Raw genomic sequence first — 72089 nt, forward strand, 5'->3', positions numbered from 1 at the left:
ACTAGTGTCATCGATAATAATTATACTGTCTATGTAATATACTTGAAGAATATACGAAATTTCACAATAGTAAGTCCCCACGTTAACCGAGTTTCCATATCCAGGCTTCTAAATATGAAAACATTTACGATCACTTCCCCAATCATTTCACAGATTCAACCTGTTGCATATAAGTTATTAGGACGTAAAATTGATTATAGTTTATAGGAGAAAGACATTTATGCATTGCAAGACCTGTAACGCCCAAATACTCACCACAAACTTATAGTGCTATCGACATAAACAAAAAAAAAAAGTGTGGAGCAGGAAACTACTTTACTGAAAAGTCTAAAGAAACTCAATGAACACATACGAACTGGTCGAGCGGTTTGAGTCAATAGTCTATCAATCATAAGTTTGTGTTCAAATCCTGTGGGAAGTATTCGTTTTGTTTTTTCCTTAAAAGTGTGTTCCCTATTTTCATCAGAGGACTTAAAATATTTCTTTGAATAAATCTTTGAGAACTACTTTTCTCTCAAATTCGATTAGAGGGGAACATTATATGAATTGCAAGTTTAAAATCCAAAACTGAGAACAAAATATTAAGTATGTGCAATATTTCATTTTTATCTTTTGATTTGTAATGAAAAACTTATTATAAGCATTGGTGATTTCAGAAGATTCTCATCATGTAGTGGTCAATATATGAATAAGAGGAAATTAATAGAACATTATTAGTCCACTTTGAGCATGATGGAAGATATGGCCACGAATTTAAGTCGACATGGGGCTCAAATTCTCCCAGAGGTCATGCCCTGAAATCATCACTGTTTCAAAAGTTTCCTTAACAAATACCTAGATAGAATATTACATTTATTTCTCGTTCTACGTTTTGAAATTACAAAATCATAATTTTAAATATAATTATAGTAGAATAAGCATAAAGGTTTATAGAACTAATGAAGTAAATAGTATTGTATAAGTTATCGGTTTCTAATCGGATTAAAACTAGAATATTCATTTGCATCGCATTTTAAAGTAAATCCTCTCTATATATAATTCTTACTGGAAAGCATGTTTAACTCCAATTTTTTAATCAATATATTTAATAATATATTTTTATTATAATATTTTTACTATTCAATGTCGTATACACTTCATTGCCCAAAGCAAAACCTCGCCAATGTATAGTGGCCTAGTGAATATTATCAAATAAAATATCATTTAGTTTACGTAAATACTGAACCACCTGATTTGAAACTTCGTACTTTAAATAATAATAATAATAATAATAATAATAATAATAATAATAATAATAATAATAATAATAATAATAATAATAATAATAATAATAATAAAATCATAGCCATATTTTGTAAGAATTTCAGGCTTGCTTAATAAATGAATTCAACATGGTCTCTATTCGAAGTTCTATTTATTCGGATCCGATAGAAATACAAAGAGAAACATCGAGAACAGGTAAAAGAAAAATATTACTTTGGTGGGACTGGAACTAACCTTTAAGAGTTTCTTTCAAGTTACAAATGCCTTAGACACTTTCTTTCTTGTCTTTTAGTTAACTGATTCACTGAACGTATCTGAGTAAGTTGTCTTTATTTTCTACTCAGTTATACAGATTTTACAATAATTTATTTTAAGCTTGAACGAGAGGAACACGAATGCAAAAGTATTTAGGTCAATTAAAATCCCCCACCGGGAATCGAACCGGAGACCCGTACACCAAAGGCACACGTGCTAACCACTACACCAGCGGTAACAACGAACGAAATCTGTTTAGAAGTGTTTGAAATTTATGCCTATTTCGCCCTGATGTAATATGTCTATTGATGAAATGATGAGATGTATACGGTTTGGGATTGATATAGTTGTTGTTGCAGAATCTTAAAAGAAAGTTAATAAGATGTAGAAAACTTGAGAATGGCTTCTGAAGAATAAGGGAAGAAATTAAATGTTAGAAAGACAAAATCCATGGTGATTGAAACGAAGCGATCGGTGTCAAATACAGAATTAGGAGCGGAAGGAAAGAACAAATGACTAGTTTCCGATATCTGATGATGTAGTATTATTAGTGATGATATGATATGCGAACGTGAAATAAAAGCAAGGATAGAAATGGCGAAAGAAGCCTTTAGGATGAAGAAAATACTATTTTGTGGGACTTTGAATAGAGTTGAAAGAGACTCATAAAATGATTTTTGTACTGTATTTTACTGTATTTATAAGGCAGAATCATGGACATTATCCAGAAATGATGAGAAACAATTGATGGCTTTCGAAATATGTGCATGGAGAAGAATGGAGAGAAATAGCTGGGTCGAGAGGAGAACAAACGAAAGGGTATTAGAAATGGAAGAAGAAAAATATTATTAAGAAGAGGAAGAAAATTGGTTGGGATATTGGTTAAGAAGGAACTGTATCATGAGGGATGTGCTAGAGGGTATGGTGGCAGGAAAGAGAGGGAGGGGATTAATTAGACTAATTAGACTATTGGCGATATCAAAATAGTAAAATCATATGTCAAGATGGAAAGGTTAATAGAAGACCGTGGAGCATGGCAGTTTCTCAGCCGCGGTAAGTGACCCGCTGGTAATGGCGGAATACTTCTGATAGAATGTTGCCGATGATGCACAGTAGAAACAGAAAAATCCACTATACTGTCATTGCTAATACGAATCACAATGCAAATTTCTACAGGCGGTCAAAATGCCTTGCTCTAAAGGCTGTTGAGAACTATTTGTTACTATGAGAGGGGAAATCATAGGTCGAGGGACAAACTGCCATTCACATAGCCAGGGGTATGGGCTGTGACAAGAAAACACTGAAGAAATTGATGTAGTGATATGAACAAGGTAGTGAATATTTCACATCTCGGCCAAGAAGTGGGAGACCAATAATACTAATACTAATACTAATACTACTACTACTAATAATAATAACAATAATAATAATGTCAGGTATTTATATTTATTTAAAGCAAGTCTTTAGCATACCCTCGTAGTACAGTATTATTTTTTAAAGGTCATTATAAAATTGTCAAGCTAAATTTTAAAAAGTCAGTACAAATGGTGCTTTATTTATTTATTTATTTCACAATTCGTTTCTGCCAGTAGCTTTCGCCCCCTTACTCCCTCTTCATGCTTAACCAGGAGGAAGCTGGGGGGCCTCAGGTAGGGAACCACTGCTTCCCTTTGACAGCCTGTAGAATTTTTAATTATAATACGTATTAGCAATGAGAGTATAGTGGATTTCAATCACCATGGAATTTGTCTTTCTAACATTTATTTTCATCCCATATTCTTCAGAAGCCTTTTTCACGTTTTCTGCATCTTATTAATTTTCTTTTAAGATTCTGCAACAACAACTATATCAACCCCAAACCGTATACACCTCATCATTTCACCTCCTACCGAAATTATATCTTCATTAGGTAGACTGGTTTTCGCTATCTCTTCTATATAGCTATTAAATAATGTCGGATAAATAAATAATCTCTGTTGAACTCACCTTCCAATTACACTGTCCGTCTACTGTGCATGCACGAGCGAATTTCCATGAAAGATCATAAATAATTCTAGTAATTTATATAGTATTTATGGACGAATACGTAATAGAACCTATATAAATAGCATATATCGTTCCTCAAAGTAACGAATACGGTAAACATAAAAACATCAGTACACAATACATCAAGGCGAAATAGGCATAAATTTCAGACACTTCAAAACAGATTTCATGCGTTCTTATCGCTGATATAGTGGCTGGCACGTGTGCCTTTAGTGTACGGGCACCCCGGTCCAATTCCCGGAGGGGGGGGGGAATTTTAATTGACCTAAATGTTTTTGCATTCGTGTTCCTGTCGTTCAAGCTTAAAAGAAGTTATTATAAAACGTGTATAACCGAGTAGATTCTTTGGCAACTTATTCAGATACGTTCATTGAAACTACAGGATTTTAACTTCATATAATGTTCCCTTCTAATCGAATTTGAGAGAAAAGTAGTTGCCAAAGATTTATTCAAAGAAATGTTTTAAGTCCTCTGATGAAAATAAGGATCACACTTTTAAGGAATAAACAAAACGAATACTTCCAACAGGAGTTGAACACATAAACTTATGATTGATAGACAATTGACCCAAACCGCTCGACCAGTTCGTACGTGTTCATTGAGTTTCTTTAGACTTTTGTGTAACGTAGTTTCCTGCCTCACACTTTTTTGTTTATGTCGAAACCACTATAAGTTTGTGGTGAATATTTGGGCGTTACAAGTCTTGCAATGCGTAAAGTTCTTTTTCTTATAAACTATATTTAATTTTACGTCCTAATAACTTATATGCAACAGATTGAATCTGTGAAATGATTGGGGGAGTGATCGTAAATGTTTTCATAGTTAGAAGCCTGGATATGGAAACAAGGCTTAACGTGGGGATTTACTATTGTGAAATTTGGTATATTCTGCAAGTATATTACATAGACAGTATAATTATTATCAATGACACTACTACTATTACAACTTTTATTATTATTATTATTATTATTATTATTAGTATTATTATTATTCTTCTTATTATTATTATTATTATCATTATTATTATTATTATTATTATTATTATTATTATTATTATTATTATTATTATTATTAGTAGTAGTAGTAGTAGTAGTAGTAGTAGTAGTATTTGTAACAACTCTCTATGCAAACGTGAAAGATAGGCGGTTTGTATTTGAATACTAAAAAACTAGTTGAATGAGAACCTCGGTAGTCGTGAAGTCTAAGAGTCAAGGACATTGTTCACTACCTTCTGAATATGGGTTGACGGTCTAGGTTGAGTATTCGGGCTCGAGCCAAACACTGTTAAAGGTTATAGGGCACTGGCCAAATATCTTCAAAACTGCTCTGTCCGGGTTTAGAATTGTCAATGACTCAAGCAGCTCGGCTCACAGCTCATTCACTATCGACCCGAACCGAGACATGAGCCGAGCCAACAGCTCACCCAACGACTCGGCTAGGGCCCTCATCTCAGTTGAGCCGAACCGAGGAGATGGCTCATCCCTACCAAGCCAGCTCGAGCCGATGGTTCACCACAAGTGAGCCGGCTTGAGCCATCCTCTCAGTTGAGCCGAGGTGAGCTGAGCTTGTTGTGAAAAATCTCTTGTGGTTTTGCTATTGAGATGAAGCGATATGCGAGCAGTGTCCGCTCTCGTGAGCAACACTAAAAGTAGTCCATATTACTCTTTAGCTTAAATATCTCATGGCTTTCGTTTTCCAGTTTAATCAGGCCATGATTTCAAGACGAGCTAAAACGAACGAACCATTTATCAAACTCGACTGAACTCGACGCGAAAAACTGAATCGGATCGGAACTCGACTCGAGGTCACTCCCTTTTACTTGACTCGAAACTCAAATTGAATTCGAGTAGAGTTTTAGCTTGACTCGTGCTCATCCCTATGCGTTACAAAAAATTGTTGCTTATTATTATTCTGCTAAACTAATTATATAATAATAACAATGTAGTTATGTAAAATTAAAAATACAGAATATAGAGAAATATTACACTACAACTAATAAAATAAGAACACATGAACTGGGAGTAAATCAAACCTTGCCAGTAACTCTAAAATTGATGCATGCGTTTTGAAGCTAGTTTCTAACTCTATAATCAACGGGACTCTAGGATAAGCAAACTGATCTGAAAGAACCCCAGTATTACATACCATCAGCAAACTATTTTCTAGCAATAAAGTAGGCCTGCTCATCAGAACACAGTTTATTCATATTAACCCCTTACTATAAATCGTTAATTATGGCAGGCTAGCTGTTGATAAATATTTTCCGCCGTTGCAGTTCAGACTGTTTACTTTTAAATTTTGTCCACCATCATCCTCAGCTCTTAAGAAAAAAGTATTCGTTCAAATGTTCGAACGGTAAAATGTTTTTTCTCCATCTTAATAAAAACAACACCAATCAAAGTAAAATAGAGTACTGGTGTCATTGCACTCCTAGTTCACTCACTGAATGTATTGATTTGGAGCTGCCGAAACTACTTCAAAATCTTGCAGGTGCTTCCAGTCAGTACACGTGATTTCCCTAAGGCTGTCTTCATCTTCCAAAAGCCGCAAGTTGCACTACAAACTTGGGAGCACATAGTATTTGCCTCCATCCTGCTATAACCAATGCCCTTAATTTTTTTCGTGCAGTTGAAACCGATTTTCCTCCAAGCTGTTACACAACGACTATTATTCTTGTTGTCTAAGTGTCGAGTTGCTGAGCCAAAGGACGAGGGATCGAATCTTGGAGAATTGCATAAAAATTTTTATTACCTCAGAATTATACATTTCACCCATAATAAAATGAGCATTCAAACAGTTTGTGTTTCTGTGGAAAAGTAAGAATTAATTTCAAGTTAAACTTGTGAGCAGTGAAGCAAAACGAATAGGGCTCATGTTTGTCCGAATAGCTGACGGTTTGAATAAATCATACAACACGCCTTTAGTATGGAGTTAAAGAGCTTTCTCATACATATAAAGAAATCTCACTCACCTAAAATCCGTTACGAAATAGGACCTACCAGAAGCTTCAACACCACGTCTGCGTCACTTCGGTGAACGCTGTATGAAACTTCCTATAAAAATTTCACTCACGTGACGTCTAGTCAGTCGAACGTACTTGGTTTCTTTAATTTTTCATTTACACATCCTATCCTTTTTCAAGTTCAGTTCCACATGCCATTCCATTTAGTTTCATACATTCTGTTCGATTACATACACATTCCTCAATATCTTATAATATATCCAAATGAACAAAACGGTTCTCTTGCTTTGTTTCTAATAATGATTTTTTAGATTTCAAGACAGTTAATTTTAAATAAACATGCTACTAATTTGTTACTAATTTGTTACTAATTACTAATTACTACGAGCATTAAGTTGTTCCTCATTGTGTGTCAATGTTCTTTAGTGTTTACATTCTAATAATTAAAATATTTATGCCAAACTTAGATATAATTGCAGTATACGAAGGTTAAGTGGGTAATAAAGCAGTTCAAGCAAATATCTTACTTCAATCTTAATCGTACATTACAATTATCTTTAAAAGAAATTGAATATTCGTATCCAAAATTGATTTTATGTAGGTAGGATGGATAAGGATGCTCGAGACAAGATTTGAGGTCGTGTCGTCTTGACAATATGCTGTAAAGTGATGTATCGGCTCGAAAAATGTATATTTTTCTATTGGAACAGCTGTGTCTCGACTTGAATTTTCAGGAAAATTCTGTCTCGACTGGACTCTGCACATCCGTAAGGAAGGACAGTTTGAAGAGCCCAGTATTTCAAAGCTGGCGGGGTAACCAACTTCACCATTACGCAACATCTGTTTGAGATACAACAATTATTATACACTTCATTTCACAGGCTTCTTCTTATAATAACTATATCGATTTTCTACTTAAAATAAATTATAGATAATTGTTTCTTATGTAGGAGCTTATATTCATGCTATACAGTATAAAACAAGTACACATTCAATGTAAATAAATAAAAATGTGAGATATTACAGATTACTGGCATTGGGATTTAATACGGCTTTAAGCAGTACATATTTTTTAAATAATTGTTCAAATTGCTTTATAAGAATCCAGATTATGACTTACCTTAAGGTTTTGTAATGCAAAAAAATACATGCAGATATATAAATCAATCTGGAAACCAGCGGGTATATATATATATATATAATTACATCATTTAATGATTGTGACACCAAACACAATTCGAAGCTTTCTTGTGCCCACTGGAAAACGTGAAGTATATTAATATTTATTTGCATATATTGTTATTGTAGGCTGTTCCCATACTGCCCACCGACTTCGATTTTACAAAATTTGAAAAATAAATTTAACTTTTTATTTTGTGATCAATTTGAAGGTATTTTGTTATACTACCATTAAGAAACCCATATACATCATATTACGAATCAATCATTATGGAACAATTTGATGTGTTAAACGCAGCGGTGGTACCAATCTTTGAAAATTTCATTTACAACATTTTCCTTTTTTCTTTTTTAATTGATTTTGTGAGTAATGGTGCATTCAGTATAAATGTACAATAAGATTTTCTCTCTCTCTCTCTCTCTCTCTCTGTGTGTGTGTGTGGGTTGGTGAGTGTGTGTGTGTGAGAGAGAGAGAGAGAGAAGGAGAGAGAGAGACAGAGTGTTTCTAGCTTCCGGCGTAAACGTGTGGATTCTACCAGGTATACTTCCGTGTGTACATGGCGGGTGTGTAGAGTGTGTGTGTGGCGGGTGTATATGAAGTATTAATTGGGATCGCGTAGTGAAACTTATCAATATTAGTACGTATATACATGCGGCCGTTACTTCACACAATAACTTGGGAAGAATGTGATTTTTTAATTCTGCTTTTTGCAATAAATAAGTAGAGTGATTCCTTTCGAGAGAGTTTGTTAATAGAGGTGATTCGCCAACCGGAAGTGGTAGAAATGAGTCATTTCAGATTTTAACGTTGATCACTATAGAGCGGAAATGGTAATAAATAGTAAAAAGCAGTTTTAGGCAATCGATAAAGGGTATCAAGGATAACTTTCAGCTTCATCCTTACCATTCTGGTAAAACCGGAAGAGATACAAATTAACTATGATTTCTGGCATCAAATTAATCTACATAGTGAGATAAGAAGAAGCTGTTTTAAGAATGAATTTAGCATTGTGGGAATAAATATCGTCTTTTCTTTTAAACTTCTAATCAAATCGGAAGTAGCAAAATTCAACTACTTCCCATTTTAGTGTTGATCGCAACAGATTTAAACGATAATAAATAGCCAAAAAATGTTTTCTGAAATCAATTAAGTGTCCCAACAATATGTTCTATCTCCACTCTAATCTTTCTACTAAAACTTGAAGTGGCAGAAATCAATCGCTTCCGGTTATAACATTGAGCGTTATAGAATGGATAGAGAGAAGGCTTTTTAGGTAATTCATTAAGTGTTCCAAGAGTATATTTCATCCCGGCAGTAATCCTTCTACTCAAATCGGAAGTGAAATAAATATACTAGAACTTTTTGTTAACACTTCAGAAAATATAACATGATCCTCTTTAAGATTTTTTTATTATTAGGATCACGTAGTGGAACTTGAAATATCGTAATGTGAGTAGGTACGTACACTCATGTCCAAAATTATTGTCGCATGTGTATAAGTATGTTGTGTAAGAATATAATTTGATAATGAATTTGCCCGGTATTTCTTATAATGTTAGTATGTGTATAATTGGCAAGGACATAATGTGGCAGTTTTCCTGTCAATAGAGCAGTAAATAAGAAAATTAAAAAGAAAATTAAACATTCTTGGCCATTTCCGATTTCAACGTTGATCACTATACAGAGAAAACTGTAATAGATAGTAAGAAGCAGTTTCCATGGATCAATATAGCGTTTCAAGGACAACCTTCATCTTCACTCTAACACTCTAGTAAAAAATGAACCACTTCCGGTTTTAACGTTGATCACTATAGAGCGAAAACCAAAATAGATAGTAAAAAGCAGTTTTCGGCAATCGATAAAGCGTTCCAGGAGTAACTTTCACCTTCGTGCTTAACACCCTAGTGAAAGTAAGTATAGAAATCACCTATAACTTCCGGTTTCAATTTAATTTACATAAACTATAAGACATAGGGAGAAGCAGTTTTATGGAATCAATTTAACGTTGTGGGAACAGGTAAGTTATTATCTCTCTTAAACTCCAAACCATAAGTAGCAAGACCCAACTACTTCCGGTTTTAGTGTTGATCGCAATAGATTAGAGAAGATAATAGATAAGGGGAAGCGGTTTGCTATAATAATTTAGTGTCTCAAGAATATCTTCCATCTCAATTCTAACCTTTATACTAAAAGCAGAAGTGGCCGATATCAATCACTTCCGGTTATAAATTGAGTGTTATAGATTGGAGAGCTAGAAGGGATTTTATGTAATTCATTAAGTACCCGAAGAGTATATTCCATCTCAACAGTAATCTCACTATTAATACCAGAAGTGAAAGAAATATGATACAAATTCCGGTATCCGTATTAATTGAGAACATATTACGTCATCCTCTTTACGGCTTTTACTAGAGTTTATTTTTAAATTAAATACTGGCCGAATCTTTTCTAAATTTTTTGAGCTGCTAGCCCATTTCCTAAGGAATAAGTACTGGTATATTCTGTGGTCAAACTCGGCCAAGAACAGGGTTGGCACGGGTAGCATTTCATACCTTATTTCTCGGTAACTACTTAATTAGCTAGAAGCATTTTCTTTATAACTATTGGCCGAATCGGAACAAAATTCGGTGATGAACAGCCCTCAACCTAATTAAGATAACTAAATTTGCTAGCCGAGCTTGGCCAAGTTTTGGGCTTGATTTGCGTGTAGTAATTTATTTCTCGGTAATTTCTTTTCAGATCCAATGGAAAGGATTTACTATTACAGAAAATCGCTCGTCGCTATTATCGATTTTGCTCTATAATGTTCAACGTAACACGGGAAATGGTTTATTTCTGCGAATTTTGGTTGGTAACAGAAGGAGATGAAAGGTATTCTTGGAATGCTCAATCAACTGCCCAAAAACCGTTTTTGTTTTATAATTGTCAACGATAAAACTTGGAAATGGTTGATTTCTACCATTTCCGGTTTATGGATCACTTCAATTAACTAGGTCCTGCTAAAATATTACTCTACCCATAGTTTGTAAAAAATAAATAAATAAATAAATAAATAAGAATTTGCTTTCCTTTAAGAGCTATCGTGCGCAGTAACTTAGTCGCAGCAGCTATCGTGGTCTATTATTATTATTATTATTATTATTATTATTATTATTATTATTATTATTATTATTATTATTATTATTATTATTATTATTATTATTATTTTTGTTATTATTATTATTATTATTATTATTATAATTATTGTGTCCAGGTTCTGTTATTCTTTTAAATGTTAGAGGAAAGGTTAAATTTTTCTAGAGTCTCATTTTTCTATAATGGTATTTCGGTATTATGCTTAATGTTTAGTTAACTAAAGAAGAAGCGAATCTAATTGTGTGGAGGCGCCATTTCATGTTAGCTCTCGGAGACCATTTAGTACTGTTCAGCAAAAGTACAATCTTTTTATAGATTATTCGTTGTATCGTTATAAAGTAGGAAATGATACAAGACGCTGTATTTTCTAAATTAAAGTTTTGGGATCCTCCAGGGCAATGGTTTCAATCTTTTTAACAAGCGCCTACATTTTTAAACCCTACATTCTTCACGCCCACATCATTCACGGCTGTCTTTGACCGTTTTGCAATTTTAGTTGCAACATTGTATTCTCAAATCATCAGTAATAGTAACAAAAATTGAAATATCGCACTGCAATATGAAAAAAATGTTCCGATGATTTTGGTTTGAGTGGCGTTTTCTTATAATTTTAGGCCGCTGATTCCGAATATAACATCAATTTTCCCCATCATGTCACGTTTCTCTGCAAATGGGGAGGTATGTTTATATCAACACGTACAAAATACATTATAATACAGAATACATAATATATATTTTTCATGTACATACAGTGGTTTCAGAATGACAACAGTAACTAAACACACACAGACCCAAACAAATTCCAAAATTTACTCAAATGTGTACACGTAATCATACAATTCCTTCGTTTGGTCAATTTTCGAGGAGTTACAACGCCTATGTTCTCCTTTTTCAGCAGGAAACGATACTTAACCATCATATTAATGGTCCAACCACCTTCATACATTTTTCAATATCCTGTAAGTCCTGGTAAAAGCGTTCTCCGTGCTCTTCACTATAAACATATTGTGTGGGAAATTTTTGAAATGTGTATATAAAATTGTAGTTAGACATTCATATTATACCTAAGATTTCTAAGATCTTGCAGCAACTTTTCTACAATAAGTTCGTAATCACAGAGTCTTGTATTACCCACGAAGTTCTTCACAATTGCTGAAACTTTGTCATGTTTTATTCTCCATTTGGGTCATGGGATTATGAAAACCTGGATCTTTGATATTTTTTCTTATCTGTGGACCAATAAATATACAGCTGTGAGTTTTTCGAAACTCATAGTACTAACTGCCTTGCATATGTACTGTGTGTGTGATAATGCCTAACTTTATATGTAAGGGAGAGAGTAAAATTTTTGTACGTTCAATTCTTCACTCCAGGTGACAGAGCATTTCGGGATGATCATTCGTTCCTAACCTAATATTCACCCTTTGCACGACTGTTGCTTTTGTAGAGATAACAAGGATGTTTAGTGTATCCTGATTGACGTCCCACAAGGAGGCCTATAACTTTAAAATTGCCGCACGAAATCTATTGGTGTCGTTTGTAATTCACTGAATGTAGCAAACACGTAACATTTTTATATGTCTCTTTCATATGAGTAGAATATGCAATAGGAATAAACCGAACGATATTGCCGTTGTTAAATAGGAAACCTTTCAACCTGATTTCGATTAATCGATAAAATGTCTCCGATCGGAAGAATTGTAAGTCACACCAACCCATTTTATAAGTCCTGGTATGTCACACCAATAAACTATTGATTAATGTTCAACAAAAAAGAAATAATCTCATGTTTTCTTTGCCTATACCAAGAGAAAATTGTCCGGTATGAAAGTCAAGACATCGTAGGACTTACAAATAGAAAAATTAATGTCAATCTTCTAGCAATTACTAGAATGAATTCATGTTTTCTAAGAATTTTTCCCATGGACATAAGTAGTTTTTCCACTAAACATTGATTTCTGAGTATGTTGAATTCTCAAAAAACTGACGTGATAGAAATAAAGTGATTACATATTTGAAATCAGTGTAAAAGTCCATTTCAGAAAATGTCATTCGTTTGAAAACATCAGAATGCATGCAGAGCAGTGAAATAATAACAATAATATTAATAATCTATACAGTATATAAGACAGTATAAGTTAGTTACTCATTACCGACCAAGCCATAATACTAATATTAGCAAGGATACTCTTTTTGACGAAAGCAACGGATAAGGAAGGATTTTTGGAAATTGTATCATTAGGGGCGTAAATAGCTTTTTTAAAGGATAGTGTATCTTGCTAATCCCTGAAGTAAGGAATATGAAACTAGACATATAAACTAACCATCAAAATTAACCAAACTTGTTTCTCACAGGTTCTGAAAATTCCGCACCTAAACAAGGAAGGAGTAATTCGTATAACAATATTTTATTTTTCAAATGTGTTTTATTTCATTTATTTTTAGAAAATGATAAATGTAAGACTTCTTTATATTGGACACGTGCAATTTCAAAATTAATCTCAATTAAAAACAAACCATTACATCTACAGCTTTTCCGAACATTCTGTCCTAAGAGGAAGATGGGGGATAGTGTCTACCTATTATAATTTCAGGATTTGCTTACGTTTGAGGTGTGAAATTTGGCTTTGATTTCTTAACTGAAAATAATTGAAAATAACGGAAATTCCACTCTTTCAAAAATGAAGAAGAGAGAGAATTTCTATAATACTAAAATGTACCACTATTTATTCAGAAAAAGTCATGAAATGTGAAATTCGCTTACATTTGAAATGTGAAACTTGGTATATAAACTTGGAACTAAAAAGAATGGAATGCGTATTTCAGAGTTTTCGAAATTCTCCTTTTAAGCAGAAGGAAGGAGGAGTTAATTTAATTATTTCTCAACATTTAAATCGGCGTTCGCTGTCTCATCATCATAGAATGTTCGAGGAGAATTACTGAACATATTTAGAACTATTCTAGAACATGGTATCATCATAACACTTTCACTGAAATGCGTATCCTAAGGGGAGGGGTCAACGTCTAAAATATTTGCTAAAAGTACACTATCTTTCAAATCTGTCATGTATGAATATGAAATTTAATATAAAAACCAAATAGACACGAAACCCAGAATTCTAGGAAATTTCACTTCCGTCTCATCTCATGAAAAATGATTGAGAATTTTAGAACATAGTTAGCACTTGGCTGAAGCCATTATTTAACCATGTCAGTTTCATTAAAATTCATATCCTAAGAGGGTGGAGGAGTTAATATATACGGCAAAGATTAAATATCTTCCAAGCCAAGGAGATGAAACTAGGTATATAAACTTTTTACTTCACGAAGTCACCATGTGGAAATGCCCCAGCGTTTTCGAAAATTCTGCTTCCAAAAGAGGTTACAGGGTGGCAAAGTTTTTGAAACGTCTGAAAAAATTGTTAAACATATTTAGCACGTGGGACATTTCTATTTTATCAACTAACTTTGAAAAAAAGAATCGTAAAAGCAGATGAGAATTTAGATTTCTTGCAAAGAATAAATACTGCATCGTATAAAACACATGTTTGAACATAGTAGAGCTAGGGGATTTATTTAACTTTTCTTCAAATAAGTTACGTAACGGGGAAAGGGTGACAAAATATAACTTTCAAATATTTCCCCTAAACCTATTCTACCCGTACCAAAAACGGGCTTGCATATAATAATAGTAAATGATAATAGACGTATTCTCACAAATTTATATTTATTTCCAGCAAGACTCCGGAATAGCATTGTACTGCAGTGGAATATTATATTTGACCAGTTTTGTCCCTAATGAAACCACAGTTCTTACACAATAGTTATTTCGTGTTTTAATGATATTTAATTTAATGTTTTTTTTTGTTTTTTTTTACAAAATTCGTAATATTTGTAATTTTAAATTTAGTTCTGTCAGAGACTCGCACCCCTAGATTAGGAGCCACTGCTCTGGGGACTATCTAGAAACTTTGAATTTACACCTACATAGGATTTGTGACGTGGTGTACCACTAAGAAAATTTTTTGAAAATTCACGAAAAGAGGGGAATTGGGATGAGAATTATTTTAATATGATACCATTATCTCCGAAACGTATAGAACTGGGAACTTATATTTTGGTATTTGGATTTCCAATTTAAAATAATTTAACACGTGTTTCAGCATTTATTTTATCTCTTAGTAATAAAGGGGAAGGAAAAGATGAGAATAGGAATTATTACTCATATAACTGCATATAGGTATCTCAGAGTCTCTGAAAGTTACAAATACGAAATTTAGCTTTCGGACTTCTTATTTAAAACAAAATCTCTTAAAGACAATAAACATTACCACCCAATATTTTTCAATTAAAATTGAAACCTGAAGTTGTAGTAGATATCTACCACTTACTTTTATAGAATAGTGATTAGAGTGGAGATGGAATATATTCTAGGGACGCTTAATCGAATGCAAAAACCGTGCCTATTTATTGCCATTTGTCATATACAGTCTTGTTCAAGAAAACTTTGCCACTCACCTCTCTTTGAAAAGGCCTGTAGTCTTACCTACTGCTAAAATTAAATCAAATAAATGTTAATTTTGTTTGGTCGATTAAGAAGTTTATTTAGAGCCACAGCATTATAATGTCCTTTTGCGGTTGCAAGAATATCATCTTTCATAGCAGGGTGAGTGGTCAATATTTCTCGAACAAGACTGTACAACGACGAACGTTAAAACCGGAAGTGGTTGATTTCTAATAATTACGTTTGATTACAGGGTAAAAGAAGGGACGGAACCTATTTTAAGAACGCAAACTTTTTTTTTTTAGATAGAACCTCTTCTCCCTGTCTCTTATAGGTCATGTTGTATGTATATTATATTTAAACTGGAAGTCGTACTGGGTTACCAGGGTGTCTATCGGTCACGAAAGGATTTTAAAAAGTCACGAAATCAGAAAACGGTCATGAAAGTCAAGAAGAAGTCACGAAATTTTGCTTTTATATCACGATTGATTTTATCTGTACAAATATAAGTACATACTGGAAACTGTTGTTCTATAAAACGTCAAAATTCACCACCAATAACGTCTATGGTTTTAGACGCTACCAAATCACAAGTAAAGCACGCTTCTATCTCTTGCATGAAAATTGGCCCAAGTCGCACTTAAATTTGCTTTGGAGAATGTTACTAAATTTATTTGTTTGTTAAAGAAAAGGTCATGAAATTTCATTTTGGAATTTTAGTAAACACCCTGTGATTTCTGATTTTATTAGAGTGTTATGGATAGAAAAATGTATTCTTGGGATGCTCAGTCGATTGTCGAAAACAGCTTCTCTCTGTCTCTTACAGCTTTTGCTCCACAGTAATGGAAAGTAAACCGAAAATTTTTGAGTTCTACCGATTCTAGTTTTATCAAAGTGTTAAGGATAGAAATGAAAGGTGTTCTTGGAATCTTTTAGTAGATTTCTCAAAACTGCTTCTCCATATATATTACCATTTTCCCCGTTCATTGTTAAAGCGGGAGCTAGTTTATTTCTGCCACTTTCTATTTCAATACAGTATTAAGGATGGAGTTGAAAGGTATTCTTGGGATGCTAAATCGACTGCCGGAAAATGTTTCTTGCTATCTATTACCCTTTTTGGTTTACAGGATCAACGTGAAAAGCAAAAATGGTTGATTTCTACCACTCCTGGTTTCTGATCCACAACCTTCTGGTTTATGATCTTCTACTAACGAACTCTTTCGAGATAATTACTCTAGCTATCAATTACAAAAAGATAGAAGTCAAATTCAGTTTCGTTCAAGAGTTTCGTGCAGAGTAACGGACGAGATGGAACAAAGTACTAACTGAACAATATTATTATAAATCTTACTCTGTAATCCCAATAATTAGATACATATTTCAGCGTTTTTGATTGTGATCTAGAAGGGTAGAAAAGGGTTTGGAAGAGAAAAGAGGTGGATATTACAATTATTATTATACTTAGATGTTTATATCTCGGGATCTCGTAAAGCTGAGGACATGAAACGTGGTATTTGAACTGAAATTGGCATGCTTCCAGATATATAAAGTGCAAGGCCATAGGCCGAACAAACACGGTGGCCTGGGAGCAAAGTCCCCAGGTATTTCAACTGAAATTCAGTATACTTGCAGGTATTTGAGGTGCGAGGCAGTAAGCCGAGCAAACAATAATGATTGCAGGTTTGAGATGCAAAGCGTTAGATCGAACAAATTTGCGGGTCTGAGGGCAAAGCCTTCAGCGAAACGAAGGCTTGTATTGAATAAATTGATGAAGACACTAAGAAAGCTCTCACAATATTTTCTTAATTAATAATGAAATACGAAGTGATAGTAGAAGTGGCTCTTGGGCCTAGAGCTTCGAAATTCCCTGTAGGGCATTTCCCGAGCGTGCTCAATCTGAGTTACCAGAATTTTCACAGTACTATATTCACCCATCGTTTACTAAATCCACGCGCACTGAAAATCTGAAATGAACATTGTCTCCTATCGTGCTCAATGTGGATTACACGTATTTTTGCAGTACTGCTTTTCACCTCTAGTGTAATGAAATTCTTCCACGAGAAAATCTGTAATGAAGACTCAGGCACGTAGCCAAGGTGGGGTCCGGGGGTCCGGACCCCCCTTCGAGACCAGAAATGAAAAATTAAAGAAGTATAAAACAGAATGAAATGACAAAAAGAAGGATCAGCGTTAAAAATTAAGAAGAAATCTACAGGAAGCTTTTGCTTATTCTTTCTTATGAGGAGATTTGTATTACTTGCAATATGGTGGCGAGGTAAGCGAGGTACTCTGGAAGAGTCAGGGAATTTAAAATTTCAAGAAAAGTTATGTTATTCTCAGAATTTCTGCTACTAGTCAGGGAGATTTCAAGCTTTCGAAAGCATAAGTGTCGTTGTGTAACAGCGTGGACATTTTTAATCATAACTTTTCGTCATCGCATCCTTGCAGTATCAAACATGCTATTTCAAGTACAATTTATTGTTGCTCCTTTAACCTGTCATGTAGAACCGACAGTAGTTGACGGAATAATAAAAACAAAAAAAATATATGTTGAAAGAAATTTCTATCAGCATTTGATTCAACAGAGAAAGGAACGCATATATTGTAAAACTAGTTGAATATACACATGCTTCGCACAGGGGTTGTATTTGGAAGTCAACGCCTGTGCGAGTATATCACCATTGATCTCAGCGACCGCGAAAAGTATGGATTTGATACTAATATCGGTCATTTTGGGCTATTTTTTTTACATGTCTCGGTATCCACCCCCCGGCTGACTCCTGGCCAGCATACTTGAAAGTCATCGCTAATAAGTGTCACCATTGATTTCAGCGACCGTGAAAACTATGGATTCGACACTAATACTGGTCATTTTGGATTAATTTTAAATATCTTGGTATCTCACCCCCCTCTGGTGACCCTGGCCCGGAGGCGAATAGCGTGAATTTGCAAGTTTATGCGACTGGAGTTTCACCATTGATTTGAGTGACCGCCAAAATATGAATTCGACACTAATAGCTCAAGTGGTAGAGCGTTGGCTTCGCATTCGGGAGATTGTGGCTTCGAATTCCGCTGCCTACAATTCTGACTGAGGTTTTCCAGGGTTTCCTTCAGTCCTACCAGGCAAATGCCGGGATGGAACCTACTAAACAAGCCCTGGCCGATACCTTCCCAAATCCTTTCCATTGTTAATGTTGTTGGATATTCAATGTAAAATGACCTCTGAGCTGTACCTGGTGATTGTTAAATAAATAAACAAACAAATAAATAAACAAATATCGGTCATTATCTACTACTTTTACATGTCCCGGTAAACGCTCCTTGAGACCCCTGGTTCGAATTTCGACAAAAGCTTTTAACTCTGGCCTGGAGCCTGGACCAAGGTATTCGTGACTAAAATTTGGTAACTCTCGGTCAATTTGTCTCGTTCCCAAGCCGGTTCCGGTAAACGCACCCTGAGACCCCACTGTTTCGAAATTAAAAAAAAAACGCTTCGTCTTGATCTGGGGCCTGGGCCAAGGTACCCCTGACCAAAATTTGGTAACTCCCGGTCCACTCGTCTGGTCCCCAGGCCGCACAGAGACAAACAGTCAGACAGACAAACACACAAACAAGCTCTTTATTTTATTTATATTAGAAGATTCAGACAGTATTCAGTATGTACATTTTATTATAATTGAGGTCATAACGAAAGGAAAATTGTTATATTTGAATAAACAGGAGAAGGACGTAAATCTTTTTGAATACTTTTTTTTATTACTTTGCTCGAAATTTCTTCATAGCTTGTTATTAAAATACTTGCCAACATATCCTCATTTTATTGTCCTAACAAACCAACATATGTTGATAGTAAAGTAGTTTAGATTGATCGAGCACCTGGGCCTTCAGAATTTCATGTCACTTCCCCTCCCCCGTTACGAAATCCTGGATAAACGAACCAATATATGTTCCAGTAAAATAGTTTAGAGTGATCGAGCCCCTTTTGTGATGACCACAGTATTTCATGTCACGGCTCCCCCCTTCACGAAATTCTGGTTACGTGCCTGAAACACTGTCAGTAGCTACCTCCTCGACTATTATACATTTACAAGTACAGCTTTATTTTCGTATTTTTTCAACAGTTAACCAATTTAAAACCGCATTTTAATTCAAATTACTTATCATATTTCTATCGTAAACAAGAATATGTAGTTAACTTCTTAAATATTTCGCTCCGCAGGAACCCGTTCAGCGCGTGCAAGAAGCAAAAACAAAATGTTTGGCGTCTCACAAATGACACAGGAGAAAAAAGCAAAAGCAGCACAGCAGTGCCTTATCGCAGTCAGAGCTGACAACATAGTTTCGGTCGTCACTTACGCCAATAGACCTACAAGCGGTGTACAAGAGTTATACAGTTACCAAATACATTGTGCCACAGTAGCGCTACATTCGGAATGGGCACGAACTACAAATGAATATTTTTCTTACAAGTATCAATCACAGTTGTATCCTCTTTACATTCTACACATCCATTTTTCTCCCACTTTTTGACCCTGACAAGCAGAAGTACCAGGCGTTCCGAGTTCACAACCATAACCTGTTTGTGTACAAAGTACGTTTTCCGTGACTGTGCGCGCGAAGAACAAGGGTGATGATCGGGCAACCGTATACGGTAGTCAGAAACACCCGGTTGCAATTTTAAGTGTAAAATACAAATATAGAGCCTTGACAAATATATATATGTGTGTGTGTGTGTGTGTGTGTTTCTGAAAGTGTATTTTAGGGGACTTCCGGAGCCAATCCTTAATAACCTGAAGAGTTTTTATACGATGCCAAGTCTTATATCAAAATTTCCTTCTAAAAATCACGATTCAAGGGGAAAGAAAAGGATGCAAGTGATGGAATAAATGGTTAGAATGTAATTATCTAATTACATAACTTACTAGAGGTACTTTCAATTACAGCAGATACTGAATCCATTACATGATCTAGCTAATCCTTAATAACCTGAAGAGTTTTTACACGATTCCCAGTCTTATATCTAAATTTTCTTCTACAAATCACAACTCAAGGGAAAGAGAAAAGATGCAAATGATGAGATAAATGGTTAGAATGTAATGATGTAATTACGTAATTTACTAGAGATACTTTCAATTACACAAGGCACTGAATCCATTTTATGATCTAGCTAATCCTCAATCACCTGAAGAGTTTTTACACGATGCCCAGTATTATATCTAAAATTCCTTCTAAAAATTACAATTCAAGAGGAAAGAAAAGGATGCAAGTCATGGAATAAATGCTTAGAATGTAATGATGTAACGGTTAGAATGTAATTACATAATTTACTAAAGGTTATAACGTACTTTCAATTACACCAGAAACTGAAACCATTATATAAACTAGCTAATCCTTAATAATCTGAAGAGTTTTTACACGATGCCCAGTCTTATATTTAAATTTCCTTCTAGAAATCACAACTCAAGGGGAAGAGAAAGGATGCAAGTGATGGAATAAATGGTTAGAATGTAATGATGTAATTACATAATTTACTAGAAGTACTTTCAATTGCACCAGAAACTGAATCCATTACATGATCCAGCTAATCGTTAATAACCTGAAGAGTTTTTACACCCAGTCTTATATCTAAATTTCCTTCTAAAAATTACAGTTCAAGGGGAAGAAAATGGATGCAATTGATGGAATAAATGGTTAGAATGTAATGACGTAGTTACATAATTTACTGAATGTAAAACGTGCTTTCAATTACACCAGAAACTGAATACATTATATGAACTAGCTAATCCTTAATAACCTGAAGAGTTTTTATACGATGCCGAGTCTTATATCAAAATTTCCTTCTAGAAATCACAATTCACGAGGAAGGAAAAGGATGCAGGTGATGGAATGGTTAGAATTTTCTGACGTAATTACATAATTTACTAAACGTAAAATGTACTTTTAATTACACCAAATCTGAATCCATTATATGAACTAGCTAATCCTTAACAGCCTATAGGTTTTAACCTGATAAGATAATTTCAATAAAATATACGGAAGTTATTTTTGTCTAAAGCTGGAGATAACCCCTTTCGAAATGTTCTTTGTCGTTAGCTGAATTTACTTCATCAAAGAAAGTTGGTTGACGTAATTAATCCTTATTACGAATAAAAGGGAAAGTCTCAACCTATGAGTAACGGCAGTTCTTAATAGTTCATAGTCATGCTTAGACACCAGTAGATATCACTAACGTACAGTCAACTTGCACAGAAAACTATTGTGACGATTTAATTGTAACTTCAAAGTTATAATGCTTCAATTTAATCATTTGAAAATAGGACAATGTCTGTGATCATACTCGTATTTGTGAATTTCTACAGCAACATATTGTGAAGATGTAATTGCAATAACTGTATTATTTCAATTTAATTATTGAAACTGTATAATAATGGTGAAATGTATGCTTTACTGGTTATTATTGAAATATGCGCAGCAGCTATATTTAAATTTGAACATTAATTTTCGAGAAACCGCAAGCTAGTGAACAAACTAGAAACTTAAATGTAAAAAATTGGAACGTACAGTTAAGTATTTTTAACATATAGCGTACCATAAGACGAAGGCTTCGGACGAGAAGACAACTAGTAATAAAAAAAAACTATTTTAGCCTTCCCCATTGGTCTAATAGCTAGCACGGAACTGTGGTGAGCGTGGTCCCGGGTTCGATTTCCGGAGTGATAGCATTGAAATTTAAACGCGCTTCACTTGTTTGTATTTCAGTTTAAACTGTTGATTCATGCCTCAAATGGTACCGGTACTAAAAAGAAAATATTTTAGTTTAACGTTCCACGATTATGTCCATTATGCTAAGGGAGATGGATACTTGAGGGAAATGAATCATTGAATAATTGGAAGAATGAGAATGTGGGAGTAACCTGTGAAAATCCACAAACACTGGTGATCCCCGAACACATACCACAAACAGACAGACAGAAAGATCTACACTTATTTTATTTATACTACATTGCTATGGGGACAATTGTTCATTGTTAAAACAATCATTGAATGTGTGCTGCGGCTGATCTCTCTCTCTCTCTCTCGTTCCACATTTTATTCCATTATCATTCATTTAGGGGGAACGGTAGCTCAGTGCTTGGGGGTCCCTGGTTCCATCACACCTTGCGCTGTGTGGACTTTGAACTGGACAAACATTGTACTCCTGGGGTTTCTCGAGGCTCTCCCATTTCCTCCCAATTTCTCCTTAGCGTAAGGAGCATATTTGTAAAACGTTAAACTGAAAGATTTAATATCTGCCTTACGGAGTACTGTGTACTTATCTCTGCTGATTACGGTTCCTGATTCGATCTCCAAGCGAGTACATTTGTGGTGGACAACATCGTATGCGTGAGTTTTCACGATGTACTCTCTCGTAGACCTCTGGTAAAGCAAAAGGATACTGATAACTTCTAGATGAATATAAGTCATACTTTTGTACACAAATTTCTAAAATAGGACGAGACAACTAAAGACTTTTGAGAATATTTCGAGAATCAAGACCCAAAATGGTTAGATCTAGAACTGGTTTCTTTCAAAACAATTCACCGTTTCAAAAATAAATTCTCTCGTCTTTTTAATTCGTTTTTCAAATTGAAAGGGATAGAAACTGTTTCTGTTTTTAACGCTGATTATCATCGAGCATAAAAATAATAGATTGCGAGACGCAGTTTCCAACTTCAAACGTTTCATAGACCAAAACGGTATGATCAAGGAGTAGTTTCATTGAAAACAATTTGTCGTTCCGAGAATAACCTATATCGTATCACATCTCTTACTCCTCTTTTCGAATTGAAATGGTAGAAATCATTTTTTATTTCAAAATAGAGCAAAATCGGTAATATATAACGAGAATGCAGTTCAGCAAGAAAATATTTAATTCTATCCGATCTTTTATTTTTCCGGGAAACCATATGCTGTAGAAACCAAACAAACATTTTATGTTTGAGGTGGGCTCTGTTTCTCAATGGTAGAGCGTTCACCTCAGATTCTTGGGGTCGCTCGTTCTATTCCAGCTTGCGCCGTGCGAACCTTGTAGTGTACAACACCGAAAGATGAACGTCCCAAGATTATATCCCACTACAGAGAAACTTAATTCAACTCTAGATCATGAAGTACCAAATTCGATCCCAGATCCAACCAAAATGGAAATTGTGCACAGACTCTTTAAATCGTAAGTTAACGAAGCTACAATCAAGGTTAGTTGTCTGCTTGACTTTCACTCCCTCCAAAAGAATAATGATAATGTTATACTCTATTTTTAATTTATATTTGTTATTTACGGTTTAATACCACTTTGCTAAGCATTAGGAAGTTCGAATATACACATACCCATTAACACATCTTTACTTACATGGAGGTCCGGTTTTGATTCTTGGTGAAAGAGAGAAAGAGAGAGCGTGATCACTTGAAAGAATTATATTGCTTCGAACGATGGATATCATATACAATTCTATATGGATCCAAGACTAATTGATTATCGCTGAAATTTTGACGCTTTAGTGGTTAGCGCGGGTGTCATACATACAGTCCCAAGCTCCATTCCCGTTGAAACCAAAACATATTTTTTTTAACGTTTTAACCCTATATTGCGCAGTGTTAATCATTGCTTTGTTTATGCATTGCTTTGTTTATTTTTGAAGCAAGAGGAGTCGAAAACAGGGAAATTTTTCTTTGAAAAAATATTTTTCTAGAAGGTATGTGTCTGTTGTTTATTTTAAGTGCTTGTAACTTATCACACTAATTTCGTTTTGTATTTGATCGTCCGAAATATGTTTGTATATTCTGATTAACATTGAGCAACTACGAACCTCTTTTACTAAGAATCAAACATTTCTTCGATAGGCCTAATGGAAAGTCTTAAAGGTTGGTTTCTTACCTTCTTTCCTTTGACTTTTGTTGAATTTTTTGGCTCATGGAAAGCATTGTTGCGTGTAGTGTATGCTTTCAGCGTTACCAACTTATGAATAAAAATAATATGAAGTTGAACACGAAAAAAATACTAAACGTAACAACGTTATTTCAGACATCTTTCTCTATTTTTTTTCGATTTTGTGTTACTTTGAAAACCTCAGTTACTCTTTCTCTCTCTTTCCTTTCTGTTACTCTTTAGTATTATTTACCGATTTATTGCCCGATAAAGATTCTTGAAGACTGTAAAAGCTTATATTACTTTAACAGATGAGCAAGAATATATTTCGGAAAAACGACTCGTTCAGCCCCATACTTCCTGACAACAGTGAGGATGAGCAGCTCCAGGTAAGCGATAGAGTTAGGAGTTCTAGATTCAGACGATGAAGAATGGCGTCCTAAATCTGAAACTTCAAATGGATAAGAAGATATGTTAAAAACTATTGTACTCCAGTATTTTACATTGATTTCATTGAAATAGATACTCTTAGATTAGTAAATTGAAAGAATCATTTGCTTTTTTTCTTTCTTCAGATGAAATAGTAAATGCCAATTCCAGTCAGGCTACAACTGCTGCCAGTCGTCAGCCCCAATGGAAAAGAATAACAAGAAATTATCCACCTCTTCAGTCACCACAATAGAAATCGCGTTTGTCTTCTCCAAATAAAATCAGATCTCCAATTGAATATTTCCAAATGTTTTTAGTGCTGATATTCTGGATTTAATCGTTCGTGAAAGTATTTTATATTCTAACCAGAAGGACCCCAATAAACCTTTGGAACTAACTAAGTTAGAATTAGAAATATTTAGGAACCGTAATGTTCATGTCCATTTTCGCATACCAAGGACAAAATTGTATTGGAGTTCGTCCTATAGAATTCGCCCAGTTGCTAATAACACGTCTTACGGCATTGTGTTTCACTTCAAAGAAAAATTGTTTACTGTCATTCTATACATAATAGGTGTGATCCATGAAAGATATGTTAGTAATTTCAGATTAAACATACTATGTTTCAGCATACCTTAGAATACATATTTTTTACTGAAGCATGTTATGAAAATCTGCGCAATACTATGTGTAAAGAAAGTCTGTAACGTCTAAAAAAATTCTGTATTGCATATCAATGAAAAATTAAACAAATAAGGTTCATAATTGCGCAATGTTAATTCAAATACACAATTCTCCTGACGTCATATGGTAAATGTGAAAGTCAAAATTTATTATTAGTTCGGTTTAGATACGCGAATGCAGTAAGAAAAAAACATCTAAATATTTTTTTCTCGAAACAATTAATAAATTGCGCAATATAGGGTTAATGCCACGTAGTTCAGCATTAGAGAGTTCGATAGGACCCCAGGCTAATTGATTACCGCTGTAAATGTGATGTTTTGGTGGTTAGCGCGGGTGTCATAAGTACAGTCCTAAGCTCGATTACCGTTGAAAACAAAACATATTATCTTTTTTTACGCTCTAATACCACATTCTTCAGCATTAGAGCGTTCTATTATACATACAATCATTAACACATATTTCCGAAGCTCGATTAACGTAATTGCATACTTGACCTTTCTGCAAAAGTGGCTTTGAATACTAATTTACACATCTTTACTTACATGCGTTTCTGGGTTCGATTCTCGATGAAAGATGGAGAGAGAAAGCATTGAACATTTGAATACATTACAGTGATTCGAAGTTATTAGCTTCAAACGATAAATATGTTATACTGTAGTACATGGGATCCAAGTCCAATCAGCATATATGTATACAATACTATATCACATAGAAACTGTTCCCCCTTAGCAACTAAAACCATTTCGATCAAAGGACAAAAAATAACTTATAATACTTATAATCTTTTCCCATGGGAATGCGTTTCGAAAAAAATATTTCATCACGGGTTCTTTACAAACATCATCATATACTATAATTTTTGTTGATATATTCAATCACATCAAGACTTGGGGAAGTCATCTTGTTTATACAGACACCTCTATGGGAATACGACGAATGCTAAATTTCGATACTGCAGTTATTCGTGCTATGGGAATGTGTTCCGAAAAATATCTCATCACGGCTTCAACACAGGCATCAAATTCGTTGGCATAATATGATCTTTCTATTCTCTACATAACTGATTTTGTTTACTAGTCATCGTTTTGTATGGGAATGTTTCGAAACAAACCACTCAGCGGCCAGTCTATGAGGGCACCTGCATATACGGTTCCGCATCCCACGTATACAAAAAATCATAAAAATACAATATTCACCTTAGCAACTAAGACCAATTCGATCAAAGGACACATTTCATATAGTCTGCTCCCATGAACACATGCACCCTTCCCCTGGGTGCGGAGTGGGCTGATAGAGTCCAAAGTAACGAGTCAATAGAAGACGAGAAGATGAATAATCGGAAAAGCATGTTTCATCTTGTTTCTCTATCTAGTAGCTGTCAAAAAGTACACTACCTTATTCTAGGACAGAAACATACTTGTTTAGGCCGGTTTAGGTTGCCAGGAAACTTTTCTGTCCTAAAGGCCAATGGTCAAATTCTGCTATCCGCCTAACATCTACAAAATAAAATCTTAGATTTTTTTTTCATTCCGAAACTTTAAACTAGAATATATGGAACCCAGCTCACTGTGCGGCTAGTCATGTGATTCAGGTTTCGGAAAATGCTAATATTAATACAGGATAATACAGGATTAAAGATTTTCTGATCGCTCAGAGACGTAAAGGACGAGTCGGTAAAATGAAAAATATTAATACGAAATTTGTAAAGAAATAAGCAAATTCAAGAGAGAGAAAGCACGTTAGGAGAAAATAAAAGCCTGTGAAGAAGAAAATAAATGACTTTTTTCGAATCCTCCTAATACTTGTGAACAAAACTGTTGAACTGAAAGTAGGTCGATACATGAAGAAGTGGTCTCATTTTGTGATCTACCTCCAAAGAAAAGATGTAGAAATAATATTTTAGACCGTAACGCAGTTCCAAGTCTTGATGCAGCAAATTAAAGTGACAGGAAAGTAGCTGTTATTTTTACTAGTACACTAAAAAGTTTGGGATCCGACCGTTCCGCCTCTAATGTGAACAAATCGCTGTCTTACAATCAAAGCAATAAAATAAAGGGATGTCAAGAACTTAAAGAGTGAGTTTTCAGGTAGCGTGCGTTTGACCGTTCACTTGGACTTAAAATTCTTAGAAGGTATATCAGGTAATGAAACGATTGATAGATAAGCAATTATTATTTGAGGAAACGGCATTCAGGAGTTACTAACTGTTCTAAAACTTCAACCAGAAGAAACAATAGCTTATGCTGTTAAGGAAACCTTTGAATCATGGATAGTTACACACCAAGTGAAACATGCAAATACTGGCTTACGCAAACAGTGGAGCATGTGCCATTGCAGAGGAAAACATGAAAGAAAGAAATGCTTTATTTGACTTCCCGACCTCATATACCCGAAATTGTACTTGGGGAAGTTATTAGTAAGTCAATTCGATCTTCAGCGGGACCTAAAAACGTGCTGTTTAAAACATTTAATGGCTTGTGGAACACGATTGACCACAGTAATTTCAAACTCGCAATACCTGACGGTTTACTTCATAAAAATGTTACCAAATGTGCATGAAATATCATTGAGTTTGCTATAAAAAAAACTTCAGGAGTTTCAACCACGAGAAGATTACAAAGAACTTCTAGAGCTCCCAATTATATTCTTTGGAGAAGTACCAGAAAGAGATATATATTTTAGAGCTCCAGGGGGAGTATATCGAGCACAATGGATTGCAAAGGCAATTTATTCGCTAAAGATATACTTATTTAGAAATCAGCTAAAACTCTCCAAATATGCAACTACTGGATTACGCAAACAGTGGAGCATGTGTCCTTGCAGAGCAAAACATGAAAGAAAGAAATGCTTTGTTTGACTTCCCGACATCATATACTCGATATTGTACTTGGGGAAGTTATTAGTAAGTCAATTCGATCTTCAGCAGGGCCTGAAAGCTTGCTGTTTAAGATATTAAATGGTTTGTGGAACACGATTGACAACAGTAATTTCAAACTCGCAACACCTGACGGTTTACTTCATAAACATGTTACCAAATGTGCATGAAATATCATTGAGTTTGCTAAATATATATATATATATATATATATATATATATATATATATATATAAACAACTTCAGGAGTTTCAACCACGAGAAGATTACAAAGAACTTCTAGAGCTCCCAATCATATTCCTTGGAGAAGTTCCAGAAAGAGGTATACATTTTAGAGCTCCAGGGGGAGTGCATCGAGCACATTGGATTGCAAAGGCAATTTATTCGCTAAAGATATACTTATTTAGAGATCAGCTAAAACTTTCCAAAGAAAAAGAAACAATAATGCTTAACACTTGCTAATTTCTTAGTGAAATTTAAGTTAACTGCTACTTTCAAGCATCATCTGCTTCTAATGCTTCGGATTCCCAAGAGGGATACAAGTGTAATCCAACACTTTTTTTTTCAATTGGAAACACCTTATTTGTGGCGTCGATAATAATGCTATGTTAGTTTATGTTGGTTTGTGCTTTGTTATGTTGGTTTTGCTAGTGTAGCTTAAGTTTCTGTAGGTTAGGTTAGCGAAACGGAAATTTGTTAATACGCTATAGAACTAAATTAATTTCATAATATTTTTGTGGCTGGAAAGTATGCTATATTGGAATATGAATGCAATAGTTCAACGATAAATTCCATTATTCTTTAATATTACCCTTTCATTGAACAACAGTATAACACTAAAATACTTGAAACAAATTTGGTAGCAGTGATACCCACAATATAATTGTTATTGAGACATACGTTTCCTTGCAGTCCGAACCACAAAGCAAAGAACGCTAATCACTCTTGACTGTCTGTGACCTAAAATATACAGTAAAACATATCCATATAGTACATTTGTGCTCCCTTTGGGTATCTGAAGGTTAAAGGAGTATTAAAGTGTCAATGAGAAAATTTCAAAGTGTGTAATGAAAATATTTCTCCGACCCTTTTAGTACCAAACAGAAGAGCTTGTTCGCTAACTTTCTTTGATGGCGATGTTCCTCAGGAAACTAAAAGAAAAATATTGGGTTCTTTAAAAATGACCATTATAAGCAATCATTGATACCTGCCGAATTTGATCCTGATGTCATTCTCAGAAAGGAGTTACAAGACTTTATATCCAGTAAAACCACGAGCGTGTTCAAAATCCTGGATTTACCATAATTTTTTTTCAAAACAAATGTAAGTGCCTGGATAGGCAAAGAGTTCCACAAGAAAAGCAAGGCATTAAGTTATTACTCCTTAAAGTTATTACTAACGTAGCTGAACGTGCGTTGCGCTGATAAAAGAGTACAATAAATTTCAAACAAAAAATTAAGAAGAAGAGGAGCATTTATTATTGTTAGTTAAGCAATTTAGAAGTAAATATCTTGCCTTGAAAAAAACAACTTTAATGGCTTAAGATGAAGTAAACACTGATAGTGCATTTTGTTAATAGTGTCTTCTTTTTTAAAAAAAATCTTATTATATTGTAGCAATGTATTTAAATGTTTATTACATACACCTTCACTTGTAACTAAATTTTATTATTAAGTCATTCCTAGTTTCTTAATGAACACTTTAGAAGGTGGTACCAACCTCTAAAAATTAGTTTAAAAACTACAGTAACTCTTTTTAATGATACGTCAAAATGGCAGAGTGACCCAAAGAATATTGGAAAAATTATTTTTCCACCTATTTATAGAGCAACCTAACTTCATAAAAACACCATATATATATATATATATATATATATATATATATATATATATATATATATATATATATAGGGTGACTAGTAATTCGATGCATACTTGCAAGGGGATATTCTGCATGTGTTTTGGTACATTTTCACGTATATGAACCTGGGCGGCGTAAATCAATTATTTCTCAACAATTTTCTCATGTGTGATTTCTTTAAATTTTGCCGGCTAACGAGAGATGCGGGAGAAAGTTTCCGAATACCATATAATGGAGAAATTTTACATGTGTAATTCTGCATACCTATGCAGGTGATGTTTTAATGTACAACTCGTAACTCTTCGATGTTCATATGTTATAAGTCTAAAAATGAAGTAAGGTGTAGTGGATCTAAATCCATGTCTGAACCTCAGAAAGCAGCGTGGCAACATCGCAGAAATATTTACCCCTAGGAAATTATTGCATAGTTGGGAAGAGGTAGAACGAAAATGGTATGTAGTGAAGAGAAAACGTTCACGATATTATACAAAGGGTCAGGCACCTGAATGATCAATTTTCGAACATTAAACGGGTGCTCTGTTCTCCATGTGGCGCATACCTTTTCTCATCATGCCATGCTGTATTTGTATTTTTCTCAATCTTTTGTTAGTTCTAAAGTACGTCTTACTTTTTATGACTAAAAATATACATCTCTACCATTGCAGAAAGCTTATAACAGTAGGGTGTTATTGTTGCAATTGGTACACCAATGGACGTAATTTTGTTTTGAGTTATTTCAGCTATGTATTCTATTATTATTTCTTTATTATTATATTTATGCAAGGGAGTATCTCAAGGATCGGACCTAAAACTCAGGGGTCACATCAGTCTTTCAGGTGGATCTAGGATATGGGAAGTGGGAGTGAACTAAACGAGGCGAAATCTTGTCAAACCAATGAAAGTGTACTGACGTACCACCACAATAGTTACTTCATGTTCAAATCTGAGACACCAAACTGATGATCATTTCTTTTGGGACCAGCATGGATTATTACTACATACTTTTCAGAGAAAGTGTACTACAATTACCACGATATACGTAATGTTCCTCACAGCTGCATTCGTTGTGGGATTCTGTGAAATACCAAAGTGTGGCAAGCTGACAATTGCTGTTTACCTCTTGGAAAACAACGCGCAAGTTCACAGTTCAAATGTTGGCAAGACAGATGCATGACCCTCGGTGTGAAATCCGTCATAGTTTGCGTTTTCTCTTGATCCTATGTCTTCATTCCACCTCTTCCCATCTATGTAACCATTTCCTAGTGGAAGTATATCTGAGATGTTGCCACAGTCTCAGATGCTGTTTTCTGAGGTGCAGTAATTGATTTTGGACCACGACGTCTTACTTCACGTTTGGACCTATAAAATATCAACGGTGCAGAGTTAAGACCTGTAAATTACAATGTGAAATACATGCTTATGCAGAGTTACACATCTAAAATTTCATCGCACTACTATATATGGAAGTGGATCAGGGTGAAACTTTCTCACGAACCTCTCGTTAGCAGGAATATTTAAAAGAAATCTCACAAGAGCAAATTACTGAGAAACTATTGATTTGCGCCCCCCGGATCATATAGGTGAAAATGTTCCAAAGCAGTTGAAAATATCCTCTTGCAAGGAATGCATTCATCCTATATATTCTGCCTTTTTGCAGTTCCTAGAACTAATGAGTTTTTTTTAAATGGATTTTGGAAATGTTTCTTCCACGTTTTTCTGCCTTCAGCTTCCTCTTTTAACTGTTAAGTATTTTTGTTCTGTTTCTCAAATCATCGATAAATTGTGTTGTTCTTTTCCCTTTTCGCCGCTTTCCACCCATCTTTCCTTCTATTGCGCTGTGAAGAAGACAACTTCTTCGCAACATGCGTCCAACCCTATTGGCCTTCCTACGAACGATGATGCCTGAAGTGTCCAAGTGTCTGAAAAATACAGTAAAATGTTCCAGATATAGCATTTGAGCAACTTCTTCTTAACTCCAATATAGAGCTTGCTGGTTAAGATTTTTCTTGTTTATTATTTTGTGTGTGTGAGTGTGTGTGGCAATTCCTGTCTTCATCTGTTCGTCGCAGTTTGAAATTCTCGTTATCTTCAAGTTATTTTTGTTCTACTCAGACCTGTAAGGGTCTTTTCCTCGAGATATTCTCATTATTTCCGACTTTTCGATGTTAATTTTAATTCCATATATTTTTCGTTCCAACTATTTTTTCAATCATCTTCAGTAGTTCTTCTTCGGTTCTAACTGTAACCACCGTGCCACCTAAATACAAATAAAGACCTTAGTGTTTTTTTTTTTTTCATTCCAAAAATTTAAACTTGAATATTTGGGACTCACAAGGAACATCATCTTACTGATCGAAGCCGATTTTGATTAAATTTTGCAGGGAGCTACTGCACAGGAAATAAACGAATACGTGTTTTTTATTTTCTGCCGAAAAACGGTTTGATGAGGCAAAAGCCCAAACCCAAAATTTTGAAAGTGGGTCCCCGAATGGCAAGAAAAAGTGGACCGAAGCAAATGAAATTGTACACACCTACACTAGACATAAAATAAGGGAATACGTGTTTCGTGTTTTCCGGGAAAAATCAGTCGGGTGGGGTACAGACCCCTTCAAACATAAAAACACGAAATCTAAAAAGGGATAGTTAGTGTAATGCAAAAGTACCTCAAGCACATGCAGAATTGTAACCAAATTCCGTAGGAACAATACACAAATAGTAAGCGAATACGTGTTTTTTATTTGCTGCGGAAAAATGGTTTGAGAGGGCAAAAGCAACCACCAAAATTGTGAAAGTGGGCCCACGAAGAGCAAGAACAAGTGGACCGAAGCAAATGAAATTATGTACATATATTGTAGTCGTAAAAAGATAGCACAAGGGAAACGAAGAATAGCAACCTCTTGGAAGCCTAGCGATTATTATGATTATTATTATTATCATTATGATTATTATTATTATGATTAATGATGGTGATGGCAGTAGTAAATTAATTGTGATGTTTAATATGAAGTATGGTGAAGCTTCTTGGAACGTGAATTGAGGACAGGTGAACGAAGAGGAACCTGAATTTCAGCACTCCTTCCCATTATCTTGAGTACTTTTATGTAATATTCTGTAAATAAAACTATTATGTAATTGTATGTACTATACCTACTTGTGTTATTTACAATGGATGTGTTACGTGGACAGTTGCTATGAAGTGCAACGAACGCTAATTCAATACGGAAGATCAGTATATGCAAACAGCATAGGACAAAGAATAGTCAAGAAGTTGTGCAAACATATTCAACTTTGTATGGACTGTTGATGATCTTACGATGTTATCTTGCTTACACTTCCACTCTTGCGTGGTATCTGATGCGATGAGAAACATGATAAGTACATAAAGGGGTATTTACTCGCTCAATAGTAGAAACGTGTACGGACAAAGTGTCATTGTGTATACTGATTGCATTGAACTCATAATCGACGCCTGATGATATATATGGCACGGAGACCACACACACACACACACGCGCACACACACAGGTATACAGATAGAGAGAGAGAGAAGAAGGAGCCTATCAAGACGACGGTATGGTTGCAGTAAATGCTGCAAACATTATAGCGTTGTTGCATCTTGCTTTCGATGTAATAAATCTACCGGAGACTCCAATAACAACGGAGGAGAGGCATGAGGCAAATGTACTACCGACGCGGGTGAATGACGCGGATGACGCGGAAGAATGTGCTGTACCCAACACCGCATCTGTTGGTGATGTCACCCTTGAGTATAAACGGAATGCCGTCACGTACTGGAAAAGTAGTGAGAAGTGGCCTCTTTCCGTGGGATCTGTCGGATCGAAATACAGAAAGGTTACATCTAGGGAACAGCTCGTGCGATGGGAAAAGCAAGTTGCTGTTGGAGGGACACGGAAGGACAAACTAGTTGAAGTGTCAGTTTGTTCTACGTACGTTTAAAAATGCTCTAAACGCTCACTTTCCTATACACGATGTGGACCTCCGGAGGTGGGCGTTACAGGCTAGTAACCGATTAGGTCTACCTTCATTTTCAGCATCGCATACCTGGCTGTGGCACTTTAAAAGAAGACACAGCATTGTGTAGCGTAAAGTGTCAAAATTTATATCTGCTGCACATGCAGTAGATGACTAGGATTCCGCGAATATTGTAAGTGACTTTGTGAACAATGTGAAACAACTAATTATTGAATACGGCCCAAATAACGTTTATAATTCGGACCAAAGCGGATTCCAACTAGAAATGCATGCCAGTCGTATTTTGGCACGGCAGGGCATGAAAAAAGTCGAAACACTTGTTCAAGCTGTGAGTGCGACAACACATAGCTATACAATCCAGCCAATAATATCTGCGGATAGGATCTTGCTATCACCATTATTTGTTGTGTTGTAGGAGTCTAAAGGTGAGTTCGGTCCAAGGTGAAGGACACTATGCTTCGCCCACGCAACACTTACCTAGCTGCCTCGACGTCCGGTAAACTTACAAAAGAGCATGTTCGAACATGGTTCACTGAAGTGTATTTTCCAACAACGCAACAAAATACTGTTCTCCTATTAGATGCATGGCGTGGCCATTGTGGAAACACATTACGCGAAATAGAACCGAGTGAAAAGTATACAACGTTAAGCACAATACCACAGGGCCTAACCTGTAACCATAACCACTATTTTTTCGGCTGTGGAAGACCTTTGTGCGACGCTTTTCTGACGCAGTGATCTTGCAACGGTCCGACATAAACTTGCATATAAGCGACAATATAATAAAATTGCAATTATTGACACATAATCAACTCTCCTCGTCACGATATCGAGACGTGATTAAATACTCTTGGCATGTGAACACCAGCCACAACAGAACGACCAGCAAATTCTCAGGCACCTGCAGAGTACTCTTTCGACACGAATAGCGTACCCACGTGTGATATCTGTGGACAAGTTTTTATGATTCGTTGTGGACGGTGTAAGCGATCACTGTGTTTGCAACATATTTTGTGGACTATCATTACTGTGAAACCTTTATTCAGTGAACACACTACTTGTCAGTACTACTAGACGTACACTTCTATGCATGGACAACATGCAAGGTATTTGAAACACACGTTACTATACATACCAAATGTACAGACTGTGGGGAAAGATTGTGGGGACACAGAAATAAATTTAGATCTACACTTCATGCTTCATAATTTGTTTACCTTCAACATATCCACCTTCTCTCAACATCAAAGCCCACCTCATGGCAACTACTCCTGACTAGTAGATTACATACCAGAAACCACATTTTACGTGTAACAGAGAATACTTGCCTTGAAAGATTATGGTATCTCGGTAGATACGTCCAAAAAACATACATATTATATGTATGGATATAGGGAAACTGGGGAAACAGGTCATCTTACTAATCGCTAGAAGTTCAACTCGACTGTCATTGTGGGCCATACAACAGCTCCAGTTAACGTAGGTTCACGAATGCCAAAATCTTATGGCCACTACATTTCTCATAGAGTTCATTAATCAACATGCTGGACATACGTGTGTATCCTACATTCTTAGTTTTTGGCACCTCAAATGTCCATATGTACTTCATTCGCTTACTTTCTCCAATAATCTCGTTTCTGATGCTGACTGCCAAATTATTTCGCGGCCCGTTTCAGCTACCAAACAATTTTTCTGTACAAAATAACCACTCGTATTCGCTTATGTTTTTGTGTTATGTGTGCATTGGCCCTAACCAGAGTTTGGTTGCAATTCTGCATGTGCTTGAGGTACTTTTGCATTACACTTACTATCCCTATTCGTGTTTATACGTTTGGAGGGGTCTGTGCCCCACCCGACTGATTTTTCCCGGAAAACACGAAACGCGTATTCCTTTATTTTATGTCTAGTGTATGGGTGTACACTCCGCATCAAAAAATTGCGACAGATAACGCCGTGCAGCTAGGCCACCCAATATACACCTTCTTATCCCATAATCGTATCTGATAGAGAAACTCCCTCCCTCTCCTCCTTTCTTTCTCCCATACTAAAATTAGTTCACAAGATGAACGCAATTCTAATTTCAAACTACACATGTATTAGTATCGATATAATGAAATAACCAAACCGAGAACAAACAAGATTCATAACTTGATTAAGGGAGAAACTGAAACACACATAATAAAAAATTGAAACCAATGGATGTGTATTACACAGAGGTTCAGAAACGAGGCAGAGACAGAGAGAGAGAGAGAGAGAAGGCGAGAGAAGAAGAAAAAGCAAAGGGAGAACAAATAAAAATATAGAATTTTGAACTTAGTGAGAAAAGAACCCAACAAGTTCCGTTACCAGAAATTCAACAGTAATATAGAAATAACGTTTGTTTTTATATATTTTTCAGGACTATTCGAAATATAGAGGACGGTTGAAACATTTATAAAGTAACTTTAAAAAGGATAGCATACTCAATTTCCAAAAGAACTGTAGATCTCCCAGACACATCTAAGGTAATGTCAAAAGTTTAACACATGCTTTGTTCTCACGTGGTTCGGTTGTAAATTCGGTAGTGTTAATTGGACGTACTGATTGAAACTACATTCTAATAAACCCAGTAGGTAGCGTAGGTCATATATTCCATTCCAGACTACTAATGCAAAGTGAACCAAAAAGAAAAAAGAGGAGAAAAAGGAAGAAAGAAAGAAAGAAGGATAAAATTGAATGAGTGCTATTTTACTGGTAACTTTTTATTAGAAATATCTTATATTAATAGCCCAAACCGTATCATAATGAAAAGGTACAAATGTTCTAATGGAAAATTTGATGTTCCTTATAGGTGTAGCAGACGCTGCATGTTTCAAATTTCAACGTGAATAAATCACATTGAATTATAAGATGGAAACAAATTTGTGTCGAACTAGTAAAAATATTTTAAAAAAAAATAACCAAAGAGATTGTCATTTTCTAGTCTTTTCCGAAGATTTATCTGTACCGAAAATCCAGGATCACTTTCATCTCTTGCGAATATATCGTTGTAATTTGCACAGAGAGAATGAACACGCTAGAGCTCAAATGGATCATAGTGTCAGTCGGATGATGTTGGTTAGCTTATGGGCCACCTCTGGGTTGAGGATTCAAACCCGTAGTGACCCGGTAATTCAACTGGGACTCGGTAATCCAGATGATAAATGGATATTTTGCTTATTCCCTTGCGTTTAAACACTATTTCCTCCAGAAATGACCAGGACATGAGATATTATTTCCAAAGCACGAAAATCTCCACGCTGAAGTTGCCAGTTAATTACATTCTCCAGACCAGGTGTGTCGGTCTCTTTCTCCGTTTCAACTTTGGAACACGCATGCGTGTGTACGTGAGAGAGAGGGGGAGAAGTGAAAGATGCAACGATAGGATATCTAAACGTCAAGATAGAGAGAGAGAAAAACGAATATATATATGAAACATACTTATCAATACAGTGTATAATGAAGAACACATACACTGTTTATTCGAATTGTCGCCAGTGATGTTTGTAAGTTCTCCAACAGAAGAGAAATCTCTGTTTGCAGCCATTATTTTACGCGAAAATTTATACTACCTGGTGGGAATCGAACCCATGTTTTCCGCTTGAAAGTCTGGTATTTTACCACTGCAGCACCGATCGCTTTACTCAAACCTTGTTCAACAAATGCTGTAATATTTCTTTCCGTGAACAATAATACGAAAAGTGTTTACTGCAGATCAATGACGTGTTTCGAATATCCTGGTAAATCCCTTGCCCTTTCCAAACCAACATTCGTAAATTGTTTCTATCATGATAAGGGTGTTTGCTTCCACATTCTTAAGCACTGAACTTATAATATGAGAAATCGATTATTTACTATCACGTTGAAAAAAATGCAAGTTTGGCAAGAACAGGATTTGAGTCTACGCTGGATAGCTTTGCTAATTGTAAGGTCATTACGTTACCGCTACATTATCATGCCACCTTATACTAGATGTCAAATATTACTTACTTTAGCCATGATTATTAAAACGATCAAGCTTCTTCCTCTTAGTTTATTCGCACCTAAGTGCACAAGTAAATTAATTTATTCGACGACCTAGAGAGAAATTAGTGCCCACTAATAAAAGAACAACATAAAATCCAGTTAACATTACAGAAATAAAAACATATTATTAATTAATTTTCTTCTGCAAGTTCAAAAGTACGCCACTTATAATAATAATAATAATATAATAATAATAATAATAATAATAATAATTATTATTATTATTATTATTATTATTATTACTTGCATCAATTTTACGCTTTGCTGGGCTAAATTGAGAAAAAATAATAATATGCTCCGTTATTCAGTCACTTTTTACTATTACTAAAGCGCTCTTTGATATCGGTCATTTTCGATGAGTTTTATATATCTTCTCTCCTTCCCATGTTTCGGAACACGGTATCTTTAGTGACATTGTTCATCTCAGCCACCGGAAAACTATGAATTTCACAATAATATTGGTTATTTTGATCATCTTTATATGTCTCTTCCTCCTGCATGTTGCTGAATTTGGATTTAAACGGCATCAGATGTGTCAATGTTCATCTCAGCGACTCAAAAAATTATAGTTTCGATACTAATATTAGTAATCTTTCGTTCTCTTTTAAATGTTGCTATCCTTGCCCCTTCAATTAACTACACCATCAAAATGGTATGGGGAAAACCATCTCGTGTTCGTACTTCATCTAGGTTGATAATTTTATCGAGATTGATACGATAGTTCAAGACTCATTACATTTATATATATATATATATATATATATATATATATATATATATATATATATATATATATATATATATATATATATATATATATATATATATATATATATATATATATATATATATCCCTTTCGCATTCCCCTTCTCTAATTTCTAGCATCAAAGTGAAATAATAAAAACCATATCAAGCCCGAACGTCATCTATGTTAAAAATTTGATATAGATAGGTCTCGTGGTTCAAGACTTATTACGTTTTATTTATTTTTATATATCTTTCTTCTTCCCTCCACTCTCCTAAGTTTTACCGTCAAAGTCATATGATGAAATCCACTCCAGGCTTGAACTTCATCCATGTTGTTCTATCCGGTGGTTCAAAACTTGTCACTTTTATTTTATTTACATTGACTTTTGTATGTCTCCCCGTCATATCCTGCCCTACATTCCACCATCAGCGCGAAATGATTAAAAGCATTCCACTGCACAAACGTAATCTATGTTGAAAACTGCATCCAGTTAGGTCATTTGATCCAAGACTTATTAAGGTTTCTTTATTTTTTTTATATATTTTTCCATTCTCCCTCTGCCCTAAATAACACTATCAAAACGAATAGATAAAAATACTCCCAGGTACGAACATTATCAATGTTGAATATTTGATCGAGATCGGTGGGGTGGTTCAAGAGACTATAAGTCACAGTCCCTTTCAATTTTAAAATATAGGTTATTATTATTATTATTATTATTATTATTATTATTATTATTATTATTATTATTATTATTATTATTATTATTATTGGCGTACTTTTGAATTTGCAAGGCGAAATTACTGCATAATATGTTTTTATTTCTGTAGTTTTCTCGATTGAATGTGGCTTCCTTTATTATTAGGCACTAATTTCTCTCTAGGTCGTCAAATAAAGGGATTTCGTTGTGCACTTAGGTGCAAATAACCTTGCAAGAAGAAGCTTGAACGTTTTAATAATTATGGCTAAAGTAAGTAATATTTGGCGTTTACCTTCAGATGGCATGGTAGTGTAGCGGAAACGTAATTGAGTTACGACTAATACAGCTGTCCAGCATAGGTTCGAATCCTGTTTACGCCAAACTTGCATTTTTTACAAAGTGACAATGAAGAATCGATTTCTCACATTATACGTGCAATGCTTAAAAATGTGGAAGCAAACACCTTTTCCATGATAGAGACAACTTACGAATGTTGGTTTGGAAAGGGCAAGGAATTTACCAGGATATTCGAAACATTTCATTGATATGCAGTAAATACTTTTCGTGTTATAGTTCTCGGAAAGAAATATTACAGCATTTGTTAAAGAAGGTTTGGACAAACAAATCGGTGGTGTAGTGGTAAAGTGCCAGATTTTCAAGCAGAAAACATGGGTTCGATTCCCCACCAGGTAGTATAAATTTTTCGTATAAAATAATGGCTGCAAATAGAGATTTCTCTTTTGTTGAAGAACTTACAAAGCATCACTGGCGAGAATTCGAATAAACATTGTGTGCGTTCTTCATCATACACTGTAATGATAAGTATGTCTCATATATATATATATTTGTCTTTCTCTCTCTCTCTCTCTCTCTTTCTTGACGTTTCCCTAGCCTATCGTTGCATCTTTCACTTCTCCCCCCTCTCTCTCACGTACACACGCACTTCATTGTGCGATACACCTGGTCTGGAGAATGTAATTAAGTGGCAACTTCAGCGTGGAGATTTTCGTGCTTTGGACATAACATCTCCAGTCCTGGTCATTTCTGAAAGAAATAGTGTTTAAACGCAAGGGAATAAGCAAAATATCTTTTCATTATCTGGGTTACCGAATCTCAGTCGAATTACCGGGTCACTACAGGTTTGAATCCTCAACCCAGTGGTGGCCCATATGCTAACCAACATCATTCGACTAACACTATGATCCGTTTGAGCTCTAGCAAGCTCATTCTCTCTGTGCAAATTACAACGATGTATTCGCAAGAGATGAAAGTGATCCTGGATGTTCGGTAGAATTCAATCTTCGGAAAAGACTGGAAAATGGCAACCTCTTTGGTTATTTGAAAAAAAAAAGTATTTATACTAGATCGACACAAATTTGTTTCCATCTTATAATTCAATGTGATTTATTCACGTTGAAATTTGAAACATGCAACGTCTGCTACACCTATAAGGAACATCAAATTTTGCATTTGAATATTTTTGTACCTTTTCATTATGATACGATTTTGGCTTTTAATATAAATTATTTCTAATAAAATTTACCAGTAAAATAGCACTCTTTCAATTTTATTCTTCTTTCTTTCTTTCTTCCTTTTTCTCATCTTTTTTCTTTTTTTGTTCACTTTGCATTAGTAGTCTGGAATGGAATATATGACCTACGCTACCTACTGGGTTTATTAGAATGGAGTTTGCATCAGTACGTTCAATTAACACTACCGAATTTACAACCGAATCACCTGAGAACAAAGCATATGATACACTTTTGACATTATCTTAGATGTGTCTGTGAGATCTACAGTTCTACTGGAAATTGAGTATGCTATCCTTTTTGAAAGTGACTTAATAAATGTTTCGAGCATCCTCTATATATTCGAATAGTCCTGAAAAATATATAAAAACAAACGTTATTCCTATAATGCTGTTGGTATTTTGGTACGGAACTTTATAATGTTAGGTTCTTTTTTTACTAATTTCAAAATTCCACATTTTTATCTGTTCTCCCTTTGCTTTTCCTTCTTCTCTCGCCTTCTCTCTCTCTCTCTCTCTGTGTGTGTGTGCCTCTCTTCTGAACATCTGTGTAATAGACATTCATTGGTGTGAATTTTAGATTGTTTGTGTTTCAGTTTCTCCCTAAACTAACTTATGAATCTTGTTTCGTCTCGGCTTTGTTATTTCATTTTATCGATACTAACACATGTGTAGTTTAAATTAGAATTGTGTTAATTTTGTTAGCTAATTTTAGTATGGGAGACAAGAAAGGAGGAGAGGGGGGAGTCTCTTTACCAGACACGATTATGAGATAATAAGAGGTTTATTGGGTGGCCTAGCTGCACGGCGTTATCTGTCGCAATTTTTTTGATGCGGAGTGTACAATTTCGATTGCTTCAGTCCACTTGTTCTTGCCCTTCGGGGGCCCACTTTCACAATTTTGGTTGAGGGATTTTGCCCTCTCGAACCGTTTTTCCGCAGCAAATAAAAAGCATGTGTTCGCGTTTTTGTGTGTATTGTTCCTACACGGAGTTTGGTTACAGTTCTGCATGTGCTTCAGGTACTTTTGCATTACACTTACTATCCCTTTTTAGATTTCCTGTTTATACGTTAGGATGGGTCTGTGCCCCACCCGACTGATTTTTCCCGGAAAACACGAAACACGTATTCCCTTATTTTATGTCTAGTGTATGTGTGTACAATTACATTTGCTTCGGTCCACTTGTTCTTGCCCTTCGGGAGTTCAGTAACAAAATTTTGGGTTTGGGCTTTTGCCTCATCAAACCGTTTTTCGGCAGAAAATAAAAAAAAACATGTATTCGTTTATTTCCTGTGTAGTATCTCTCTTCCAAATTTCATCAATTTCGGCTTGTATCACTGAGATGATGTTCCTTGTCAGATCACTGTCGGGCTAGTCATGTGATTCAGATTTCGGAAAAGGCTAACATTAATACAAGATTAAACAATCGTGTGGATGATAAAATTGAAAATGTGTTCAAGAAGTGCAAAAAGCTGAGAAAGCAGCAAGAAAACAATACTTAGCACTTACGCAGTTTGAAGCAGAAAGAAAATGATTGGAAGATGGCTCTGGAAGATTATTTTGAAATTGCCCACGCTAACACTATCAATGTGATGACTATGGAAGAATTAAAGATTTTCTGATCTCTCAGAGACTTAAAGGACGAATCGGTAAAATGATAAATATTAATACGAAATTTGTAAAGAAGCAAATTCAAGAGTGAGAAAGCACTTTAGGAAAAAATAAAAGCCCGTGAAGAAGAAAATAAATGATTTTTTTTTCGAATCCTCCTGATACTTGTGAACAAAACAGTTGAACTGAAAGAGAAAGTAGTTCGATACATGAAGAAGTGGTTTCATTTTGTGATCTACCTCCAACGCCCTTTCTCATCATACTGACTTAATAGAGAGCTGTAAGCTCGTCTGCTGCTATTGATATGTATTTCAATACGACTAGAGAATTTTCAATACATTATGGTTAATAATTGCCGCCTTTATTTGCTTTAATATCTCATTTTTTCTTTTCCCCAAAGAAAAGGTACTTTTTTTGACTATAAAAGATGTAAAGACCCAATAATTCACCATAATCCTTATCAAATTTAAATGATAGGAAAAGAAGCCAAGTATTTTACTCAACGCTTGTCGATTTTTAGGTTTAGGTTGGTTTTTTAATTAACTGAACTCGGTCCTCATCAATCATAATATATCCACCTGAAAATACATAGCCTAAAAATTGTATTTTATTTTTACCTAGTTTAGTTTTCCTTTTAGAAATTGTTATACCCCATTGTCGAAGTGTCTGCACAAATAACTCTAATATTTCTTTATGCTTTTAATAGCATCTGTATGAATAATAATATCGTCACAAAATATGCCTAAAAAATTTCCTAAGAGATCCCTAAAGATTTTATTAATGATACTAGAAAGAATATTCGGTGCTATTAACCCCATAGGCATTTTCAGATGTCTTGATAACCTAGTTGGTGTAGAAAAGGTAGTATATTGGCTAATGTTTTCATCTAACATAAATAAATGAAAGCACCCCTTAGCATCCAATACACTGTAAATTCTATTTTTACCTATATTATCAATAGTTGCTTCAGCATTAGCGGCTAAAACACCCGTTACAATCACTTTAGAATTAATAGCAAAATAATTTACTACGAGCCGCTTGGTTCCATCTCGATTATTTACAAGAAAACATGGAGATATATAGGCAGAACTTGAAACTTCCTCAATTATATTTTTCTTTATTAATTCATCCAAGTATTCATCTAACTCGCAATTTATGACGCGATATAGAATAAGGTTGCGCTACACTAGTACTAGGATCATTCATTTTAATTTCAAAAGCAAAGTCTTTCACAGTCCCTAATTTTTCATCAAGAATGTCCTTATGTTTCTCAATCACATTCTCCACACATGGTATTAAATCATTAGATAAGATGTTTTCATGAAGGTTAACTTTACCTGTATTTTCTTCCTGCGGATAAATATCATGTATGGGGGAATTAAAATTGATATACCAGCTGGAACGTCTTGATATTGCGCACCTCACATATCAGCACCATGATTCTGAATTACAGTGGAAGATTGTCAACTAGTCCCCGGATCCGCTTGTTGGGCCTTGGACAACTCCTTACAAAACTTCCGCTTGGCTCTTCTGCGTTACGTATGGAAACACTGCTGAGCTGACCTACGTCTACTCCGCTGATCATCTGATCTCAGTTGACAAGTGGGTGGCTCCTGCTTTTCGTCATTCCTGTACCTCTTGCACGTTCGCTGGCTAAGTGTGGCAGTCCACGCCTCCCCTGGGTCAAGTTCATGTGGCGACACAAAGATTTCAGGACCAGAGCTAAAACGAGAAAATTGGAGGCACATATAACCAGATTCACATCTTGGTTGTTTCAATTCAGATAGTTTTACTGTTAAGTTAATGTCCGTAAAATTGAACTATCGATTACGAATATTTATGTTGACACTGTACTGTTGTAAAAAATTAGCTTTTGTACATCAACTCATTAAAGATCCAATAATTTTGATAACATTTTGAGGTTACGTTTTACTTCAAAAAATTTTTCGGACTATATTACAATATCTATCAATACAAATTACATGCACTTTAAATCTAATCGGAATCAGAGCCATTTCCAAGTGGGCGACCAATACTCACCGTATTGTTATCCGAAAGATACAAAAAATAAAATTTAGTATTAGTGAATATTAATCACTCACTCACACTGCTTCCGGTACTTTATACAAACCACTAATAAATTAGTTAATTTTTCATCTTCACGACAAAATTTCGGAAGGATTTCACTGCCAAACAATATTAGATGCTAACTAAGCAAATCACGTTGAATCACTACAAGATTCGAAAAGTCAAAATCTGAAACGAAAGTTCGTAGGTGACAGTGATATAAACTATAGCAACAATGTTCAACAACGTTTCCATCTGTGATCGGAATCACAATCTCTTTCTATCTTTTTCATTATGCTTCTCAATATACTTGAACTTTTCCTTCATCATCCAACTTTTCATCTACTTCTATCCCAATATCTTTAGGGCGATTCTTCTCATCATACGGATCTTTAATTTATTTAATCCCAAATGCTAAGGATTTCTTGATGGTCAGTGACCACACGACCTTGTTGATTTTCGATCCCAATTGTTTGTATACCTTTGTAAGCTTTCCCTGCTAATTCTTGTGCGTGATTACACACGAGATCAAATCTGCCGCAAAGTTGAAGTTCTATTACTTCTTCACATATATGTTCCATGTACTTTGCTTACGTTTTGTCTGTCTCTCCTTTAAATTCATAATTCAACTTGATTATTCATTGGTGTCCGTGTATTTTGGTGTTCTGCGTTCCGGCATTTTCTTCAAATATCCATGGTTTTCTCGGCGCTCTTCTTGTTTAGCAAGTGTTATTGTGGGGAATCAGTTCAACTTTTTCCCGATTATTTTCTACATTGAAGTCATTATAGCCCATTGCACACAGTTTTTCTTCAATCTCTTCTTTCACATGGTTGCTCTAAGTTGCATTTTCGTTTCTATTGCCATTTTTTGATTGTGTTTAACCAGGTTTGCATTTCCACACTACAGATTGTAGTCCGAATTGATGTCCGTTCCAGGTACTGTCTTCAATTCTCGTACACTATTCTTGAAACGTTACTTTACAAGAATGTAATCTATTTGGTATCTTTTCTTATTTCCTGGACTTTTCTACGTGTACAGCTTCTTCTTATTTCATTTCTTAAATCACGTGTTCATCACTACCAGATTCTGTTACCTGCAGAAAATGATAAGGTAATCTCACTCCACTTAAGATCACTATGTCCATACTATCTTTCAACATTTCCATTTTTAAGTTTTCAAGTTTATCCTTACGTCGTAGATAACCATGCCGAAATGAAAGTTATTTTAACTCCGGGATGTTTCACTTTAGGAAGAACCACCATATTTATTTATTCTCCCTCCGGGGAAAAATATAACGTGATAGTAGTCCTTTCCTTTCCACATCTGCATGCCGTTTACCACTTGTGATTGATCCGCCATTTATTAGAGTTTCCCCTCCTAAAGACTAGAAGGTGCCCTGTCTTCTTCCCGCCTATCCTCTCAACTTGATATACATTGAGTCTTTATCTCGGAAGGTGACCTGTCTGCACCTACAAACCTTGATCGTTGTCCTCGATCTCAACAACTAAATCTGAAACAGAATATTCTTAATTGCAAACAATTAGTACATTTTCGGGGAAGTTCACAATACTCAAAGAGCCGTAATATTTAAAAGATATATCTCTGCTCTATGTCCAACAAAAGGCTTCTAAAAATAAAGACAGATAGTAGTAGATCCTATCATTTTAATATAGAAAATTATTATATACACCCAGTAAAAATCAATGATTGAAGCATCACTAGAGAATCCCTTATTATCTTAGAGCAATTTTGACAGAAAAAAACTTTTACAGTACTTGCAAATGTTATAAGTAAACATTCGATGCGAATTCTAGGACGTCTGTGAAGTTAGACAGTAATATAGATAATTCTTTGTTTAGTAATGGTTTATAAGGCAATTATTTCTTCTAAAGTGGCATAGATTTTAGCTACCTAGAAAACAGGAGATTACATGAAGATACCTGGCTAAAGTACGTTCTAAACATTGTTGCAGTATTACGTCGCAGGTTGCGCACGCGACGTGACAAAATTAGAAGTTATACTCATGAGACTGCCTGATACTCATTATAAAATCAGTGATCTCAAAAATATATATTGACAAACACTCCCAATCTCAGGTCAGAAACGCTACTCTTAGAATTGAATTTCCGATTCCCCTTCAGATAAACAAGTAAGAACATATTCCTCGTGTATTAAAACCAAGATTTGTAAAAGTTCAAAGTTCTCTGTTTTAAATGATTTTGAAGCTATACAATAAACCGCACATACACACTTATATTATTTAGTGCAAGAATCTGCACATAGTTCAGCAGTGTAACGTCATTTTGGTAGATAAATTCTAGTCCACTCTTGTCAAATTTTCTTGCTAGTGTTTTTGATATGGAATTATTATTGATATTATTGCATTATAGTCTCATTCCATAGCTTGTTAGATAGTGTAATGTAAACTGTCGTACATATTCAACATAATTTTATTAGTACATAAGTATAGAATATTAAATTTATGAACTAAAATATACATTATCAGTATTGCATTTATTTTGAGAGTAGTTTACATGATTACTAGTAGGTGTCAATCAGTAATACGTTTTATACTGTAGAATATATATAAGCAAGTTTAGTTCCCATAGTATTAAACAAAATACTCATACTTATAAATATTATTTTCGCTTAGTATAAATAAGTCAGCGTTAGAATCTTGTACCCAAGCTTGTTTTAAAACAATATGAAGAAGTTACTTTGAAGTAAAAGATAAGAACAATGTAGTTAATTGATTATTGACAATAAAAGAAAAATACTTTTTTAAATTTTATAAATACAGTAGATCGAGAGAAAATTTGTTTGTAAGCTTGTTCTTGATTACAACATTAGAGAACATAAATATGATCAGAATAATACCGCACATAGCAATAATACCGCACCATTCGTAAGCTTTGATTAGTTTATAATATACTTCGTATCAAGAAAGTGGATTGGCTTCATTTTGTGAATATGGTAATGTTCGATTTATAATTTTTATACAATACATACATTTTGTAATTTAATTATTTCGCATTTAATCACTACTATGCTTTTATTATACAAAATTATAAAACCTGTACAGTTTATTTTAACATTACTAGAGTTTTCTGTTTTATATACGTTTTATATTCTGATTAACAATTAATTTTACTAATTGACTAACAGTCGTATCAAATATGGTTATACTTTTACTCCAAAATATTTGTAAAGACAAACAAGTTAAGTCAGCGTTAATATTGTATGAAGGTCAATATATTGTATTTGATGAAAAAACGAAAATGTATTTCTCAGAATGCTTAATCGAAGTTCTAAGACGAAGGGAACCACAACAATCTGCATGGGATAATATTATCATAAAGTACCCCATGCTTAATATGGTGGGAAGATAAAAATATATATTTATTCGGTGCGCTTTGTGAGACCGAAAACAATTTAGCAAAGTATAAATAATAATATTATTTCACCCTTCTTACTTGTTTAAACTGCCAGCAAGATACATATTCTATCAGTGGCAAATACAACGGTAAAATACCATAGCCTCAAGAAGATCATAATATTACTAAGATGTCACATTCGAAGTTGTAATGGTAAATTTATAATCATTAATAAGTCAACAAGATTCTGTGAAGACTGTCTTACATTTCCGAAACTATTACATAATATTGCTGTTATGCATCTGTTGATTTTGTTGATTTTCTTTTATTAACAATGCCAATTTTGGAAAGCAAAAATACAATATATAGCTTATGGCATCTGGCGAAATCAATTTTAATTATTGTGCGCATGTCATCACCACTATGCATTTCATATACATAACAGTAAAATGTATCAGGTAGACTATTTTATGATTCTGAGAAGGAACCGGAATAGTTCAAAGAACGCGAATTCCCTTCTCTGGGTTGCCATTTTCTCTGATAATAACTTTGAGCTGGCAAAAATTGATGTTAAACTGAACAATATAGACAGAAAAAAAGTTGGAACATAATGTAGAATATTTAAATTTGTAACACGAGGCAGTGGGGAATGTTTTTGGTGAGAATTTCGAAAACAAATATCCAAAATATAAAACAATAGATGCAGGTTGTGCAAGGAAAGAGAGAAGCTCGTGGAAATCGGCTGATACAAAAGAGAGCAGAAAAATGTACAGAAAATTAGACAACAAGGTGCAAAGGGTAACACACAAACCAAGGAAAGACTTTTACAAAATAAAATGCGAAAACATTGAAGAATTATAAATAGTTTCGAAATATGAGGTGAAATATGTGCAACCTCATATGTCAATAGACACTAAAAGTGCAAATTGGTCAGCGAAAGAAATGGGGTCGTAGGGAGACGGAAACAATATATTACCATTACAACTTTGAATGTGATATCTTAGTAATATTATGATCTTCGTGAGGCTATGGTATTTTACCGTTGTATTTGCCACTGATAGAATATGTATCTTGCCGGCAGTTTAAACAAGTAAGAAGGGTGAAATAATATTATTGTTTATACTTTGCTAAATTGTTTTCGGTCTCACAAAGCGCAACGAACAAATATATGATATTAGGAATAGACCTTGTAGCATAGATCTTGAAGTAGAAAATTAAGTTTTCAAGGATGATAAAGGGTTTAGTATTCTTATAAATGAGTTAGTAAAAGCTGTATACGAGGTTAGGAATGGAAAGACAACCGGGGTAGATAATATACCAATGGAATTAATTAAGAATACTGAAGACAAGCGCAAGAAAGAGTTGTTCCCACTCTGTAATGAAATATATAAGACAGGAGATTGGCCAAAAAACAGAAGCGTTGCCAAAGGAGGATCATGATACCAGTGACTAAGAAATCGAACCCATAGAGGCCTTAGGGTAATTGAACTATTAATCTCATATCACATGCAGCAGAAATTGTGCTTCGAATTCTGACCAGGAGTGTCTATTTAAATACAAATAAACAAATTTAAGGGTGAACAGTTTGGGTGCAGGAGAGTTGCAAGAGAATTATCAATAGCCATCGGTGAAAGGTTTATATAAAAAGTGAGAGAAGTGTATGCGGCATTTATTGATCTAGAAATGGATTTTGACCGCGTGAATTAGGAATTGCTGTGCTGTTCTAAAGAAAGTTTGGTTAGAATGGAAACATCGAAGAATCAGAAGAAACTTTTATATGAGCTAACTTAGTAAAGTTAGAATAGGGGACGATATGACAGATGAGAGCGCAACTGGAACTGGAGTTATACAGGAGTGCTGTATCTCGTCTACGTTATTTAATATCTATCTAGAAGAGATAGTGAAAAATAGTCTACAGAATGAAGTCGATATTTCAGCAGGATGTAAAATTATTAAGTTTATATGGTTTGCAAATGATATGGCACTTATTGTAAATTCTGAAAAGAGTGTTATCGATAGCAAAGTGCTTATCGAAGCAAGAAAGTTAAAACGTTTATTTTGTTAAGTTTTCGAAACTAATTTTACTGAAAAGGACGCTTGTTCTAAACAGCGAGATTCGTCTTATCCTCAATTCCGACTTGGAGACGAAAAAATTAACTTTATTTATATATATATATATATATATATATATATATATATATATATATATATAATTGTGTGTGTGTGTGTGTGTGTGTGTAGAACAATAACTATTTGTTGAGAAAGTTGCTGAGAGACTTTTTCTACGCCAATTCCCATAACAGCGAAAACTGGTAAGTCACCCCAGTTGCCAAACCGACATCTAATCTAAATTTTAATTGGACATTTTTTGGCCATTGACCAATAGTGAACAGTGTTATATTGAGTGAGTGGTTGTTAGTCACCGGACCGATTGTGACCAGGAAAAGCACAAGTCAGTCAGGTGACGAACGTTGAAACTCCCATCACGGGAGGGAGACGAGCGAAGGACCTTAGGGGATGAACATTGAAACTCCGTAAGGGGGGAGTCGGGCGAAGTAATTGGGGCGATACAGGTCGATGTCCACATAACGCAGCGGGCTGGAGATTAACCCGACAAACGATCAACACCTAATTAGGAGCTAATTATTTTAATTGCCTAGCAGATTGTGCCTAACATTTGTGATTGGAAGAAAAAGAAGCCACATCTATTAGTCACTGAACAGAACACGCTCGGCAGTGGTCTTCAAGTGCAGAGAACCTTTTATATGGAGGACATCAAAAACCGATTGAAGGACTACTTTGTCGGACATCTTATAAGTGAAATTATTTTTCGCAAAAGTTACATTTCTCTAACGTCGTTAAAATCCGATAGTCAGTAAATAGCCAGCACGCCTACTACATGTTTGTGTAAGAGAAAACACAATAAGATTCGTTACAGAGTTTACTTTATGAATAAGCCACACGCATTAAAGAAATTAAAAGTAGCCATATTTCTTTGATCGACCTTGGAGTATTAAATAAAGACAAATTAGTTAGGTTAATAGAATCCGCTTGATATTTTGCACGGCCATATAATCCTTTTGCATTGTAAAGATAGTACTGATATATTTTTGAACAATGGTGTTATGCGCTTATAGTATCATATAATCTGAAATAACTGTAGGGGCGTGTAATGTAGATATTTGGGAGTGGAAATATGACTATATAAATATATAAGTACCTATCGTAATCATTTAACACTGAAGTTAAGAATCCTTTCACATCGCGAAGATGTAGTTAATAGCACGTGCTTCTAATAGCTTATGAAAGCAGTTGAACTACCCCTCGCATCACGTTCAGTAAGGTAAATAGTTAAACAAGAAAGAGAATATTTGTTAGTATTAGATAGTTCATACACGACCGACTACGTTGCATACCGATTTTCACCTGAATCCTCCAAAGTTCAGGTGACGGTCTGCAAAGCATGGTATGTTTCCTGGTGAGGAAATATAACTGGGAGATGTGCACATTAATGTAGATTGGTTATTGAGTGCAAGGGCAAATAGAAGCGACCTTTCCACACTAGCGATAACAAGAGCATCAATAAGTTATTAGAAAATATGAGGAATGGCTGTGAAGAATATTGGATGAAAATGAATGTTAGTAAGGGAAAACCATGATTGTTCGAATAAAGGGATCAATGTCAAATATAGAAGTAGGATGGGAAAAAATGGAGCAGGAGATATACAGAATTGAAAATGGTATATACAAGATCAGAAATGGAAAGGTAATTGAAACAAATAATATATCAATCGAATTGATAAAAAATATGAGTGACAAATGTATGAAAGCAATGTTACGACTTTGCAATTCAATATTTTATGATAAAGCAAGGTGAACAAAATACACCCTGAACACGATTAATAGATTAATAGAAACACATCTGAAAGATTAATAGAAAAACATAGAGAGGAATATTTTGTACTTGTATTTGTTGATCTAGAAATAATGTTGAATGCATCAATTGGGAATTAATATCGGGAGTCCTAAAGAAATAAAATATCGATGACTCGTAAGAAATTTATATTGAGCCAACACGTAGGTATTATAGCTGGAGGCTAAATGGAAGAGAGTTGTGAAATTGTAAAGTGAGTTTGAAAGGTGTGCTGTCCCTTGCCTACATTATTTAATATATGCCTAGAAGAGATAGCTAAAAACAATTCAACAAAACGAAAACGACATTTCAATAGGAAGTAGAATCGTTAGTTGCATACGGTTTGCAAATACGTGGTGTTTGTTGCATAATCTGAAGCAAAAATCAATAAAATGTTATAAAAGGGATGTAAAGATAATAGGATGAAAATAAATGTTAGAGAAATAAAATCCGTAGATATAGAAACGAAGGGAAAGTTGTCAAATATAGAAGTAGAAGGTGCAAAAAGAGACCCGTTGATTAATTTTCGATATCTAGGTATAGGTAATTTTCGATACCTCATATTAGTGATAATATGAGGTGTGAACGTGAAATTAAACAAGGTTACTAATGGCGAAAGAAGCCTTTAGGAGAAAGAAAATACTATTTTGTGAGACCTTGAATAAAGAGTTGAGAAAAATGCTTATAAATTACTTCTTGTGAAATATTCTGCTTTATGGATCAGAAATATTGACCCAAGGATAAATGGAAGCTTACGAAATGAGGAGAAGAATAGAAAATATTAGCGGGTCGAGTGGAACGCGAGTCACAGAAACTTATAAATTTTAAGAGAGAAAATACGAATTTTAGATATCATTAATAGGAGTAAGATGAACTGATTGGGACATTGAGTGAGAAGAAAGTATATCATGAGGGATATGCTTAAGGGTATGCTTGCAGGAAAAATAATGAGGGAATTAATAAACTATAATTAATGCACGGTATCCACTCAAGAAATCGTATGTAAGTACGAAGAAGTTAACGGAAATCCGTTGTTCATGAAAGCTTTTCAGTTGCAGTATGTGCCATGCAATAATGGCAGAATACCTATGATGATAAATGAAAAAAAAAGAGTATACTAGCCACTGCCAACTCTATATTTATATATTACAACGATAAGAGAAAGAAACATAAATATTCTGTTTGTGTTAATTTTCATTACGGGAATCCAAAAAAGTGTTTTTGGAATAAAATCATGGATATAATTTACTTAGTACATACTCCAAAGTGTTATATACTTAATACAGTTTTGCATTGCTCTGAGTACGATGATGAAGAAAAATCAAGGTTTATACAGTTTTCGCTTAGCATAATTTTGATTGAAAGCAATTAAGGTAAAATAAAGTCATGAAATAAATAACAATAAATAGTCTTGTCTTGGGTAACAATAAATTGACACAGAAGCAAAAAAAGTAATTGCTTTTCTAAAATATCAAATAAAGACAGACAATCGCTGTTCGGTTAAAGAGTGTTAACCTAGAATATGGTATGTTTACGTAAGTGCGTACGTATGACACGAATATATATATGATATTGATTTCTTTGGGTGTAAAATCTGAACGTGATTTAGCATGTTACAAATGAACATGTTACTTCCACTTTTTAAATTAAACTAACAGCTAATGCACGGAGTATCAATAGCCTATACGCTATTCAGAAAAGTTTACTCATAGTAAATTACATTCAGATATATTTTACAACCCACGAACTTTAGGGTTAATGTATGGAGAAAACAAACTTATTTAAATGAGAATGAGCAGTATTTTCTGGAATGAGTACACAGTAAGCAGCCAAGTATTTTACAGATAAATCATGCCAAGTATACCGTGAGTTCACCGTAATATAGATGAATTGCGTAATGGAAAACATATTTTAACATGAATAAACATCACAGTGAAATAATAACTTAAATTTAATAATAAGTTAATGAACAATATCATATAGCCTATTAATCAGACATTGGATTTATATATTGATCCTTCACTAGAGACAGTTGTAGAAATATACACGAGAGTGGTGGAAACAAAACAAAATAAATTAATGTAAGTAAGAAGTAAGAACTCTTGTGAAAATGGTAACGTGCTCGTGGGTTTTCTTGGGGTTCTTCCGTTTCATTCCACTTTCTTCATTCCACCATTGCATTTATTTATCATCATCACCGTCTCCTTTATCCTAACTGGCATAACCGTGGGAATGAAAACTCAAAGATTTCATTTCATTTTCAACATGTTTCTTTATTTCTTGAAATATTATATTCTGTGCCCATAGAGCAAAGTCAATTCGTTTGTTTCAATATTTGACGTTGTTGTATTGTCTTATTTTGCATTGAATTGATGAAAAAACGATCCGTCCAACCCTAATTTAAATATGTTTCTTACATGTTACTTTATGTGGCTTTTGTTTGATGTACGTTAATGTTTATCATTTAATTTAAAAGTAGCCGATATGATCGTTTTGTTAACATTGCAATTTTCAACTTCTTGAATAAATAAATGTAATATTCTAAAGTAAGACACTCTGCTAGCATTAACTCATATCTCAATTTCAAAGCAAACTTAAAAAAAAACACCATATGCTTTACGTAACTGGTCTGAGAAGAAAAGTGATATTCATATTAGTTGAGCTCTTGTGAACATCTTGCAAATAATATACATAGTTTTGACGAGTTACGGGCTGAAGAAGATTGAAGTCACATTGTCTCTGTTTCCATGAAGATCCTCACCTTTCCTTAATAACACAGGCTAAGACCTTAGATGCAAAACTAAAAGAATGGCATATTAATTTTAGGTTTGAAACATTAGAAATAAAGTACCACATATATTTTTCATTAACATTTTTATTAACTAAAATTTATTGCTATAGATAATACAATTAGATAAATGACACATTTATAATACAACAATAAATATATGATAACAATAAGCTGCTTCACTTGCTCTCTGAAACTCTTCGTCCAATAAAGAACAGTTTTTAAGTTAAGCACACTTTGATTTCATACGATGGTTCAATTATATACTATGAACGAAATTAGAAGCAACACATACCTAGGAAACGGGTTCCTGTTAACGGTAGTGTAAAATCTTCAGGCTACATTCACTGACTATTGCAAACATTGGAGATTACATTGGAAGAAATTGGGTTGCAGCTTGACCATTGGTATTTAATGTTAGCCTTATTTACAAAAGCTTTTCAGACTGTAACGACGTGGACTTGAAAATGAAACTCAAATCGCTTTAGGAGTCCCAAAGTACAAAATCATTTGGCAGCACGGGAAGGGAATTACCGAAATTCCAGTTTCCTAATTCGTTTTGTGAGCAATATTTTCGTTTTGTGACTGGGTGCATTATCTTGGTGAAGTTAAACATGTTTGACGTCTTGACCGTAGTGTGCTGTGATTTCTTGCTCGTACATTTTAACCGGAACATAAGAAAGGTAATATGCAACATCGGGTTTGACGTATTGCACTATCTTTAGTGATGTAATTGACTACCGTGCTGAAAATATACTACAATAATAAACCGTTTTGGAAAACGGATGAAGCTCCACGAGCGGGTGTCCTGAGCTCAAGAATTTGTTTTCATGCTGTCAAACAATTTCACGAGCAAAGAACGAATAACTGTGTTATTGATTGTTCAATTTCTTTATAAAAGGCGTTATTCAAATCTTCCAAAAGTAGCTTTGTAATGTATTTTAAAATCAAAGAATGAGTCTTAAATAAAAATTAGTGGAAGGAATTTATGTTCATCGGAGATAAACATAGAACTATACAGGACGCGAATCAAAAATGGACATGCTCGAGTTTTCGGTCTTGGGGTAAATTTAGACAATAAACTGGTACTAAAATGAAGATCTACTGGAACTTTTTATTTCATCTGATTCTCACATATATACTTAGAGGTGCACATTGGAATCACTGGATTGAATTATTAAGAAGTAGGCTGTAACTTTGATTATGCTTGAAGATTCACTGCCTTGAGGTTTAATTCAATCATTCAATCATACAATTAACTCTAATCAAACCTTCATGGTTAGTAGTAATGTTTTGAAAATGTAAACAAAAGTTTATCGACAGTTTTGAATAACTGTTTTTTTACAAGTTAGAGAAATCGTCTCAGGTTAATGTCTAGATGAGAAGGGAAAGTGTGGCATGATTTATAAAAGATATTTTCTGGAAAGGTTGAATGCCTTATGTGAGAAGTTATAACGCAACACGACGGTACCCCAATGGTTGCCGTGGATAACCCTTAAGAGTGTCTTTGTTTAGGGAACATGGTTCGTACTCAGGGCACCTCCGATGGGATCATCGGACATTGTTCTGAGAGCATATAAAGATAATGTTCCTATGGACCTCTTATATCCCCCGTAAAGAATGTTACAAAAGGGATTTCCTATAGCGATTGTTTCCTGGCTTTCCAGGACGTGTACAATGGCCTCTGTAGCGTGCATAGCCAATGTATTGCTCAGGACACCTCGAATGGTTCCAGGGTTATGTAGCTTTATTACCTTGAACACTGCGTGAACCTATAAAAATAATGGTTCCATGAACCTTTGCTTGAGGAAAGATACTCTTTGGTTGTGCATTGATGAGAATCTTTAAAATGGCTCCCAGGAACCGTATAATAGTCCCCAATGGTTCCCATGACCCCTCCAATGGTTACTTCGAACACTGTGTGTGAGCATAGCTCCAATGGATTTCTATAGCCACAGGTTCCTGTTTTTCCAGGACCTCCTGGTTTCTCAAATGGTTCTCTCACCTAAAAGCTCTGCACACTAGAGCAATTGAACACGCCCCCCATTTATTTGAATGTAATTTTTACTGACTGCTTCCATAAGCTGAGAGAATTATATTCCGGAATACTAAACAAACTCGATATGAAAAATTTCCTCTGGAGTGCGGAACATGTTGGGAAATCCTGAGGTGTAGATGATTGGTATGGTCGAAACCTTTATTTGTTTATTCATTCATTTATTCTTTTGTTATTGTTCATTCATTTAATTGGATCATTTGGTTGGGCAAATTCAGAACATTCTATGACCATAGTAAAAGCATCATGTGTATAATATACTCGGACGCACATCTTAGTCTTTTTCCGTCAGCATCTTATGTATGTATATTATACTCGAACGCAGAACTTAGCCCACGCACTTCATACATGGCCAAAAGCTCCATACTAACTGAACTTATGAGGTGGCTTTTTTGTAAAATGTGAATGTGTCTGTGTTGACCTGACGTTACAGATGGAACGACTTCTGATGAATGCTCTAGTGGCATATTTCACCCTTGGTTACGGTGAATATATGTGAATGTCAGCTGCTGCCATATTTTCCCTGTTGTACGTCAAACTCCATATAGCACAGAACTTTCCGTTCCCCCTCTGCATGAGAACATGAAGGATACTCGAAAGTAAATGAATGTCAGAATCAATGTACTATCTTTCGTATTTCTACAGAGAGAAAGTGATTACTTGAAAAATTTAAGCAATGCCTGATAAAACACAAATGACAGTATCACGATTTCTAATCAACAAAAATAATGATCATACATTAGAATGATATTTTATCGTACAAACTGTATACGGAAATCGAAATTCCGATTTATATATATATGCATTTACAAATGTGTCATTTTTCTAGATAAGCTGTATAACAATTTCTCATTTGCTGTTAAAAGTTGAAATTCTACAAGTAGAAAAAAATTGGACCAATGGCAGATAGAACGCATTGATTGAGTACACATTAAGACACATAGTATAGATTGAAATCAGAATCAATGTCTGCAATATTCCTAAACTAACTTGTAGATCACTTCTTGAAAAAAATCCAGATAAAATGCATTTCTTGTATTTGCACTGTTTATGCAGGGGTTGATTGAAAAATGCTGTGAATGCCCACCCACTGTCCTAAATAAAATATATAAAATACCCTGGATCCATATCCCTTATCCATATTCTGTGATAGCAACGTGTTCATACAGTGTATGTTTGGTGAATTTACTGTTTAAAGTTTTTCATCGCAGAAGTCATACGTAAGTTCTTTCTTTTCATGCTTTGTTATTTACTGTGTTTTTTATGAAAAGGATTAAGACAGGTTCTGACTATTGATATAATAGACTAATGAAAAACGGGAGTGAAACTGGAGAACCCCGAGAAAACCAACAGTGGCAAACAGTCAATGATATAAATCTAGTTAGATCAACTTATTTAACGACTTATAATAAGATTACTTGGAAAGAAGGTTGTTTTGTTGAAAATGGTGGAATGATAATCTGAAAGGAATGTTGGCTTTAAGAAAGTCCATGGGTCACAGTAGAAGCATAGCTTATTCAGAACCGACTTTCATTTTATTATTCCTAATAAGATTTGTCGGTACTAAATTACACTGCTTGAGAAAGAAACCTGGAGACAGCCTATACTAGTGAATTGCACACAGATTTTAACAGGAGTGCTACGCAGTTGCTTGCGGTAATATATCGTACCTTATTTAGGTTCTAAGGGCAAGCCTTTACGTTAAAAAGGTGCGTTTTCTACGGTAGAAGCGCAAACGATAAGTTGTATTGTCGGGATTTGTAACGCACCTCCCAGTTGTGCACGAACCGATTTAGGTATAAGTTATCCCACTGAGATTTGATCATAGAACATTTGCTATAAAAGAGATGCTAAATAGATGTTTTTTGCTACAGAAGACGAGTGAATAGACGGTTCTGATTAACATACTAAAACTGTTACTAGGAACAGTCCATTCCTTAATTGTTATGTACCCCTGAAAATAAATTTTTGTTTGGAGGGCTCCAATATGATACGTGTTGTTTCTAGCTTTACTTCATCCTAACAAGCTAAAGTCAATCTGATTATCAAATCTGGTTTATGTATTTATAATAAATGCATGTAATATGGAACAAGTATTTATTGCATAGAACAGGTTACTCACCCGAAAGAAAGGAGAATGCTTGCTTGACGCCCAACGCAAAACACATGTTACATTAAACTCATAGTTCCAAAACTGATTCCAGGTGGCGCTAGCTTTTATCGGTTTCGGCAAATTTGAGAGAGCTTGTTGGCAATCATGATACGAGATGACATAATAACTATTTATTTGATCATGGTATAATTTCCTTTTACGCCATCAAACGTAAAAAATCAAAAAGGAGTTTCGTCTATGTGTTAAGCGAATGTTTTAAAGAGAATATTGGTACACAATTTTAAAAGGAGTTAAGATTTTTTCTTGAAATCCAATATTATATTACAGTGTGCTAATCCCTGCTGGAATCTTAGTCAGTCCTGCACTAAGAGAAAAAACATTTAAGTTTTAAGGAGATGCTACCAATGGTTGAGAGGGCATATAACCGACGTAGGCACGTCATTTTGTTGTTTATAGAGAATAACTAGATTAAAAGATGTGTATTTTATATGTCTTATTTTACTTATAGTTACTGAGTTTTTAAAAAAGAAATCATACAATTTGCACTTTTTCTAGGTATGTTTTAACCAGTATTAATGAGCAGTAAGAGGGACTTTTTAAACTCTATTCAATCTTCTGTAGCCATAAAGTAAGTTAATTTTTGTTTTAATTGCATAATTAAAATATAACTAAAGCTTGAAAATAACTAATTGCCCATTCGTTTATTCATTATTCAACCGTACTGTGAAAATAATTCAGTGATTTCCTTGTTACTTCCAATTTTGTTCAGTGATATTGATCAGCAAGAGAGACTTTTTTAAACTGTACTCAATTTTTTGCATAATTTAGTTTGATTTCTTTCTTTTTGTTTACTCATATGATTATTATAAAGCTTGAAAATAAATTATGGCCTATTCCTTTATACATTATCTATTTGCTACTTGAAATAAGTTATTACTTTCCTTGTTACATTCAATTGTATTCAGTATTACTGATCAGTGAGAGAGACTTTTTGAAACTGTAATCAATTTTCTGCATAAGTTTGTTTGATTGCTGTCTTTTTGTTTTACTTATATGATAACTATATATCTAAACTTGAAAATAACTTATTGCCCATTCGTTTATACATTAGCTAACCGTAGTTTGGAAATAATTGATTGATTTCCTTGTTACATTGAATTTTATTCAGTATTATTAAACAGTGTGAGAATCTTTATTAAAGCTCTAGTAAATTTCCTGCAGTTTGATTGCTATATTTCTGTTTTACTTATTTGCTTATTATATAACTAAACTTGAAAATAACTTATTGCCTATTCCTTTATACATTATTTATTTGCTACTTGAAATAAGTTATAATTTCCTGGTCACATTCAATTTGCTTCAGTATTATTGAACAGTGCAAGAGACTATTAAACTGTAGTCAATTTTCTGTATGAGTTAGGTTTTTTTGCTGTCTTTCTGTTTTACATATATGATTATATATATAACTAAAGCTTGAAAATAAGTTATTGAACCTTTCTTTATACATTATTTAACTGTAGTTTGAAAATTTTTGACTGGTTTCGTTTTACACTTATTATTTAACTGGTGCTTGAAAGTAAATAATTCGTTTTTTAAAATTGTTAGTAAAGCGTACTTGATAAGAAAGAGCATTTTTCTCTCTTGTTTATTTTAGTTGGATTTGTTCTGCCCAGCTGAAGAATTTAACATGATCGATGAGATATATCTTCAGGAAGTGGTTCGCGGTCTCAACGAGTATCCTAGAGTTTTCAGCGTCTGGACAACCATAATAGAACTACGGCGTCTGTGATGTCGAGACTCTTAGAATTGTGATGCACTAGTACGCGCCCTTCGTGCCTTTGGAGTTAATGACATTTTACACTTGCAGCATTGCGTACACATGCTGATATTTTGGACTTGTTTGTTTACGGATCTTTCCATAGTAAAGAAACTTGTGATTGCGCTCAGCATAAACTTCTGTATTTATTATCTTGTTTGGAGGGTCAGGTAGATGGAATAAACGAATCAGAGCTTTCAAACATTTTTGATACTGGCACGTGGTTTGTTTCGAATCAATGTATAATCCCATCTGAAACATCCGTAGCGAGATCCAGCAAGAAAATTGTAGCTTGAGTAGTAATAATATAAATCAATTAAATAATGATGATTTATCATTTTTAGATGGGCTTGATCTAAATTCCGTTGAAGAAGAAATTAGGAGATTGGTGAAATAGATGAAAATATGAACGACGGTGTGGTTACACGCACGCAACAGGTGCGGGGACAAAATCCTGTATACAATCCTCTGCCTGAATATTGTGTACAGGATAATCGTGGTTATGGGAATCAATCTGATCCTCAGCCTGGCCCGTCATATGCCCGTGAGCCACTACTGGTGGGACATGGGAGCAATTATAGTAATAGAACAAATGGCACTAGTATTAGTAGTAGTAGTAGTAGTAGTAGTAATAGTAGTAGTAAAACAAGTGATTGTAATAGAAATAATAATAATGACAGGCAAAATCAGAGCAATATTAAGTTCGAAGTTGTTAGAGAAAGCATAAAAATATTTTGTAAGTTTCATCGTACCGGCCATGAAATCGCGGTTAGAAATGTGAATAATGAGAGACCTTTGATAATCCAGAGACCTATGTTGAAAGTTTAATTGATTTTGCGTTGGAGCATGTGACTTTCAATGTGTGTAAGTGCCGTTTAGAACTGTCCTTACCTAAATTGAGCGAGCATACAATTCAAATGAGATGTTCATTTTCGCACGGAATACTTTTTCGGTTCCGTTTGGCCGACAGTATGCATGACCAGGGAAGAACTAATAAAAGGAGTACCGTTGAGAAATAATCAATGCACCAAGATTATTTGTAAAAGCGTTTAATACGCACAGAAAATAAGAATATTTATTGTCTCCCCATGGCAATTGTTTATTGGATTACTAAACATAGAACAAGTATGCAAAGTTTGCGTCGCTTAAAAAGAAAGTGCAATGTATCATGGATTGTTAGAGCAGAAGTTTTCTGCGAGAAGACAGGAGTGAACGAGTTGAAACGAAGAGAGGCTGTGACTATAAAGATGTAAATATTTCACTGGAAAAAGGAATACCAAATTTTATTTTATGATGAGCATGAAAAAAATAACAGGGAATATATAATTCGTTACCCAGGAAAGCCTGGAGAAAATAAGATTTTTATTTTTTATTTTTTACAAGAGAGTTAACACTGCTAGTCATTTTGAACCCATTCCCAAAATTAAAATTTTCTCGGAAAACAGAAGTTTGCTATTATTGTTTGGAAGCGTATAATGGGTAGTCATATAACCACAAGTGTGAAATTCAATGTTGGTTTTGCGAACTGAAACAAGAACGCAATTATAATAGTATGAAAATTAAATATTTTGCATGCAATAAAGTTTGCTAACGGTGTATATTTTGAGAATCATGTGAAGCGTAATAAAGCGGCTAAATCTGTATGTGATAACGTTAAGGTCTGCATTTGTTATGGCGTCATGTTTGATAGCAGGCGTTGAAAATTCGATCATATGTGTGGTGAGCATTTTTGTTCAACATGCCGCATGCATGTTGAAAAATATCACACATGGTTTGTCAGACGACAAAAGCCATTATATACTAATACGTTTATATACATTGCGTATGATGTAGATACAATGCTAAAGGCACCAGATGCAAGCGGTGAAAGTAAAGATGAAGTAGTGCTGGTGTGTTGTAAGCATGTCTGTCACAGTCTGTCACAGCTGTATAACTAAAGGTATCGATGAGCCCTGTAACACGTGTGGTGAAAATAATGGAAATGGTTCGTTTTCTTTTAAGACGATTACGGCTTTTGTTAATCATGTATTAGTAGAGCGTCCCTTCTGTAGCCTTATAGTATACATCGGTCACAATGCTAGTAGATACGATGATCTCTTCTTCCTTAGAAATCTGTTTTTCAGAAATTTTTGTTTATCGATTGTAAATTATCCAAATTACGCAAAACTTTAGGCGTTATTGAAAATTTAAAAAATTGAGGTTGCCCATATTTACTTAACACAGAAGAAAAGCAAAATTAAGTTGGTCCCTATCCCCCACTTGAATTCTATAACCCTGAGGGGCGAACGAAGTACCAAAAAACAATTGACAGCCTGGGACAATGAACGTGCGTTAAGCACCGAGGAGTTTAACATGCAAAAGAAATGCTCTCTTACTTATTGTGAGAATGACGTTACAATTCTAACAGCCTGGAACAATGAACGTGCTTTAAGTGCCGAGGAGTTCAATCTGCAAAAGGAAATGCTCTCTTACTTACTGTGAGAATGATGTTAGAATTCTAGCAGAACTCTAGCACATGCTAATTATCAAAATTAGCGATTATATTGAGAAGAAAACGAAATGTTTACAATGTTTCATTACATCATTCACCATTGCAAGTTTTGCAAAGCGTATATATCGTACTTTGTACTTACATGAAAATACTATTCCCGTAATTCCCACGTTGGGTTTCCATCGTAAGGTCATGTATAGTACTAAAGCTACGCAATGGCTTATGTATATTTAAGAACAATTAGAGATACAAATCCAGCAAGCTAGGAAATGTGGGGAAAAGTGTATTGGTTGATACAGTAAGGGACAGTTCTTGATGATACAGCTATATGGAGATTTAAGGCTAAAGTACTCCAACAGTTGAGTCCGAAGCGTTTGCCAGGAAGTATTGCAAGGAAGAATTGACTTTAAAAGAAGGCGGGTGGCATAATCGTCAGGCCTTGATAACTCCCGAACACTTGGGTGAAATTCCCACTATCGCCTACAGCATCATTTCTCTAAAATGAGATGAACCTCAAACCTAGTTCTTAGGGCAAATATATTACTTCATATTTGCCCTATTCGTGAAGATAAATTGAAACAAAAGATTAAAGTCCAATTCTCTTGCTGTTGGAATGAACTTTTTCAGTCGCTTGATCTGAAATTACTATGCAGAGTCTGAATAAATATTCTGTCACTTCAAGAGGATAGGAAGAGCGAATCACCCACCTTCAGTATAAAACATAAATTCAATCAAATGTTTAGTGAGAGTGTGCTCATTTGTATAGCACTTTTATGATTTCAAGTTTTGCTCCCAAGCCATCTTATGTCATAGCTGATGACATTGGAGAACAGGAGATACAAATATAATGAAAGAGAGATAGAGTCAAATGTGCAAATTTAGAATTTGAGACAAAATAATAGGATAGTATTCATATTTTGCCGAAAAGTTTGATTTTGTAACTAGACATGTAAAAGCTCACCCGAACCTAAAAGCATCCCACTACCAATTGTTGACATCAAAAGGAGAAGTCAGTTGAGAGCATCAGGTGATTACGGAGGGGTAGAAACATCTTCAGATATTGGAAAAAAAGAATGAAAATATGGACTGCCCTGAAGACGACTCGATCCATGAAACTCACGATTACCAAGCAACGACTCTACTCACTCACCCACGGAGCTACACAGGAGGATACGTAGTCATACGTCAGACAGAAAACGTTTGTTACTCACAAAACGATTTTGTAAGGGGAAAAGCAAAGGAAATTCCACGTCTCTCGTTTTTCTTTCCCTCACACCAATTTCATATAACAGCACAAAATATTTCTGAATGGCTTACACAAAGCAATTCTTCCAATTCTAATTATTCCAGTACCAAATAACCAGAAATACTGAGTATGGAATTATATATCTCGCCAATGGCCAAGCAGAAAATACGCAAATTCAATTTTCTATTTGGAACAGAGGGGAGTATAAACGCAAGTTGTGCCCATGAGATTTGTTTTTTCGAGGAGGAGACAGAAATTTACTTTCAAAATGGCAAGATTGCACGTTCAATTATAACGTAATTTTACTTTTAAGAACGCAGAATGAGAAGGAGAACGAATGTGTTCTTTTTGACTTGAAAGGATAAACTTATGGCTAAAGGATAAACTTATGTGGAAGTAAACAGAGACAGATGATGTTTAGGAAGAATGCATGCGCAGCCAGGAAGTCTGGAACCGTCAACATTTGCATAAGTTGTTGAAATAAGGCCTAAGGGTAGAAACATAGATACCGAAGAGACCTCGTGATCGATGTCGAGGTTTAAGTCGCGGTTTTACCCTTGATCATGGCACAAACATATGGATTCAGATGGGTATGCTCATGTCGAAGTTGTATGCTATATTGCGACATAGAGGTCGTTCGCGAGGGTGAATTAGTGGTCACGATCGTAAACAACCGAGTATTTTTTTTACATCGATGTTCAGCGTCGCGTCGCTGTGCGTCATGTTCTCTTAGGTTCTCCCTGATCTCCTCCACGGCATAAAGTATTCATTTGTTTAAAGTTTCGTTTGCAGAGGATTTTGCATGCACATACTCGAGAGGTCTTATACTTTCATTAACTAAGAGAACTAGTGAGGAATGTTCCAATAATATTGGATATGAAACACAAACTTCATAATAGACACGTTTCAAATAGAGAATGAAAGAAAATAGGAACTGAAATGTGAATGTCAGGTAAGTTATTCATATTTATTTGAGAATTGTACTGTAGCTTATTATTATATAACGCAGTGGCGTTTACAGGAAGGGGCATTTGGGCTGTAGCCCGTAAATTGTGGGATTTCTAAAGAAAAAAGTGCTACTGTTAATTATATCTATGTTTAAAAACTCCACTGCTCTCCCTCAATTCCAACATTGATAAAAATGGTTACTGATATAAGGTAAAGAAATACCCGTTAAAGACAGGCACATATCCAGAGGGAGGAAATGTCGGATAATGGAATTGCAGTAACGAAACCTCATTTGCTACAGTTAACACCGCCTCCAAACCGAAACCTGAAGACACACCTGCTTCTTCTTTTAAATTTTATTTCACTGGGAAATGATTTCCCGCGTGAGAGCTGAATGAGGGCATTTGTTCACTGAAAATTGAAAAATTGTAAAAGTCTTTGATTTGTTGGTAGAGATGGACAAGAGATGTGACTCAAATATTTTTGCAAAACAAGAGAGGAGATTTTAGCATTTCACACGTCCCGTCTCGCATCAATCCCTATCTATAAACTTCTTGGTCCTTTCAATTTCAAACTGTTGTTTTGCGGAGAGTTTCAAGCAATAATTTCAGACGTGTTACAGTAATGTTTGACCTCAAACCGAACGGGGTGCTACCTCGCGGTGGTGCGACCTCTTTACAGCGGGGGTGCGACCTCCTTGTTATGTGCGCACTACATCCATCTAGACTTACACATCGAGGTAGCGGCCACTAGTTAAACGTCGACCTCGAGCGCGAAGTCTCTTAGGTATGTCTTTTCCCTAAGATTGAGGTTTTATTCAAAATTTATCCGGAGGTGAACCCCGGACTACCCCCAAATGAACATTTAGTCAGCAATCCACCGAAATAAAATCCTTCTATGTATGAGACATGCAAATCAGTGTGGATTTCATTAGAGGGGAGAAATCTCGCTAAAAATTTAGGCACTCTTTTTCAAGGTGGGAAAAAGCAGAATGATAAATGTGGGATAAACTTCGCACAAGTATCCCGAGGGATGATCACCCCTGGCACAGTTGAGGGTCGCAAATTTTGAAATTTTGTAAAAATATTTATAAGAATTGAGGTAATATTTTGTTGCACGTTCTGTCTTGAGAATGGTTCCGAGACAAATGGTTAAAATTACACAAGTTCCGAGGGGGCACGTTTATAACAAATACGTCAATGTACCAAATTGGTGTTGAGTTAATATGATAATCAATAATAAGAATCTGTGAAGCAACAACACTTGGATAGCTTTTGCATGCCAATGGAATTAGCATAAGTAAAGCGGGAAAAGTGAGACCATGGATTCCCACTACGGGGATCGAAGTTGCACTCACTCTGGATTTGCAAAACAATTTCGGTTCTTTCTGGATACGTGTAAAAACGCATTAGATATAGTTACATACTATAGTATTGAACGTGTTCACTGTAGTTATCCAATGTGCTTAAATTATAGCTGTTTTACATTGCGGGCCGCTATGGCACAACGATAGAGCGATCACCACTTGTAAGTGGGGTTTTCAGTTTGATCCCATCTCGCGCCAAGTGGTCTCTGTAGTATACAAACACGGTGTGGTGGGTTTTCTTGGAGTTCTACCGTTTCCTCTCACCCCTTTCATTCCATCATTTCATTGTTTTCATCATCTCTGTCTCTCTTAGCCTACTCGGCATAATTGTTGGACGTAAACCTGCAAGATTTAATTTTACATTAAGTTATTATCTGATTCAAGGTCTGTGTATTTGGAACTTAGGTTACGTCCTGTTTCTCAGAAAAGCACTTTCAGTGACCGTACTTCCTAATTCATGTCTCCATTGAATTTCGAGAGTAGAGCAATGTGCATCACAGTAAATCCAAGTGAAATATCACCATTAAATTGCAAAAAGGATAAAATAATAGAAACTCGAATGTGGGACTGCTGCGTGGGAAGCAAGGAGTTTTCCAATACGCCATTACGACACGCCGCGACACATTTAATTTATAATCTTTATAATTTGCTGAAAATATCGTACTACTTTCCCACATCATCATATTATTTGGTGCCTCCAAATTGAAATTCACGTTGAAACGTATATTTTTTTCTCACGAACATGAACAATGTCAGAAACGATTACAAAAAAAACCGACAGAAAAGCCCAAATCCAGAATCGAACCCAGGACCTTTGGAACTTTAGGTAACCACTCTAACCACACGCCTACGAGACAACTACTTCGTAGCGTCCTTATTCAATTATTACGTCACAGCAATAACGAAGGAGAAATATCATCAATCACACTATACAAAACAAGGACAAAAACCTTCGTAAGTTCATAATATAGCAAGGAAGCTTCTAGCAAAATAACACAACATGTATATAGTGTAGTGGTTAAAGCACGTAACTCTTGTTCGGTGCACTCGGCTTCGAATTCTTAGTAGTGTAGCTTAAAATTTTTCGTCAACAAACGGACATCATTCTTGAAATTAGCTGCAACGCAACGTAATGTAGAAATCCGTCAATTCCAAGCAGAAAAATAACAATGCAGGTTTCAGAAGTGCTCTATTTAACAACGATATTGTGAAAGCCGAGTTCAATTACCAGGCATTTCAAATATTTTCCAAAGTATCTGAGGGGACTACTGCTGGCCTCCTGTCCAGTGATCTCACCAATAAAGTGAAAATGACATAAAGTACTTTCACATCATTTATTTGTCCATGTTTTCTTTGTAGAAAAGTTGTTGGGCAGCTGGCTGTATACAATATTAGTCACATAGTTTCAAATAATTTGATCAGTCCGTCATTATAGTAAAGGGCCTAACGAAATAAGCATGCGAAAACTGCCTCCCAGCATATCTGAACCAAATTTACAGTATCGATTAACAATTATGAAAAATTCAGTTTTCAAAATTTTCAGCCTCCCGCCTTTAGATGTTTGTTAGGAGGGGAAGGAAAATTGAAATTACTTTTTCTCCTGAACGGCTGATTCGATTTTCATGAAAAAATATGTTAGGTGTTCTCAACAAGAGAAAAGTCAGAAAATATTTTTTGAAATTTTTGGGGGTTGAAAATAGGTCATTTTTTTAAATTTTCAAAAAATTACTCGGAGACTAACTCGGACACCCAGAAGTTTTTTGCCAGTTTTTTTCTTTAGTGAGTCCCTAAAAACATATTTCTTTTACCTTGTTTGCAAGTGTACCTCATAGTGAAAAAAGGCAAATGTATCGTAAAAGACAAACGAGAGACGTTTGAAAGGAAAGTTATTAACATACAACTTTGCAAGGTGTTCGTTGTTGGGTCTTATAATCGCGGGTTCAATTCCCGTTAAGGTCCATTAAAATATTACTTGAACTAGAATTTATTTGCATGAATCACCCGTCGTCTTTAGCGTAAAGGACTTAAACCTTTAGAAAAGTATATGGTAAAAATGAAATAAATAATAAGACAGTAATAATTGCTATTAATCTGCATCTATCTACATAGGATAGAAATGAAAAGACGTCGTCTAACAGAACCAAAATTAACCGTTTGAAATGATTTTTATTAATTAACACTTTCACCTACCTCTGACTCATGGGCACCGGAAGGGGGCAGGGTATGCCGCCCTCTGACTCACGAAATGTATACAGACAGAAATACCAAACATAATATATAGCAACCATGACGATACCCCCTCCATGCGCGGTGGCATGCGCGAACTGGCTTGTTGTCACGCCATTTTTATAAAAACGTGTATCCTAACAGAAGAGAGGAGTTAACATGTATGCCAAAAATAGAATATCTCACATTTGTGAGATGAAACTTGACCCCATGCCATTAAAGTCTCCTATATCTAGTGGCGCATTGCCGGTAAATGTGGATTGTCGATATAGCGACTGTTATGTTAGTCAAATAATCAGTGCAAGGGTATTTATCTTAAATTTACTTTCCAAATCTTACTAGTGTTCTACAATGCACGTGTAAACAACTACCTAACTGCATCAACCTTTTACTCCATCTATATATCTCTGGGTACATTTACATACTGTGTTACAAAGACCAAGGTTCAGAGATACTACACTTTAACAAATTTACAATGCACTCAGCCACTATTGGCTCATATCCACTTTACTAACAACTTCAGCCACTTATGGCTCCATTCCAACATCAATACAAATACACACTGTTTGAATTACATAGTTACGCTCTTCATTTGTTCTTACACATTTCTGACACCTTGTCCGATTATTTGCTAGCAATACCTTGCCCGACTAATTGACCTAACTCAACATTCTCCCGGGTATTACCCAAAATCAAATTGACAAAAACATACCAACAATCCAATATCATTCCCCCGGGGTATCGCCCAAAACCAAGTTGATAAAAAAATAGCAGAAAACAATAATATTAACTCTTGTTTTTACTTTTCAGATGCTGGCTTCTTCTTCTTCTTTTCCTGTTCTTCCAACCTTTTTAATCTGTGTTCCATCTCTGAAATTGTGATCCACAACACTTGAAACTCTTGAAGTCGACACTGTAATTCCCTAAAAATAATTTGTGTTAACTCCTGTTTCGAGTTGGACATTTGATTTCTCAGCCCATAATCCCTGTTACGTAGACTAGTAACTGATGCCTCACTCTTCATACTTTTACTTCCAGTAAGTCTAGGGGAACTGAAATTCCTTTTTTCCGACTCCATAGTTTTATCTTGCACTTCATCGTCCGACTCAATCAGCTGGTTATACTGACTTGCACTTTTCTTGCGCTTCTTAGGTTTTCTTCTATTCTTCACAGAACTCCGTTCTAATTCCTTTACCCTCAATAATTCTTCTTTCTTCAACCTTTTGTACAAATCTAATTTTCCTCCTGGGTCAGCTCTATACATTTCTGGTTTTGACGGTGTTGAAGTAGACTTACTACGTAATGCTATTTCCTCGACTGTAGCTGATTCATCCTTATTTATTAAATTAATGGACATGACGCTTGACTCTTGCTTCACTGCTGTAGTTCTAGACCTGGCATTGCAAGCATAAGCGTAGTGACCAATGGCTGAACAAGCAAAACATCTACGATGTTTAGCTGGACATTGATTTTCCACATGTGTTTTGAAACAATTGTTACATTTGCCATCACTTAATCGAGATTTCAATTTACTCTTGAGACAGTCCGTACAATACTTCTCATAATGATTCTTTGCATGCATGCCCTTTTGCTTTGCTTTCAACTGCGCAATTTCTTCTTGTAACTGAGAAATTACAAGGTCACGCTTCCTAAATTCCTCTAAGATCCACAAACGAAGTTCTTTTTCACCTTGGTATCCCATATCTTGAAGTCTAGCCCTACACGTAGATTCCATCCTATAAGACTGCGCCATTTGTTATGTTAGTCAAATAATCAGTGCAAGGGTATTTATCTTAAATAACTTTCCAAATCTTACTAGTGTTCTACAATGCACGTGTAAACAACTACCTAACTGCATCAACCTTTTACTCCATCTATATATCTCTGGGTACATTTACATACTGTGTTACAAACACCAAGGTTCAGAGATACTACACTTTAACAAATTTACAATGCACTCAGCCACTATTGGCTCATATCCACTTTACTAACAACTTCAGCCACTTATGGCTCCATTCCAACATCAATACAAATACACACTGTTTGAATTACATAGTTACGCTCTTCATTTGTTCTTACACATTTCTGACACCTTGTCCGATTATTTACTAGCAATATCTTGCCCGACTAATTGACCTAACCCAACATTCTCCCGGGTATTGCCCAAAATCAAATTGACAAAAACATACCAACAATCCAATATCATTCTACCCTAACATCCTCCTCTCCTCTAAGAAATGTTTAATCATATCCCCAAAATAAGTATATAATTTCATATTAGTAGATCTCTTCCAGAAATGTATACCAATATAGAATAAATTACTAAGTACAAATATGATTTTATATGCATAGATAATAACTTGTTAATAAGCGATTTTTGCATTAAATGTATCTTCATAGAAACACACGTTTATATTAATAAAAAAATTCCAAACCCACAGTATATAAAACATACTCTCAAAACTAGATTCTGTTTTAAAAGCAGTTTCTATCAACAGCTCATCCCCTTCAATTAAAAAGTTACGAAATAAATTTTCAAAATCAAATTTTCATTCGCAAACCTAACCTAACCTAACCGGTGATAATATATTCATACGTAATCTAACCTAACAACAAGTCAGTAAAAGGACGTCTAAATCCCCCTGAACAATGTCAAGAAACTTCATCCTCATCCCCAGCGATACAGGATAGTTTCTACTAAAAGGGTGCAAAACTTCTCCACAATGCCTCAAGTGATACAGGACTCTCCACCATGCCTCAAGCAATACAGGACTCTATTCACCACGCCAGGCAATACAGGACTCTCCACCATGCCCCAAGCGATACAGGATTCTATCCACCACGCCAGGCAATACAGGACTCTCCACCATGCCTCAAGCGATACAGGACTCTATCCACCACGCCAGGCAATACAGGACTCTCCACCATGCCTCAAGCGATACAGGATTCTATCCACCACGCCA

Source organism: Thermobia domestica, chromosome 4 (assembly GCF_964235325.1).
Source record: "Thermobia domestica chromosome 4, izTheDome1.hap1.1, whole genome shotgun sequence".
Lineage (NCBI taxonomy): Eukaryota > Metazoa > Arthropoda > Insecta > Zygentoma > Lepismatidae > Thermobia > Thermobia domestica.